The 72089-nt window shown below is 36.9% G+C and overlaps 3 protein-coding genes across 3 annotated transcripts; 2 read left to right on the forward strand and 1 right to left on the reverse strand.

The window, feature by feature from the left end:
• Nucleotides 1–30665: 30665 nt before the first annotated feature.
• LOC145157920 (uncharacterized) lies at nt 30666–36045 on the reverse strand. The gene is made up of 13 exons (XM_079076893.1): nt 36030–36045; nt 35872–35957; nt 35635–35711; nt 35200–35209; nt 35035–35105; nt 33961–34068; nt 33412–33809; nt 33178–33240; nt 32899–33004; nt 31631–32791; nt 31295–31540; nt 31149–31209; nt 30666–31064 (listed from the first exon to the last, which is right to left on the reverse strand). Exons 1-10 carry the CDS (start codon nt 36043–36045, stop codon nt 32734–32736), a joined length of 993 nt encoding a protein of 330 aa, XP_078933019.1. The 3' UTR covers nt 30666–31064; nt 31149–31209; nt 31295–31540; nt 31631–32733.
• Nucleotides 36046–46500: 10455 nt separating this feature from the next.
• Nucleotides 46501–49730, forward strand: LOC145157921 (uncharacterized). The gene is made up of 4 exons (XM_079076894.1): nt 46501–47118; nt 47227–47772; nt 47878–48172; nt 49258–49730. The coding sequence occupies exons 1-4, from the start codon at nt 46501–46503 to the stop codon at nt 49728–49730; spliced, it is 1932 nt and encodes a 643-aa protein (XP_078933020.1).
• A 1757-nt stretch (nt 49731–51487) lies between these two features.
• Nucleotides 51488–53339, forward strand: LOC145156581 (beta-amyrin 28-monooxygenase-like). The gene is made up of 4 exons (XM_079075883.1): nt 51488–52003; nt 52089–52544; nt 52625–52812; nt 52910–53339. Exons 1-4 carry the CDS (start codon nt 51505–51507, stop codon nt 53207–53209), a joined length of 1443 nt encoding a protein of 480 aa, XP_078932009.1. The 5' UTR covers nt 51488–51504; the 3' UTR covers nt 53210–53339.
• Nucleotides 53340–72089: the final 18750 nt, after the last annotated feature.

Here is a 72089-nt window from a genome sequence, read left to right on the forward strand (position 1 = left end):
TCGATGATTTGATGTTGACATCTAAAGCGCTTGGCCAATCCTAGACTGAATTGATGCGTTCAATTGGTAGTCTAATTTCAGTCGTCATAAATCAGAAATCAGGAAACAAAACTTGGAATATGAGATTGATTATAATCCATGTCTCATGTCCATACGATATCTTGTAGAACGGAGGAGTATTTGATCACTTATCTAAGGACACGTAACTGATTGGGTCAAATTTCAACAACAGTTTTGAGAGCTATAATTTGCTGATCAGTTTTGGAAGTTATACTGAAAACTATAGTTATTAGACTTATCCAAGTGGGAGACTGTTGGATTAGGTGTCTAAGATCATAACTATAATTGGTATATACTTGAATTGATAGTAGCACAATCGTTTTGGGTTGCCCTCAAAACTAGCAAACTGGATAGTTGATTTTTGGAGAGAGAGGTTGAATTTATTATTTGATTAATAAATTGAAATAAATTATTTGTTAATATATTATGAGAATAATATATTAATTAGAAATGCTAATATTTAATTAATATTTAATCAGAAATTAATTGGAATTAATTTTGGGATTAAATGAATTAATTAAAAGTGTAGGGACTAAATTTTAATTGTTTAATAGTTGACCAAGAGGCAATCTAGAACCATCCATAAGGTGGGGACGGTTTCTTGGAGCCTAAGGGTTCTAGAATAATCCCTAAATGGATAATCAGGAAAGTGGATAATTACCCGATTTAAGATAATCTTGGATTTGGGCTTATCTAGAGTTTCCTGACTACACTATAAATAGGGCATAACCCTATGATTTTCAGCCAACTGATTCCCTAGAGGGTTAGGCCGAAAATTGCATACTCTCTCCACCTTCTTCATCAACTTCCTTTGCTAGTGTTAGGTGCGAACCATTAGAGGCGTGACATTTGTGACGTTTTCTCTCAAGGCTTCAACCACACAAGGTTTTCATTGTTATTACTACATAACAATTGAGGTATGATTTTCTTAACCCTTATAGTGTATTTTGATTATATACTAGTGTTCAAGGGTTTCTGCTTTGTTGTTCAATTTGTATGTTCAATTAGAGAAAACATAGATCAGATTATTTAGGATTGCATGCACACATATGATTGTTTGTTATGCTCATAAGGCATCAGATATCACATACAACACAACATATAAAAAAGTTATGGGTTACCAACAACCCTAGAGACTACTTGAAGTCTCAATGGGCAAACAACATGCCCTGTGGGTTATCAGCAACCCTGGAGACTATCCAAAGTCTCAATACATATAAACAACACATACACAGTAAAAACACTTAGACCCAGTTGGTCATCGCATGTATATATAACATCTATTCTACCACACATGTAAGAATAAGTGAGGAGACTCACCTCGCACATATGACTGATAAATCTCACACCTGAACCGCCGGAACCAAACTCTGCCTATTAATTACAAAAATTAACCCTGATTAATAATTAGGATCATCAACTCGAATACCAAGTCCAAAATCATCAACTAAGTCTGTAAGAGGCGATAAGACCATTTCGCCCCTCCATGGCCTAAAACTCACAAAGTTTGACCAAAAGTCAAAAGTTAGGAAAAATCAATAGTCTCAGTCCGTACGCGGGGTGTACTACGCTTGCGCGGTGCGTACTGCTCGAACCGGCATGATCGAGGTCATTCCTGGCTACGCGGGGCGAAGCCAGGAGTACGCCCAACGTACATGGCCTGACCCTAAACTCTTAAATAAAATGTCTTATTCCATTAAGAGACTTATTCCAACCCTAGACCTGACCTCTAAAGAATGTCATAATCGATGAAGTCTTTGACTTTAAGCCTTTTCATGGCTAAAGGGGGCTCAATCCTCAAAAACCTAACTTTCATGACACTCAAGGTCACTTAAATCAGGCATAGGCCAAAGGAAACGATCAAGCAGCCATTTTTATGAACCAATGCATCCTAAAACACCTAAAAGGATCCAAACTTTAGGACAAAGAACTCATAAATGACCATCAAATGAGATCTAGAAAGAATATCAGCATTCCATGGACATTATACCTTCAAAAGATGCACAAAGTGAAGGAGTTTCTGGATCCACAACCTTGCATGCAACACCACCTTATTTAATGATGTTCTTCCTCAACAAGAATGCACAAATTTACCAAAAAGGCTCCAATTGATGGGTTTTGATACGTAATAAAGTTTGTTTTTCAAAAACACCGGCAACGGAAGACTTTAAAAATAAAAAGTTTAATTTTTGTTCGTAACAAAACAAAACCATCATGGATCCATTTTTAGAGGCTAGAATAAAATAAAAACAACAATAGGAAGTTTTAGAAATAACCTTCGAAGCCTTTGAACCCACTTGGTTTTGGTGTTTTGATGAAGATAGTAAAAATCAAAATGTATGATTTCTCTACAAGTAACCACCATCAAGAGTAAGACACTTAGAATGCTAGTTCCTTCTTTTATTCTTGAGTTTCTTAAGACTTTAAGTGCATAACTCAAATAAGCACTAAAGAGAAAAACTCAAGAGGTCTTCTAAACCACCAAACTAACTTCAAAAGAGAAAGAGGAGGAAGAGAAGAGAGAGTTTCGGCCATGTGCTTCAAGAGAAAAAAATGAGACCCAAAAACTTCCACATTTCTCATACATAAGACACTGTTATATAGTCCATGAAAGGTAAGGCCTAACCGTTAAAATAATCTAAAGTAATGGTAGCCTTTAGAAGCATGGGAGACAAAAGGTGGAAGGTTGACAAGCAACCTCCCATACCTTTACCAACTTTGGCCATGTCATCTTTTTTAAGAAAGATTCTTTATTTTTTATAAACTCCAAGTTTATAAAATATAAACTTTGTCTTTAGGTAAAAGAAAAAAGAATCCAACTAGTCTAAAATGTTGTGCATGACTTATTATTTCATACCATATGAAATAATAGCCAATAATACTCTCTTATAATTATTATTTTCACAAAACAGTAATTATTCCCTAATTAAAATACAAGAATTGATATTATTTATTAATAATCATATTAATAATAAATATACAAAATGTGCTAACTTGATAAAGGTGTGACCCTATAGGATCATACATTATTAGCAATATCACTCCATAATGATTCTTGGGCATATAGATCCAACAACCTCCCACTTGCATAAGATTCATTATAGACTGACATAGACACTAGCTGACGTCTAGCAACGGCCGACTGCCCCTAACAACATATGAAGGGTGCCATCTCATCAACAACCAATTTTAGGAGCTCTAAGCTACATATTTTACTAAAGGTGTGGTATCAATTATTCATTTGTCTCAGTCGAACATGAGATATGGATCGCGATCAATCTTATTTACTGTTCAACTTTAACTAAGGCCTTAGATGTCATGCTATCAACGAATAAGAGGGGAAAATCCAATCTTGACTACATACGCCCATCAATGCAGTTCATGTCATACCCAACGATGGTCGTTATGACTGCCTTTTACGAAACAATGTTAAACCATGTCAAAGCACAATAATTCCGATACTTCAAGTTCCAAATATGTATCTCGAGTCTAAATATACAAAGATCATCTCGACTACATACGCCTATCAATGTAGTTCATGTCATACCCAACGATGGCCGTTATGGCTGCCTTTTACGAAAAAACGTTAAACCATGTCAAAGCACACCAATCCCTACACTTTAAGTCCAAAATATGTATCTTAGGTCTAAGATTAAAAAGATACAACCTTGATCAAAACATCACTCTTGACTATAATCCATAAAGTGGTTTTGATGTGGGCCAATTCCAATACTTATTCTCCTCATCAAGTACCTATGAAGTTGCTAGCAGCTCTTTACCATTCCCATCTCCATGAGACTCCACCAATCCGCTTATATTAGTCTTACCTCATAGATGCTCCCAGAACTATGAACGACTATCGACATTTAGAATAACCTAGTTATTCAAGGATTCAAACATGCTAATATAGAACACAAAAATTATTTAATGAAAGACTCATATCCAATATATCATTCATTACAATATATGTTGCTTGTACTGTTCCAATATCTAAATACTAAATTTCAATCAAATACATCTACTTGTATCAACAATACCCTATAGCACCAACTTGACTTTCATGCTTTAGCTAATGAAGTAGCTTTGTTAAGTAGATTTGACAAACTTTATTTGCATAAACTTTACGAATACAATCAGTTTCAGTTTTATATATATAAAAAAACTATTGAGAATATATTAGATGCTTAAATATGACTTAGATACAATACTTGTGTAATGGGATTACTCATAGTCATAATGACCTATACATTAAGCATCTTTGTACGTGGTTCTCAAAACCACGATGTACTCTAACTCTGATGTGCAACAGTAATTAGAATCTACATGGAACCACTATCCATGTAACTATCTCCTCATTCATAATGAGGACATGCGTGATTGTGACTGAGACTCATCCCAATCTATTTGAAAAATTAGCACATGTGTAATAACTTTAAACATAGCTTTCCTTCAAATACTCCATATATTTGGAATATTTATCTAGTTCTCGCAAGTACTTTAGAATGTTCCTATAAGTCACACCATGAATTATACTCGTATTATACTGGTATCATTCGACATGCTCTAAGCATACGACTCATTTGGCCTTTATGCATAATCATGACATATATGATTTCTCCAATTTGCGGCAGCATATGGAATATAATAATGTTATCTAGTTCAAAAACATTTGCACAAGGATTTGCTCAAAATTATGTCATGTGGTTTTTGACAAGATGACTCTCTTAGAGTCCTTTATCTTAAGCTCTTTAAGATCCTTGACAATTAATGCAATTTTACTTAATCTTGTAAGTTGCCATGATATATTTATATAGATATTTATTCCATGAATTAATATGTCGACTATATACAACATTAGGAATGTTACTGCTCCCACTAGCTTTGTAAACAACACAAGAGTCATCAAATCACACTATGTATAACGACCCAAAAATCAAGACTAAAAATTCTTTTTTAAAAACATTACTTAAACCACAATATTAAATCATTTCAAACAAACTAAAAGAGTTATATAACAAATCAGAGTATCTTTTCAAAACACTTATTCATTTCATCAGAGTAAACATCCCAGGCTGACTAGTTATGGTGTGTGTCATGCGATCATCCCGAGCTCTACTCTCCGCTACCGGAAATACCTGAAACCAAAACTGAAAACTGTAAGCACGAAGCTTAGTGAGCTCCCGCAAACTACCACATACCATACAATAACATATAAAGCACATGTTGGGCCTTACCCACTGCATCGGACCGAAGTCCGGACTAACTGGGGCCTTGCCCCCTGCATCGGACCGAAATCCGGACTAATTGGGGTCTTGCCCCCTGCATCGGACCGAAATCCGGACTAACTGGGGCCTTGCCCCCTGCATCGGACCGAAGTCCGGACTAACTGGGGCCTTGCCCCCTACATCGCACCGAAGTCCGGACTAACTGAACATAGCATAAAATAATAATAGCTACTAGCATAAACACATATACTACATACTACATCGGACCGAGCTCCGGACTAACTAACACATAAACATGCTTGAGTCACAAAGACATCAAGCACACTGAACCACTGCATCGGACCGAAGTCCGGAACTACGGCCAACTAAACGGGCCGGCATTGTGGCCGTAGACCCGTTCCTACTGGAAGGAAACTCACCTGTACTGCTGAACTCTGCTGATAATCATCTGGCTGCTAAACTCAACTAAAGTACTTTAGAATGTTCCTCAAATATCAAAAGATAGATTCAAGTGACCAGGTGATCCTGTGCCACAAGAAACATACTAATGACAAGTGAGTGTTTTTGTGTGAATGAGTTGTGAATCAATTCCACAACTCCTAAGATGTTCCAAGAAGACTTGGTTTTACAAATCTCATTTTCTTTATCACAACGAAAGGTTAATGATGGTCTCATTAAGTCATATTTCAATCTTCACTATGAAACAATTTAAGAAAATCAAAGGTTTTAACAATAACGAATAAAAGTCATCAGTGAAATTGATTAAGTATCTATCACCAAATCTATTCGTGGATTGAAAAGATTACATACATCACTTATGTATAACTCTTTGTCAAGCCTGTTGTTCCTTAACTACTAATAGATAAAGACACTTGTGAATAATCTTCCTATATAAATATGATTCACATATATCAAATGAATCAAGCTCATTTTCCATCAAAAATTCCATCCTTTTGAAGTTGGACCATGTATTTCTTATTTTTATTATCATGATGATTATGACATAGATAAGTTCCAATCAAATATCATTTGGTTATATAGGGGTTATGATTAGAACTATTAATTTAATGAAAGATTATAGATTTACTTCATAAATAACATTATGAGAAAATATTCTTTAACATATAATACATCATTTTAGATCATGAATGTGAACATCCATTAAACGATAAGTAAATCTAGATTTATTCATAAATTACAATTGCTACATGTCCCTATAAGGATAGGTACAACACATCTATTGTTTAAATAAAATACTGTAACAACACTTGTTATATCTTCAATACGAAATATCATTCGTTTGTAATCAGTTGATTATTTCTTCCAATCATCAGCACGTAATATCAATTTTTAGTGTCACATGAAGTATTACATACTTAAGTGAATGATGGAAAAATAAATAGTTCTATCATATAGATATCTGAAGCCTTGTCCAAGTCAGATTTCTTCAGCTTGATGAGATGAGAGGAGCAATTCCTCCTTTAGTGTCTAGTTTCTTCCACAATAGAAACAACACTAATCATTTGGTCCTTTCTTGATTTCTAGGTTTATGTTGCATTTCCCTTAACTGAACTATAAGTCTATATGAGTGCACAATCCCTTAGACTTCCTTTTATTCAATGCTTGAACAGACTTGAAGCTATTTCTGGTGTCCTGATTGAATATCTCCTTTACTTGATGAGACATATGATATGTTTCATAATTATCCAAGACTTTCTGCAAGTCGAGGTTAATTTTTCAGTATGATGTGAGACACATCATCATCATCATCATCATCACAATAATACTTCCATCAAAGTATCATGATCAGACCAACTGGTTGCAGAGGTTATTCAGGTATGAGATCTTTCAGTATATATAATTTCTATTTATCTTAAAGGTAGAACCTCAAGATATTATACCAGTTATAGAAATTATAACCATCAAATGCTACTGTCTCTTGAAACTCAACAAGAGAGAGGTTTTATAGAGCGTAAAATTATTAACAATTATCAACAGAATTTAACAAAGTTTCATTTAGTATTTTCAATATTTAGTCTTTAAAAATTAATACCTTACCTTTTATTGTTTCTTAAAACATTAATTTATTAAAGTCTAGGATCCAAGTAACGAAACAAGTAAATGGTTAGGTGACATTTATCCCATAAACTTAATCAAACTCGGTAGGTAGCGATTACATATTGCATATGATATGTAACTCGTAGATTATGGGATCCTAAACAACTATTGTTTAGCTTGGCATGTTTATCCCATCTATGCCTCAAAACTCTTATGCTTAGGTGACCTTTATCACATAATAAATTGATCAAATCATCCATTTAAAAACCATGCGAGTTCTATTTCACAAATGGTTAGGTGACCTTTATCCCATAAGCAAATACAAAAACACCTTGACTATTTTTGACAACTCAAATGAATAAGGTGACCCTAAAATCCATATGATCTGCACAAAAATCTCAAGTGAATTTTAAATGGATTGCATAGATTTGAAGTTTTGTAAATAACGGTTTATATATTTTTTACAATTATAGTTTATAAATACATGGTCTCATAAATATTGCATGCATCCAAAAACTAATGTACCCTTATGTAAAATTCATATTACTTGTTATGAGGTTCTTTTAGTGCCAAATAAATTTTCATTTTATTTTCCATTAACCGCGATCAATTATAAACTAAAATCTGATAATTTAAAGTTTAGTCGTAGATCGGTTTTAAGAACCGGTAACAGTCTTAATAAAACTTTATTTTATACTTAAGACTTGAAGTTTTGGATGAGTTATAAAATCATTATTTTAAATCTCCTTTTAACAATCAAAAACTTATGACCTCATGAATTTATAGAATAAACTCATTTTATTTTATAAACTCAATTTTATATATCTTATGATAAAAGTCATATTTTGATAAACTAAAACTTGGGTGATGATACTTATGTTTTAAATCTCATTTAGCATGCATAAAACATAATATCAACATGTCGCGTTATGTTTAAAAAACCAATATCATATATTAAGTTTCGACGCAAAAAAAAAATCACTAGTTTTATTTTTTTCGTTATATGGCTATAAACCGATTTTAGTATTTTAATAAAAACTCCTTATTTATTATAAAGACATGGAGTTTATACAAAGTTTAAACATCTTTTAAACCATTTTAAATATTTAAAGTTGTGTATTTATTAGTTTTACAATAAAACTATTTTTCAACAAAAAATTGAGTTTTAACCGGTAACCGGTAAAACGTTTTTATAAATATCCATTTATAAACATCTTATGTTATCTTTTAAATATTTTTTTTTTACTTAAACTCCAAGTGATATTATCTTATGAAAAATGTTATTTGACATGTAAAAAACATTTTCATACATAAAATATAACATGCATTTAACATAAAATAAACATCACAAACATGCATTATAATGTGTATAAACCAAGCCATGTCTAGTAATAATTTTTGTGAGTCATCACAAGAATGATTAAGTCTTTCCTAAATGACTTACGGGACACTTCAAAAAGTCTTCAAGCTCCCACTTGCCAAGTCAACTCTTGTTTGCAAGAGGATTTCAAATCTTCTTGTTGTGAAAGTTGCAACACTTAAACCATTAAGACTATAATTAAGCCCAAAACCAAAAATAGAAGCTTATCGTTTGGATTATGGTCTTAAATGGTTAAGTCATCTTCAAGGAGGTCATTTCTTCATCGTATTACATTTAAAAATAAATACAACTAGTCTAACTAATTTCACTACTACAAAAAGGCGCATATGAAAGACCTTATAAGACCCGTTTATTGAAAAAACCGGTTTCTAATATTCAAAAACCGGTCTTAATGAATTGAAAACTTATAAGATCTGGTTCACATTAAGGAACCAACTCCAATGTGTAACTAAACAACCCAGTTTTTGTTAATACAACCGGGGCTTTTAGCAAAAACCAATACAACTCATTTTTTATAACATAACCGGGTCTTATAACGGTGACACACATAATACAGGAGCGTCATAGAACTCGTTTTCCAGCAACCGGGGTTTTTTTTGTAGCTTGTGTCTTGAATCTATTCCCCATCTACAACACCAAAAAAAGTTATCTAGGGATTTAAATATGAAAGCTTATCAGATATGCAAAAACCAAATACAAATGTCGATCATATATTAATTTAAAGCTAAATTTTAAGATTATCACTAAAAAGCAAATAAGATTATCATATAAAACAAACAAACAAATGATAAACAATATTATCACTTTAACAAATCACAAACCAAGAGTGCTCATCAGAATATCAGATAATGATAAAATCATTTGGAGGATAATTTCCATTGCTTCCAGGGATTATTTAGTTTATTTCTATATATTGTAGTATGTCACCATTAACCCAGACAAAAAGAATTCCACTACATACGAGAAGATCAAAGGAATAAGGCAATTATTACTCCATCAACATACGAGAAGAAAATTTGGTATGTATCTAATACATTTAATTTTTTAGTTTTATTAGCTTTACACTTCATGTGCAATTCCACCACTTTAAAGAAGACACATGTTGACACCAATTTTATTGTATCAAGTAGAAACTCAGAAACTCATACACATCATAGAAACAGGAAGGACATTGTAAGCTCCAACACAAGTATTCTTATTTCTTAGTTCTTGGTATGTACCTCTAATCATATTGTAGTGTTTATCAATAGCTTTACCTTCGTTGTAAATCGACTCAATTAAATGATATTGATACCATATGTTGACGCATATTTTTTTTGTTTATGTATGCAGAAAATTAAGAGACCTCACATGAATGGTCTAGGAATGCGTTGAGCTTTTGCACTGGATATTCTTCCTTAAGTCTTGGTATGTATGTGTAATCCTACTGTTTTCTTTTATTAGTTTTACCAATTTCTATTATTCCATTATATAATGATAACATACATTCACACAACTAGGAATACTTTGAACTTTTGCGTTGGATAATCATACATAGATTTTGTTTGTTGATGCTGCTACAGTGCTACCAAAGATTAGAACCTTTAGATGTGTATGATTTCATGGTAGAACAGCAAATGCATGCATAATTAATTCTATAAGCATTATAGCGCTATAAACATGACTAAGAAAGAATATAAGAAACAAATGTGAACATTTTCACATTTGTTGTTATTGCTAGGAGTCATAACATAAGAGTCTATAGCTCTTGGGTATTAACCATAAACACTTTGAGTAGTTTTTATATTACATCATAAATATTGGAACTCAATTTTGTAACTTCTTTACTAAGTAGATGCTTAGTACTGTATATAAATGATCCTATAATTTTAGTATAATTGTGAATATGGAAGCATTTGAACTGTATAAGAATTCAAATCCTTATTGAAAAAAAATTATATGAAACAAAAATTTGTAACTCCATCTTTGCTCTTTCATAATCAACGACTCATAAACTTGCAGGCCACATGCGTTTAAAAACATTAGAAAAAATGACTGCGCACATATGGAAATGGAAAATAAACAGTAAACCATATTACTACATATGTTTATTCATATATACAACCAACACAATTTATATAAACTAGCAAAATTTTGCTGAGTAGTTTTTTAGCACATCTAGTAAGATATAGCCATAATTATTTGCATGGTTATAGTTAATGTGTTTGAAAATGCAATCTTTTGAATCAGGTATAAAATCAATCCTAGAAGTATTCATCTAAGACATTAAATTATAGATATAAGACCTCCAATCAATAATACATATTCATAATCACAATACAAAGGTGTTCTACTTTTAGTTCAAAAATGATCATTAAGGGGTTTCAATTTCAATGCCCTGAACAAAACAAAACCTGATAAGAGCATGTTTCAGTTTGTGCTATTTGTATGTTTATCACATCCTAATGATGTACCACCATGAGAACACATCCTCTACAAATTATAAAATCCTCTTACATATATAAATGACAAACAATCAATAACTAAAGGAACAAAAGCCCCCAAAACAAGAATTTTATGATATCTGGGGCTAATAAAGAACTATAGCAAGTGATTAATGATTACCTAAGTGAGAGATTTTCCATGGGATATGAACACATTCGAATGGACAAGATTTTTGGTATGTCTGGACATGAGGTACTTGTTGTCCACCACCTACTGTAGATGACTTGAAAAACATCCAACTTACAAAAATAATCCCTAAAATTCTTCTCTACTTTACTAAATAAGCTCATATCAAAATACCCCACACTTGACTTTTGCTTGCCCCCAAGGAAAACTGAATTTTATCACACCAATATCATATAAGACAATCCAAATCGAACCCAACCATTATGCCAAGACCGCAACGCATGCATTTGTGTCTAAATTTTTTCCTAAGGACCCACCTTAATTCTAAATACTTACAATCCTCATAAACACTCACCCACTTCTTTTGAACATTGCTCATTTTATGCATCCCTCCGAATCCATCCCCAGAAAACTTTCTTAACCTCAAGTCATTTTTGGTTAAATCCCCAAGCATACATATGATAAAATAACCTAGAAAAGAAAATTACAATAAAAATAAATACTACTTTTGATTGAATCGTTTATACTTTGTAGCTTTTCTTCATGATATTCTTCTTTGTCTTCATAGCTTTGTAGATTCTTTATTCAAACATTTCATCACCCTTTTTTTTTCAACTTTTTTTTTCAACTTTTTTTTTCTCTTTTTTTTTTCTTTTTTCAACGCACTTTTTCCACTCAAAACTAAAAACCTAGAAAAACATATGCTTAAGCAAGGGAATTTAACTTCATCCTTTATTGGTTAAAGCCATTAGTCTAGTGTGCAATGACTACTTGAGCTTTCCTGGATACATTACAAGTACACGATGCTAAACATGTTACGATCCTCAAACTAAGCGAGGTTGTGTTTTTGTCCCATGATTTCACTAGAATAAAGGAGGGCACAAATGCACTATAACGTATATTGGCTCAACTAAACATTTGGGTCTTCATAGAATCATCAAACACAATAATAGCATGGAACCCTAATTGCTCTACCAAATTTTTCGGAATTAACCCTAGCAAAATATTTATGCAAATTTTTTTTTTCAAACCAAGGATTCAAAAGATTCTAATCTTTTCACTAAATGTAATCAACTCCCTACCCTACACTTAAATTATGCAATGTCCCCATTGCATGTTATGCATGAAAAAGAACATAAAAGTAAAGAAAGAATTAGAACAAACTCCCCTGGGATAGTAGTTGCGAGGTTGATATTCTTCTTGTTAAGTTCCATCTTCAGCTGACTTTAGACATGGGAACAGCTCATCCACGCCTTGGGTGTCAAATCTCGTGTGGTTAGGCTCCAAAATATAGAGGAAAAAGGTCTTGGAAATTCTCGGAAATTGATCTTTAATAGTATAGCCAATTGCCCTTGTCAAATGTAATCCAATCACCAACTTGAAGGTAAGAGAAAGAGTAACTCGTCGAGTCCAGAGTGAACTCGCCGAGTTAAGTCGATAACAGTCGGGTTTTTCCAAATGGACTCGTCGAGTATTTGAATGGAAATCGACGAGTTTTCTTCACTAAGTGAAAAAAATTAGCTCCTGCTTTAGGTTCGTGTCTGGGGTTTGAGGAGATTATTATAGCAATATTCCCCCTAATTTTTCTTCAGTAAAAGCACATCCCTTCAGCTGTTTAATTATCGGACTCGTAATTAGACTCAATTCTCCCATTGTTCTCGTTTTAGACTCGATCTCACGTTTTATTCCTCACGCTTTATTCGTTCATTCTATCCCTCACCCTATATTCTTAAAAGATCAAAAACAAACACCAAGTAATAAAAAACATCAAAATAAAAATCCTAAATTATCCCTAAATACTAGAAGTTTAGAAAGAAAAAGAAAAGCAAACTCTAATGACGGGTTGCCTCCCGCAAGCGCTTCTTTTTGTGCGAGTCTTTAGCTGGACTCTCAACTTAATAAACTTCCAATAAACTCAATGCCAATCCATCCGTTGCATTGAATATCTTCTTTGGTGGACCAATTTGTAAAATTTGGCTCTTTGCTTCTAAAATTGACCAAACGAGCTTGAATATATAAAACCCAAGAATCTTCATAAGGGTTGGGACGGGTTGGATACTAATCAGAAATGGATCGCGCTTCAGAACTTTCTCCAAAGTTGGAGTCGTCACCCCATGCTTAGAAACACAATCTGGGAAAGTAGGGGGCCACGTCGTGGTAATGGTCAAACCACAGCTTGGTTCCTGCAACTCAGCTTGTTCTTGTTCTTCATCTGACCCTTCTGCTAGCAATCTTTCCAGCTCCTCCAAATCTCTTTCTGGATTAAATTCTTCATCTTTTAACTCTAGCTCTTGTAACTCAAATTGCTCTTGTTTATTAGGCAAGATGTTATCTAACCATCTTCCAAATTCCTTCAAATCATTATCTGAGTCATATTCCTCATCTTCTTGCTCAATTTCCTGTACTACTTCCTCAAGAAAAGCATCAAAAGCATCGAGATTTGGAAAATACATAATAAATATTAAAACAAAAAAAAACTCGTAACTTTATATGAGATAAATCTCACACAAAGGATCGATAATACTAGCAATTAAAATAAATTTTAGAACCGTTCCCCGGCAACGGCGCCAAAAACTTGATGTGTGTGAAACGTACTAGTTTTAATCCAACTAACTTAAACACAAAGACAAACACACAAAAGGCAGTGTACCTATCGATTAGTAGTTTAGTTCAGGTAAGTAGGGTATCGAACACAGAGAACGGTAAAAAATTAAAATAAATGCTAATATTATCTAAATAAAACAATATAAAAGGGGGTTTCTCTAGTTTGCAAGACTAGAAACTTAAACAATCAATTAACACTCAAACAAAATACAGTTAACAATTAAGAAGAACAAGAAAGGACAACTAGATTCAATGATAAAAGAGACTTCTGTTCAGATTTGATTCACTTATTCCTATGGTTGATTTCGTGGCAAGTGCAATGGATCAATATGTCAATGGTTACCGATTCCTAATATGATTGGGTTCATGTTCACTATTACCAATCCTTTAGTAGACAAGTTAATTCAAACAGTGGCCAGTTGATTAAACTAACAAGTTTCCTAGTGTTCAGTTCGTATCAAGTAAGACTTGTAATAATAGCTAATCAAATTTGTTCAATTCAATCAACTCATATGTGGTTGTTCATCACACATGCTCACACATTGATTTACATATTTTCTAGTTAACCCTAGTTTCATGTTCACTATTCCTAGGCATACAATCTTGTATTCTCAAAATTATATGAATCAAGTAATCAAGAAGATGTTCATACAACTTAATAACTCACTTATTAACAGAAAATATTTATCATCAATACATGAGGATCTTTAACAAGCTTAACAAGATAAATAACCAAATTAATATTAATCCAACCACTCAATCAAACCATGTTCATAAGATTATCTCATCCAAACAGAAATAAAAAGCTTTTAGCTCATATCTACAGCAAGTAATAACCTAAAATCAAAATCTAATGATTCAAACATGGTTCAAAACAAATATTAAGAAAAGAAGAATGATTATTTGCCTTTGATTCTCTTCTAAATTGTCTCTTATGTTGCAATCTCGAAAACTGAAGCTTCAAGAACCCTTCTGGTCTTCAATAATCGCAGCTACCCTCCAGAAAGTGTTAGGGTTCGAATGAGAAGTGTTTCTATATATAAATTCTGAAAACAGGGCCAACTCGACGAGTTTTCACCACAAAGTCGTCGAGTTTTTTCGATAATCCGCGTATACAGCGTGTACGGCAAGGCATCTTCGAATCGGGAACATTCTGACCAACTCGTCGAGTTTTGGGTCAACTCGTCGAGTTCTCTTGGAGTCAACATTTTCTCAAAACACGAAAGTCGTCCGAAATTGTGTCTAGTTTTCAGAACATTTTGAATATCGTCAATCGGTGTTACGGTTCATAAGATATGAACAAAACACTGACGAGGGGTCAAGCTGTCCAACAACATCCTTCTTTCTTCAGTCTTCAATCTCCAAGCTTCCAATCACTCAATCATCTTCCTTTTTCACCCGAACATGTCTTTTATTGCTGAAATTGAAATATTAAGCTAATTAAGTACCTTTTGTCCATAAAATGATATAAAATCAACAATAATTAATAAGATAATGAATGATTTCTATGACTAAATAAGCTCATATCAGTGATGATACTTATGTTTTAAATCTCATTTAGCATGCATAAAACATAATATCAACATGTCGCGTTATGTTTAAAAAACCAATATCATATATTAAGTTTCGACGCAAAAAAAAAATCACTAGTTTTATTTTTTTCGTTATAACGCTATAAACCGATTTTAGCATTTTAATAAAAACTCCTTATTTATTATAAAGACATGGAGTTTATACAAAGTTTAAACATCTTTTAAACCATTTTAAATATTTAAAGTTGTGTATTTATCAGTTTTACAATAAAACTATTTTTCAACAAAAAATTGAGTTTTAACCGGTAACCGGTAAAACGTTTTTATAAATATCCATTTATAAACATCTTATGTTATCTTTTAAATATTTTTTTTACTTAAACTCCAAGTGATATTATCTTATGAAAAATGTTATTTGACATGTAAAAAACATTTTCATACATAAAATATAACATGCATTTAACATAAAATAAGCATCACAAACATGCATTATAATGTGTATAAACCAATCCATGTCTAGTAATAATTTTTGTGAGTCATCAGAAGAATGATTAAGTCTTTCCTAAATGACTTACGGGACACATCAAAAAGTCTTCAAGCTCCCACTTGCCAAGTCAACTCTTGTTTGCAAGAGGATTTCAAATCTTCTTGTTGTGAAAGTTGCAACACTTAAACCGTTAAGACTATAATTAAGCCCAAAACCAAAAGTAGAAGCTTATCGTTTGGATTATGGTCTTAAATGGTTAAGTCATCTTCAAGGAGGTCATTTCTTCATCGTGTTACATTTAAAAATAAATACAACTAGTCTAACTAATTTCACTACTACAAAAAGGCGCATATGAAAGACCTTATAAGACCCGTTTATTGAAAAAACCGGTTTCTAATATTCAAAAACCGGGCTTAATGAATTGAAAACTTATAAGACCTGGTTCACATTAAGGAACCAGCTCCAATGTGTAACTAAACAACTCGGTTTTTGTTAATACAACCGGGGCTTTTAGCAAAAACCAATACAACTCATTTTTTATAACATAACCGCGTCTTATAACGGTGACACACATAATACAGGAGCGTCATAGAACTCGTTTTCCAGCAACCGGGGGTTTTTTTTTTGTAGCTTGTGTCTTGAATCTATTCCCCATCTACAACACCAAAAAAAGTTATCTAGGGATTTAAATATGAAAGCTTATCAGATATGCAAAAACCAAATACAAATGTCGATCATATATTAATTTAAAGCTAAATTTTAAGATTATCACTAAAAAGCAAATAAGATTATCATATAAAACAAACAAACAAATGATAAACAATATTATCACTTTAACAAATCACAAACCAAGAGTGCTCATCAGAATATCAGATAATGATAAAATCATTTGGAGGATAATTTCCATTGCTTCCAGGGATTGTTTAGTTTATTTCTATATATTGTAGTATGTCACCATTAACCCAGACAAAAGGAATTCCACAACATACGAGAAGATTAAAGGAATAGGCAATTATTACTCCATCAACATACGAGAAGAAAATTTGGTATGTATCTAATACATTTAATTTTTTGGTTTTATTAGCTTTACACTTCATGTGCAATTCCACCACTTTAAAGAAGACACATGTTGACACCAATTTTATTGTATCAGGTAGAAACTCAGAAACTCATACACATCATAGAAACAGGAAGGACATTGTAAGCTCCAACACAAGTATTCTTATTTCTTAGTTCTTGGTATGTACCTCTAATCATATTGTAGTGTTTATCAATAGCTTTACCTTCGTTGTAAATCGACTCAATTAAATGATAATGATACCATATGTTGACACATATTTTTTTTGTTTATGTATGCAGAAAATTAAGAGACCTCACATGAATGGTCTAGGAATGCGTTGAGCTTTTGCACTGGATATTCTTCCTTAAGTCTTGGTATGTATGTGTAATCCTACTGTTTTCTTTTATTAGTTTTACCAATTTCTATTATTCCACTATATAATGATAACATACATTCACACAACTAGGAATACTTTGAACTTTTGCGTTGGATAATCATATATAGATTTTGTTTGTTGATGCTGCTACAGTGCTACCAAAGATTAGAACCTTTAGATGTGTATGATTTCATGGTAGAACAACAAATGCATGCATAATTAATTCTATAAGCATTATAGCGCTATAAACATGACTAAGAAAGAATATAAGAAACAAATGTGAACATTTTCACATTTGTTGTTATTGCTAGGAGTCATAACATAAGAGTCTATAGCTCTTGGGTATTAACCCTAAACACTTTGAGTAGTTTTTATATTACATCATAAATATTGGAACTCAATTTTGTAACTTCTTTACTTAGTAGATGCTTAGTACTGTATATAAATGATCCTATAATTTTAGTACAATTGTGAATATGGAAGCATTTGAACTGTATAAGAATTCAAATCCTTATTGAAAAACAATGTATGAAACAAAATTTTGTAACTCCATCTTTGCTCTTTCATAATCAACGACTCATAAACTTGAGGCCACATGCGTTTAAAAACATTAGAAAAAATGACTGCGCACATATGGAAATGGAAAATAAACAGTAAACCATATTACTACATATGTTTATTCATATATACAACCAACACAATTTATATAAACTAGCAAAATTTTGCTGAGTAGTTTTTTAGCACATCAGTAAGATATAACCATAATTATTTGCATGGTTAGAGTTAATGCGTTTGAAAATGCAATCTTTTGAATCAGGTATAAAATATATCCTAGAAGTATTCATCTAAGACATTAAATTATAGATATAAGACATCCAATCAGTAATACATATTCATAATCACAATACAAAGGTGTTCTAATTTTAATTCAAAAATGATCATTAAGGGGTCTCAATTTCAATGCCCTGAACAAAACAAAACCTGATAAGAGCATGTTTCAGTTTGTGTTATTTGTATGTTTATCGCATCCTAATGATGTACCACCATGAGAACACATCCTCTACAAATTATAAAATCCTCTTACATATATAAATGACAAACAATCAATAACTAAAGGAACAAAAGCCCCCAAAACACAATTTTTTGATATCTGGGGCTAATAAAGAACTATAGCAAGTGATTAATGATTACCTAAGTGAGAGATTTTCCATGGGATATGAACACATTCGAATGGACAACATTTTTGGTATGTCTGGACATGAGGTACTTGTTGTCCACCACCTACTGTAGATGACTTGAAAAACATCCAACTTACAAAAATAATCCCTAAAATTCTTCTCAACTTTACTTATATTGGGCATTGTACTATTATCTATTAAAAGTTACATTTTTATTGATTATTTAAAAACCATCCAACTTAAAAAAATAGTCTCTTAACTCTTCTCAACTTTTTAGAATTCACTCAATGCTTATTTCTTTTAAAATTTCTAGTGTTTTTTAAGCTATGATATTCGTATGAAAAACACACGTAGTAACCAGCGGCAAAGCGCAGGCTCAAATACTAGTTTTATTACAATATTTGTGTTAGAAAATGAAAAAATTGTAAGAATTGTGTTTGAGTTTACCTTAATATCATCATTTTGGTTGCATAATTGAGACAAAAGACTCTAGTTTTTTAATTAAAATGTTTTCTTAGAAGGGTTTGAACTATAATAGATATACTTAGAATGGTGAAAAATTCAAATATACTTATTACATTATTATGCATTTTTTTGTTTATTATCCTTCAAAGATCTTTTATTTTTATTTTTGTTTTACTATATGTGTACAGATGCCTACCCCTTGTGAATTGGTGTTAACTTATGGGGAGTTGGACCAAAAATGTGCCAAGGGATTGGTCTTTCCATATGGGAATGGGTTATTACACACATTGCCTTTACGAGAAAATCACCTGAAGGTTATGATAGACGACATCGATAGTAGATATGAAAATTTTCCTCTTCCTGTGATGACGAAAGAAGTTGCTAACCTACAAGGGGCGGTTGGCACTGTAATTCAATGGCCCCGTATTGCAATTATTCTTGCAAAGGTACATATGCATTATCCTTTACTTTTTAAGCTACTATATAAACAACAAATTATAATTGTATGTGATATTCAAATGAAATAAAATGTAGGAACAAAGAGCGAAGAAACAAATTCCAACCACAATTTTGGTGCCAACAATTCCAGCAAGGCGAGGCCGATTGAATATCTTCGTGATTGCTTGAAGACCAACCAAGTCGTTAACATTGTAGCCGATTCTGGGATTTTGGAAGTCGGGACATATGATTTTTCGGTTACATGTGAAGAATATTTTTGACTGCTGAGAAAACAAACAACTGATGCTTCCATCATAACTGCTTGGCAACTGTAAGTCCATAAAAATTACTATTATTAGTTGACCATAACATTTTTTGTTTTCTTGTTTGTAGGATTCTTAATTCAATGGTTCGGACACGTATGAACAAATGTGCTTTCTTGAACCCTTATAATATTCTAGGGGAGGCATGCCAGAAAAACCCAGAGGGTGTCGTTAGTTATCTTGTTGATTCCATTCGGCTGTACCACGGAAAATTGTTTCTCATTGCACCATATTTGCAAAAGTACAATAATTTCTTATCTTTATTATTATTATTTTGTTTGTTTTCTTATTATTTATACTAAATGTTTAAACATTTCTAGTAAGCATTGGGTGCTCTTGGTGATTTCCCTTCGCAATCGCATTGTCTATATTTTGGATTCTCTTAAGGATCGTATAGAAAAGTCTGCCGACTACCATTACCTGCTCAAAAAACATGTGGACATGTAAGAAATTACTTACAAACATCATTGCAAGATATAAATCTTTTTATTATTTTGAACACAACACTTGTTTATTTCTTTTAAGGGCTTTCATGAGGTATGAAAAAGAGACTTCAACTCCAATTGGATGGATTTTTGTTGAGGTAATTCATCTTGTTAAATACCAAAACAAATAATTGTTGTAGTTTCATTTGTTTGATTAATGTTTAATTTTTGCTACAATTTTTAGTGCAACCAACAACTTGGTGGTTTAGAGAGCGGGCATTATGTAATGCGATGGATGTTTGATTTCTTGACGACAAGACAACATGGATTTCCTAGTAAAGGAAGTACCTTTTTAATATTTGTTCATTTTGTTTATTGCAAAAAAATATTTGGTTTGTTAATGAATATGTTTAATTTTACATTTAATATAGTCCGGTAGCATTTGGGATGACAAAAGTTCCTTTGAGAAAAAGGTGTTGCTACCTGGTCTACAGAGTTTTTGAATAACTATATGAATGATGTGCTCTTCTAAAAAGAGCATATATGGTTAGTTATTGAATTCTAAAACTTCCTAACTTTGGTTTACTTATCTTTTGTTGGAGTTCTTACCTTTTTACTTTCATTTGTTTGTTTTTCAGGGAGGTTAGAAGAAAGAGCCATTACAATTGATTTTTTGGACAATCCCTATGCCAAGTCAAGACAAATGTTTTTTTTTGTAAGTTTTCATGCAAGTCGTATGATGTATGAAATTACCAAATCCATGATTTCTTTTGCTACTTAGACAATTGTCTTTGTTTGATTATATTTTTATCAATGACTATTATGGTTTATTTAACATTTCCACATAAAAACCATTGTTTATCTGTATAATCTGTGTTATAAATTCATAGTCTATAACTATTGTACTGTTATTTTTATAAAATGATATTAAAAAAAATATAAGAGTGTTAAAAGGAACCGGTTGCTTATCTAGAAACGAGGTTCTAAGCCTATTGTGGAAAAATGGGTAAAAGTCTATTACGGCCCAGTTGTTTGTATGAACCGGTATATATTTTGTTTTCATATGCCCCGGTTATATTGAAGGGAACCGGTTCTAATATTCATAGTCAGTTGGGACGGAAAGTGTTATATGACCCGGTTATATAAATGCAAACCGAACTCTATTTGTAATAAAAAAAAAACCCGGTTTAGAATCGGGTTCTATTATGGATTCCACATAGGACTCGCCAGCATCAAACCCGATTACAAAACCGGCTTCTTTAAGCTATTTAACCGGGTCTTTTAACGCTTTTTGTAGTGGTGTTTATTACAATAAGTCAACAAATAAAAAAAATACTTATTTATCTATTACAACTTATGAATAAATAAATATCAACCAAACACAACACAAAAGTCCAAATGGCTTGTTTATACACAACAACATATCAAATATTACAACAAACAACTCTTTGTTTTTTTTCTAAGGCAATTTTTATATAACCAAAATGCATGAAAAAATGGTTATATAAAAAATAAACACTTTTAACAAGAAGTTGCCAAAGAAAACAAATATGGACATTTCTTTAGCCAAAAAGAAATTCATGCTTGTTTTCCAAAAACCAAAGATTATCATAACATGAAAATCGTTCTAACATTTAAAAGATGGCTCTAATACCACTGATGGGTGTTGATACGAAATAATGTTTGTTTTTCAAAAAAACCGGCAACGGAAGACTTTAAAAATAACAAGTTTATTTTTCAGTTCATAACAAAACCAAACAATCATGGATCCTTTTATAGAGGTTAGAATGGAATAAAAACTACCATGCGAAGTTTTAGAGATAACATTTGAAGCCTTTGAACCCACTTTGTTTTGGGGTGTTGATGAAGATTGCAAAAATCAAAGTGTATGATTTCTCTACAAGTATCCACCATCAAGAGTAAGACGCTTGGAATGCTAGTTCCTTCTTGTATTCTTGAGTGTCTTAAGCCTTTAAGTGCTTAACTCAAATAAGTACTAAAGGAAACAACTCAAGAGGTCTTCTAAACCACCAAACTAACTTCAAAAGAGAGAGAGAGAGAGAGAGAGAGAGAGAGAGAGACAGAGAGAGAGAGAGAGAGAGAGAGAGGAAGAGAAGAGAGAGTTTTGGCCATGTGCTTCAAGAGAAGAAATGAGACCTAAAAACTTGTACATTTCTCATACATAAGACACTCTTATATAGTCGATGAAAGGTAACGCCTAACCATTAAAATAATCTAAAGTAATGGTAGCCTTTAGAAGCATGAGAGAGAAAAGGTGGAAGATTGACAAGCAACCTACCACACCTTTACCAACTTTCGGCCTTGCCATCTTTTGTAAGAAAGATTCTTTATTTTTTATAAACTCCAAGTTTATTAAATATAAACTTTGTTTTTAGGTAAAAGACAAAAGAATCCACCTAGTCCAAAATGTTGTGCATGACTTATTAATTCATACCATATGAAATAATAGCTAGTAATACTCTCTTATAATTATTATTTTCACAAAATAATAGTTATTCCCTAATTAAAATACAAGAATTTATATTATTTATTAATAATCATATTAATAATATATATACAAAATGTGCCAACTTGATAAATGTGTGACCCTATAGTATCATATATTATTAGCAATATGACTCCATAATGATTCTTGGGCATAAAGATCCAACACCAATATTTTCCCTCTCAAGGCTAGCGTTCGATATTAGGGCTTAAAAGGAGTAGAGGATGATTATGGGAGGCATAAAGATCCAACACCAATACAAGAATTGATATTATTTATTAATAATCATATTAGATCTATGTTGATCTGGAACATCGCCACCACCATCCATCTTCTCCGGTAGCGTCATCGTCACCTTGCATCGTCGGCATCACCGTCCCACAATGGTAGCTTGATTTTCATGACGGAGCACCATCGTTGTTGCCCAGATCTATTCGTCTGACAAATCATTGACATCGACGGAGTTTAGATGGTGTTTTGATGTTGGGTCCGGTGGCTATTCCGGATGAAGATAGAGAGGCTAAGAAAATCCTAAGCCATATGAGAAGGACAATGGAGAAGGAGAGAGACTGAGAAAAATCCTAGCTTTGTATTTTACAAATTAAAAAAAATACTAGCGTCCTTTTTCCAGATCTAAAGATGGAGGTAGCTCCGATGAAGGGGTTTCAACACCGTCGAACAAATCATGCCATATATTCGATGCCAAATTTCTTTCTTACTCTTTCGGGATCCATATCAGTGTCATCTTCGTCTTTCTAGATCCATATCCTTGTCGATTTTTTTTGAATTTTTTTAATAATAAGCTTTTATAAATCTGTAAATATTTCTTGTGCTCTTATAAATTTAGTTGATCTTGTGGTTTAGAAATCTAGTAATGTATTTTTTTTAAATGGAATGTTTTGTTCTTCTGATCTGGAAAAATGAAATGCTTCGTTCTTTAGATTTAGAAAAAAAAATATGTTTGAATTCATCAAATGGTGGTGGTAGTTCATGAGGTTTTCGGAGAAGAAGGGAAATAACAGAGAAACAGAGAGATGAAGTGCAGATAGAATGGAGGTTTTTGAGGTGTTTTACGGTAAGAATGGTGGTTATGGCGACGGTTTCCCAGAGATCATGGTGGTTTCCGGTAAGTGACAGTGGCTTCCAGCAGATAACAGTGATTTTCGGCTGGCGGCGGTGGTTTCTGACGACACAATGTCAATGTAGAGAGAGAGAGAGACTCTGAGAGAGAGAGAGAGAGAGAGAGAGAGAGAGAGAGAGACACTGGTAGTATGTATGTTAAATAGATAGTAGGTGGGTGTGGTAGCAGGGGTGAGTTTTTTATTATTATTATTTTCTTGTTTTTTTTTAATCTAAAATTAGAAAAATAAGTAAGAAAAAAGAGAAAATCATATTAATAGGGACAAATCTGTCATTATAAAAAATTTTGGACCAAACTTACAACAAATTCAAATTTTAGACTGATGGTGCTAGTCCAAGTCTTTTTGGACCAAATTGAAATTTTTTGACAAACTACAAAGACCTGCTTTATGAGGGAAATCGAGTAAACTAACCATTTTTATATGTATTTTTTAAAAATATAACCCATTTTTTTCAAAATAACCTCATTCGTCGAAATGGGTTGTTCCGGAATGTATTTCAGACTCGTTTTCGGGTGAGCCGACACATTTCGATGCTTCCAGAATGACTATTTCATAACTCTCGTACGTGTTCCAGGTCAGGAATTTGAATTTCAAAATCCGGAATATATTTTGAAAACGTCCGGACCCTCGACTTCATTCCAGATCATGCTTAGACTTTTCGACGCGATTCCGACATGTGATTCCGATTCTATCTCTAACTTGCAACTCTGACATGGAAGACGGCCACTACGACCCGGTTATTTTACGGAACAATGTTTCGGAGACCTCTCTGGAATGTTATATTTCGGAGAAAATGGTTAGTTAAAAAAATGATAATTTTTTGCAAATAATTTATTTATTAGGGTTAAATTATTCAATTTCCCTTTTTATAATTTTGTCGATATTTAATTAAAACGAAATTCATAAAGATAATATTTTTTTTGAACAGAAAAACATAAATATATAATCTACACTTAAACTAACACCTAATTCCACCTATGTCCACAACGGAACATGAACCCTCGACCTCAAAGAGGGAGGCACCACCTGATACCGCTGAGCTAAAAGCTCTTTGGTTCATAAAGATAAATAATCCGGTAAAATGTGCAACAAAAATATATAATCCAAATCGACTAAATATGAAAAAACATTAGGACTACACATACGGACTGTCCCAATGACTGGTCATTCGCGCATAATTTATTTTACAAAAAAAAAATTGTTGGTCTTTAATAGTATCCAATTAAATAACATACAACCAGTTTGGCAAAGAAGAATGTGTATTTTAGATGGGGACCTGATCATCGGTTGGCTTTTGAGACTCTGAGGCAGAGATTGTGTGAGGCCCCTATTCTCGCGCTTCCTGAGGATTTGGATGATTTTGTGGTTTATTGTGATGCCTCTATTTCGGGTTTGGGAGCCGTTCTTATGCAGAGGCGTCACGTGATTGCTTACGCTTTGAAGCAGCTGAAGCCTCATGAGGCGAACTACCCTACGCACGATTTGGAGTTGGGGGCTGTGATGTTTGCCCTCAATATTTTGAGATAATATTTGTATGGGGTTCGGTGTACTATCTACACTGAACACAAGAGTTTGAGGCATTTGATGGATCAGCCGAATCTGAATATGCGGCATTGGAGATGGTTGGATGTAGTAAAGGATTATGATTGCAAGATCCTATACCACCTTGGGAAGGCCAATGTAGTGGCCAATGATTTGAGCCACAATGCGATGAGTTCTTCTATCAAAGATTTTTCTTGAGAATTGTTGTCACATCGCCTTTGTTGGATTTAATCAAGAAGGCTCAGGTGGAGGGTTTGAGAAAGGAGAATTGGAAGGCCGAGCGGATCAGGGGACATATTCCCCTATTTTTCAGGCACAGTCAAGGGTTATTGACTCAATATGGACGAGTTTGGGTTCCGGCATCAGGTGGGGTGAGACAGACAGTTCTGGAGGAGGCTCATAACTCAAAGTTTTCTGTCCATCCGGGGAGCCACGAAGATGTATAGGGATCTGAGGTTGAGTTATTGGTGGCCATGCATGAATAGGGAGATAGATTGGTTTGTTGGGCGGTGCTTGACTTACAGGAAAGTCAAGGCCGAGCACCAGAGACCTCACGACAAGAAGCAGCCCTTACCCATTTCCATGTGGAAGTGGGAAGAGATTACCATGTACTTCATCACAAAATTGCCAAGGACGGCACGTGGTTTTGATTCTATCTAGGACATTGTTGATAGATTGATCAAGAGTATGCATTTCATGCCGATTGTCGAGAGTATATCCGCTGAGAAGTTAGCTAACATCTATGTTCGGGAGGTGGTAGTTCAACACGGGGTTCCAGTTTCGGGACAGGATATTCGTTTCACCTCCAGGTTTTGGAGGAAGTTTCAGGAGGAATTGGGTACTTAGCTGCACTTTAGTACAACATACCATCCCCAGACTGACGGCCAAAGCGAGCGAAAGATTCAAATGCTCGAAGATATGCTCCGGGATTGTGTGTTAGATTTTGGAGGGAGTTGGGATACTTACCTTCCACTAGCCGAGTTCTCCTACAACAACAGTTATCATGCTAGTATCGACCGACCGTCATTGGGGATGTTTTATAGAAGAAGGTGCAGGACCCTGGTTTGTTGGGGGAGGTTGGGCATCGAGTCATGGGGGCACAGAGGTTGTACTTAAAACCTCTGAGCTGATTTTGCAGCTGCACGATAGATTGCGAGTCGCACAAAGCCGGCAGAAGAGTTATGTAGATCGGTGAGGTTCGGACCTTGAGTTCCAGGTAGGAGACTTGGTGCTTCTGAATGTGTCACCTTGGAAAGGTGTCATCCGATTTCAGAAGCGGGGAAAGCTGGGCCCCAGATTCATTGGACCTTTCAGGATTTCGGCCCGTATAGGCAAGGTTGCTTACCAACTGGATTTACCTGATGAGCTCAGCCAGATCTATAACACCTTCCATGTATCTCAGCTTTGGAAGTGTATGGCCCATGAGTCCGCAGTTGTTCCTCTGGATGATATTCAGGTTGATGATCGCCTAAATTATATGGAAAGATAGGTGGCGATCTTAGATCGGAAGATGAAGGCTCTGTGTAACAAGGAAGTGTCACCGGTCAAGTTCCAGTGGCAGCATCGGAAGGGTTCCGAATGGACATAGGCGCCTAAGGCGGAGATGCGAGAGAACTACCCATATCTATTCACATAAGACTTCGAGGACGAAGTCTAGTTCAAGTAGGGGAGAGTTGTAACATATATAATTTTTAGGTATTCGCTTTTAACCCTTGGGTTGTGTTTTGTTTGCAAGAATGGTCCCCAATGGAATTTTTGTTATTTTCGGATGCAGCTTAGCACGCTGGGCGTACACCTTGATATGTTGGGCATACTCGGTTCTGTGCTAGTACGCTAAGCGTACGCTGGTACGCAGGGAGTACACAACCAAGTTACAAACCCTAATTTTTAGGTTTTTGACCCTATTTAAGCACATTTATATCCTCATGCACCCTCTTATCTTCAACCCCCTTCCTCATTTTGAAACCCTAAGAGTGTGAGTGCTTTGTGAAGCTTGAATAGCCCTTTTTTGGTGTCATTTTGGAGCCTTGGTGTAGAAGGAAGAACCTTGAGGTGGTGGTGTTTCACTCAAGACTTTGGATCCATCATTTCCTCTTCATTGTGCATCTTATGGAGGTAAAAAGCTTCAATCTTGGTGCATGTTTCTTATGGATCTAGTTGTAGCTCAAATTTGTCACCTTTTTGTCCTAAGTTTTTCTTTGTATGGGTGATACTCCAAGACGTTTTGATTTGTCCTTTTAGAGGTTTTAGGGTGTGTTAAGTCATAAAATGGGTTCTTGGTGATTAATTTATTCCTATGAATAGCTAGTGTGTCTTAATGGGTAAAGAAGTTAGGGTTTTTGGAGCTAGTGTCTTAATATCCATGATAGACAATAAAGTTGGAAACTTAATGTTTAAGCACATCTTTTTGAGTCTAGATCTAGATTTTGGATGTATGTGCTTAAGGATTAAGTACTTAATGGCTTAAGAGGATAGCAGCCGCGTATGCTGGGCGTACCACGGGGTATGCTACACGTACATGGTTAGCTCCTCGATTCTGGTCAACCATGCAGTATGTTAGGGGCACGCCCCGCGTACTCACTGAGTCAGCTTAGTTGACTCAGTTGACTTTGACATGGATTTTTGCTAGGATTTGACCTATGTTTATTTTAGGTATTTTGACCAATATGATGAGGTTGTGTCCTTGAATTTATTAAGGTGATTGGTAGAGTTCATCTCAGAGCGGCGTGCCATTCAGTTTGCTTATCTATTTGTAAGGTGAGTTTTCTCACTATATCCATGGGTCGAAGGTACCAATGCCGGCCCGTTACATGTTATGTAGAATGCTAGTTGTCTATATGATGGTTGCATGAAAGACCATGATCTGGCCCATGGCAATTGTATGAAAGACCAAGATTTGGCCCATGACACTTGTATGTAAGACCGAGATATGTCCCTCGACATTGCAAGGAAAGACCATGGGGGTAGCCCATGACACTTGTATGTAAGACCGGGATTTGGCCCTGGGCATTGCAAGGAAAGACCATGGGGTGGCCCATGGAACTTGTGTGTTTTTTTATGTGGTATTTTGGTGAATTCACTAAGCTTTGTGCTTACAGTTTATGTTTATGGTTTCAGGTACTTCCGGTTCAAAAGGAAAGGGCCCGACGTGAAGGCACAACATCCTCCCCTCATGATTTCCGTATTTGAAATAATTGTACTCTAATGTTTTGAATATTATGAATTGATGTTGGTTCTCAACAATTAATGAATGATTTGATAGACCATTAAATGGAAAATTTTCACCTCTATTTTGGGTTGTTACAGTGTCATAGTGAAATCTAGGGAGAAACGCAAGTTGGAGGTTTAGTATGGGTCCTCAAAGAAGTAGTTGTTCAATTAAATGAAGAAAGACCTACATGAAAAGCTGTAATACTATAAGAAATGTCATTTCTCACACAGACATCAATGTAACATTAGTACCGCGAGATGCAGACTGTATGGTAAAATGGGAAAACATCTTGAGGATTGCAAGAGAACTTAGTTGATGTGTTACAACTGCAGATAGATGGGTCATGTCTGTACTCAGTACACCAATCCCAAGGTCCAGATGGGTGCTGGTGAGAAGAAAGACCATATTCCTAAGGCAAAAGTATGTGCATTCACCATGACAACCGATGAGGCTCGATGCAACGATGAGTTTATTTTCGAAACCTTCTTAATTAATTTTGTTCATGTAATGTTATATTTGATGCGAGTGCCAGTAGATTTTTTATGCAATTTTCTTTATGTGATCAATTCAATTTACCTCAGAGTCCGTTGATGCCAACATTAGATATCTAAGTGGTCGTACAGGGATCCTATTGCTGTTTGGGAAAAGTATGATGATTGTATTGTTGATATCGCTGAAAATACTATTTTATGGACACTGGTTCCTTTTGGAGTCGGGTGTTTTGATGTGCTTATCATTATGGTATGGATTTAGCCAATCGAGATCAAAAACTTTATATAGAGAAACTTATGTGTATACCTCTATGGTGGGTGGTTATGTCATTCCATATTGAGAGAAACGTCCAATGTCTATGTCTTGAATTTGGTTACGAAAGCACACAAGTGCATAGAGAAGGGTTTTCAATATTCTTAATGATCATTGTCGATGCTTCCAACAAGAAATCGAGTTTGTCTGATGTAGAGGTGGTCAGTGAATATGTTGATGCTTTCCCCAACAATCTATGGTGAATGACAAGACTTCACATCCACATCTCGTATTGTTATACTCTTTTAGACTAGTTTCTTCTCTAGAGACTGTATAGGCGGTGATCTGGTAGAACTCTAGGTTGTAGCACGTAGAGTCCATATTGGCTACTCCGTAACCCACAAATTAAAACCTTTAATTTTTTTTTCTTGGATCTGAGATATTGTTCTAAAGTGACTTCTGAGTTGTGGTAATAAGGCTAAGATAGATCCAACTTAGATCTGAGCTCAATTCGATTGGTATGCCTCTTAGATCCGAGTTGAATTCATCTTGCCAGAACTCATAGTAGAACTCATAGTGGTGACATTGTGTTCTTATATATATATATATATATATATATATATATATATATATATATAGAGAGAGAGAGAGAGAGAGAGAGAGAAAGAGAGTGAGAGTGTGTGTGTGTGAAGGAGAGAGAGGGAGAGAAAGAGAGAGAGTATGTGTGGGTGTGTATGCGCATTTGTGAGAGTGTGAAAGGGTGGGACTTGTTATTTTTCAATAATTTCAATAATTATTTAATTAAAACGAAATTAGTAAAGATAATATAGTCCATTTTATATATGGAATCGACTAAATTTGCTACAAAAATGCATGCTACTTTTTAGTCACATATTTTAAGATTTTAGTGGCACTTTTTTATGTGCAAAAATACAAAAAATGTTTTGTGGCACATTTATGCCGGTAAATACTAATGAAATACTATAATTTAGACTATTATATTTACATAATTTTTATCTATAATATAACATAAAATAAATAATTAAATATCAGCATATATAAAATCATAAAAATTCTATTTTATCAAATGAAAAAACAACATTTTCTTTTCCATTCCAATGGAATAAACCATTCTATTCCTTCCATGATTCCATCGTAACAAATAAACGCTACCTAAAAGAAAAAATAAATGTATTTCCAACATTGCAAACAAATAGATATTCAATAAACCTTTGTGTGGCTTTCTAACCCATAATGATCAATATCAAGCCTATGTTTTTTCAGCTTTTAATTCCAACTAGAGGGGAATTAGCTGCGCCTTTGGCGCTGTGTTTGTTTTTTTTCCTTATTTCAAACTGTACTGTACCAAATGGTAGAACAGAGTATAATATTAATCAAAACATATTACATTAATTTGACCTGAAATGTTATATAGCTCATAAAAGTAAAAATTTCAAACATATTTTTGTTTAAAAAAAATGAAAAAATTCACCTTTAATCCATCAATGAGGCGACCTGGCATGCTTCCAATGTATGTCCTTCTATGGCCTCTAATGTCAGCATCATCTTTTACACCAACAAGAGATAATTCTTATGAACTTCCTCCCAAGAGCAGCAGCAATTGATGATGCCAATGATGTTTTCCCGACACCAGGCGGGCCCACAAACCTTGTTGATTCTATCATCTAAATAAGCCCCTATATTCAACAGGGTCAATGTTACTTTCTATATACGGGATACGTTTTTGCCGATGGTTTTGATAATTTTGGAACATTGCACACCTTGAAACAGAGATTTGCTTCCTCTGTTGAAAAATTCTTCAAATTCAAATCTTTGATACACCTAAAAACGCAAATACAACAAAAAATTTAGGGATGAAGTAGAGTAAGTAAGAAAGAAATTGACTGTTGGTGTAAAGGAAGATCACCTCGAGTAGGTGTAAAGGAAAAGGGAGGACAGTGAAAAGGAAGATCAGCTTTGAGAGTCTTCACACATCTGTCCTCGATAATATAATTTTCTGACACTTTTGCCCCTGTTATAGTCATGTTATCCTACAAGAACCAAAAAATTCAATTTTTAAAGGATTAAAATTGAGTTACCCCTTCTTTCAAAAGTGCTGCAAAGTTGATTGTACTTTGGTTGTGAAGAATTGATATGCAATCTTCTCTATTCACTGTGTATCAATAGATGGAAATTTAAATATCACATAACTAATTCAGAAAGATTATAACAATATGTATAGTAACAATGCATGAAAGTTTACCTCTTATTCTACAATAATAGGAAAGATCAACAATCTGTAAACAATTAAAAAAGTAAAATTATTAAAAATAAATGTGTACAACATCATAACGGGAATGATAAAAAAAGATTAGAGTAAATCATTAAATAGAATAGTTAATGTGACTCACGACCACAATTCACGAGTGAATGTTTAAGTTTGAAATATATATGTTCTATTCAATTTCGGGAGCATATTTGCATCTCGCTTTCTCTCATACACATACATGATTCTGCTTTTACTACTGTTTCTGCCTTTACTTAGTTTTGAGATTTAGCCACTAATATTTTATTTTTTCTAATTATACCGTAAAAATCTCCATGGCTAAACAACAAAAATGCTTCATTTGACAATTTTTTTGTACCTCTTGCTTGGCATTCAAGAATATGAATAGTAAACAACAAAAATGCTTCATTTGACAATCGTTTGCGATTCTGAGAACATATCATCCTGCTACCATGCCATCATAAATTACTATGTTTACAAACTATAAATATAATTTACTAAAGAAAAGGGTTGCAAATTGAAAATACCTTATTTTGTGAAAGAAAAAAAGAAAAATAATTTTAGACGAGTGTATGTGCTATAGTTGAGATTAAAAGATGAAGAAGCAAGTCCAATACGTGGACAATCCCAAAATTAAGTGTAAGAAGTTTGGCATTAAAAATAAAGTACTTACCAAATTAAATAACTAATAATTTGGCAACATATGTTTTTCATGTTTACCTTCTTCACCCAAAAATTAGATTGTTGCTTTTTTGGTCATGGCCTCTGCAAACATACATAAGTCAATTGTCTTTTAAGTATAAGTGTTTATTATTAACCATTATACTTTACAAAATGTAATCATACTTAAAAGACAATAAGGTTATACATGAAATAAAGAGATACCAGCAACCAATGAGATTATTATGCAGGAGGAACAGGAAGGCGTGGAATATAGATTAAAACGGCCAGTTTTGTAAAAAAATATAGTTGTACATAAAAATGCAAAACAAATCAAAACAAAAAGTCCTTAAGGTTAGAAGTTCAGATGGAAACGTATGTCTTGATACAACAACCTGATAGAAAGATACCTTCCGGCCTCACCAGCTCATATGTCTGTAATCTACCCAATTCCAACTCTGAAGAAGATTTAGAAACCTGTTCATATGAAAAAAATAACATGACTGATGATTGATGACAGATAATAGAAACATGTACAAACCTGCAACATATTTGATCTATAACAGATAATAGAAACATGTTACCTTCTCTTGGGCATTTCCACAAACACTGCATGTGCACTTCCCTTTAGCATATTAACAACCTCTATACACCTATCTTTTTCAACCGACATGTAGAATATATACCCTCCTGGGAGAAGTAAAGCATAAAAAGATGTAACAATCGATAAAAGAAAGCTCATAAAAACCTAAGAATTGACTAAACAAAAGAAAAAAATTGATAATTAATCAAACAAAGGCCATAAAAACTTAAAAATCAACTAAACGAAATAAAAACTAAAGCATTAAATCATAAAATCGAACCTGAGACAAAGCTCATAAAGGGGAAGTGGTGATGGCGGTGTAGAATATATACCCTCGGCCCTCCTGAAAGAAGTGAAGCATAGAAAATGTGACAATCGATCAAAGAAAGGTCATAAAAACATAAGAATTGGCTAAACAAAAGAAAAACTTGACAATTAATCAAACAAAGGCCATAAAAACTTAAGAATCGACTAAACGAAATAAAAAGTAAAGGATTAAATCATAAAATTGAACCTGAGACAAAGCTCATAAAGGGGAAGTGGTGATGGCGGTGTGTGTAGAGATAAGGGTGGAGACAGGAGCGACTTGATGATGGCCGGTCGAACGGCGGCTCTCGATGTTCCTGTCGACAAAGGTTGTCAAAGACGGAGGTGATGAAAAGGTGGCATGTAGGGTGGTGGTGGTGGTGGTGGTTATGAGATGATCGGAGAAGAAATTTTGAGGCTTTGAGGATGGCGGTGCTAACTTCTGAATGGAAGAGAAACACACAGAGAGAGAAGTGGTCAAGGGAAAAGGTTCTTGCATCTGGTGAGGGAAGAAAAATATAAACAAAACACAAACGAACCTTATTGGAGGAAAAGGGCGGCAACCGACGCTGACGAGAAGAAGATAAGCACGAAACAAAGTAGAAGCTACGGCAAGGTTGACGATAAGAACAGAAGAGAAGAATGGGAAGACGGAATTGTTATTGTGTCTTTAGAATGAGAATAAAAACTTCTGTGGCAAGACAGGAAAGAGAAAAAATTACACTGTAGCTAAGGTTTTAGGAATTATAGTATATACTAATTCATGTTCTTCACTAGTTTTCTAACATGGCAAATCAGCAAGAAGCTCAACGTAATCACATGAGCTATTATAACATGGTTGTTGCGCTTGCATTTTTTCAATCTCCTGATAAACATTTTACATAAATGTTAAAAACATTCTCATGAAAAACCAAGATACACTTATTTGTCAAAAGTTAAAAAAATGACAATAACCAAAATCCTATAATGAATGAGGTAAGACACACTAATAATATGAATAGTAAATTACATTTTTGGTCCCTGCAATTTGTTTTTAAAATTTTGGTACTTACCTAAGGCTTTTGTAACATTTTTTTGTCCATATTCCATGTAAAATGACTATTTTTGGAACCAAAATTGCAATAAGCTTTTATCTTGGAAGAATAGAGACCAAAAACTTTACAAGAACCACAATTAAGTAACAGATGTGAATTTATAATTTGTAAAAAAGTACAAACCTCTGCTTCAATCTGATGTAAAATAATAGGTACTCTCTTATGATATGTTCTTTCTTCTACCACCTTCAAATGCATCAAACTTGTCTTAATGAGTTAAGGACTGAATCTGGACAAATAAGAAACAGGCATACAAACTATATGTATACATCACTTTATCCAGACAGACGGACATGATGACAAACTAGCTAGTCTCTGAAGATCTATTAGAGATTACAAATACAACCGAAATGAACACATTGTGGTGTAATCGTAAGAAGCATAAACAAGTTGCATGAATATGATACTAAATTCAACTTAATTTGTAAATTTTGGACAATAATAAATTTTATATAGTAGCGATTTTGGCGAACCTACATATCATATTGATAAATAATGCCCTTAAATTTTATATATCAAGAAAAGATCTCGTCTATTTCAGGAAGGTGAGATTACGACTACGGTTTTGGAGCCATAAATTCCAAATCAGAAGCATAAATTCAAATTTTAGGCTGATTTTCACAACAAAAAATCTATATCTGATTAATTAAACTCGATGTAATCACAAAACAAATATCAATTGAAGCAACAATACAACAATATCAAGTGAATATAAGTACTTATAAGAAGAAACATACTTAATTAACAGATTGGCATTGAGGTGAGAATAGAAAGGAATTGTTGTATATATGCTTATTGTAACTACATCCTGTAATAAGAACCACAAATAACATAAGCTTAAACCATATATGAAAAGTTTTTTGATTCAAATATATTGGTTTTTGATCTTTGCTAACATAAACTTGATACAACCTGTAAATATCATATAAAACATAAATAAACAATAAAAATAGATTTATGAAAGTGGATTTACCTTAGATTTTCATAGACGCGAAGAACAATAAAATCTTGAGCCTTTGCACAAAAATCATAAAACCTCACCTATCCAATAGTTGTTCCAGCTGCTAAAGTGTGTCCATCATCATGTATGGCCAATGAAGAAAATGGTGCTTCACAATGTATGCAAAAAGAAGGTATTTGTATAACGTTTTTTATCTATTCTCACTGTAGCAATCATTTGTCATAAGTCAAACTTATAAAAGAAAGAACAAAATAATTGTACAAAAATGACGATTAAACAAAAGTTAAAAGTTAAAAGTTAAAAGAGAGACTTTGTCATTGGAGGGTGAAAAACTAACACCAACAGTTGGTGCAGAATGCTACTTTAACCAAGAAACCTTTGGGTTCCAATAGTTGTGTCCCACAAATGAACAGATTCATCATTGTCAGCTGTCACTGAAAGGTGGTTGTTAATCTATTGATAATCAAGTACCCCTTAAGACCTGAGAGCTCGAACCAACAAACAAACATCTAGAACAATCAGAAATACGAAGGTGCATGAATTATAAAGACCAATAAGAACTAAGATTCTTAATGGTTTTCTGATAGCCATAAAGTTGGAGAAGAAGACACACCTGCCTATTAGGATCCTTCAGTTTAGTAGCCCTAGCGCCTGATGCAAGGTTGTGAACTATAAGATCACCACTAAGACTAATGGAAGCTAAATGTTCATATTTGAAATTGTATCACATATGTTATTGTGTCTGTATGACCTTGTAAGTACTTTATACACCTTCTGTAAATTCCATATTCTTACAATTTGGCCACTTCCATGAGAACAAATGTAACGAGACGCTTTGGAATTGAAGTTGATTGGAAAATAGACTCTTGCAACATGGTATTTGGCCTAACTAATACAAAGAAGATTACATACAAACAAGATTAGAGCTTAAAATCCTCCATAATTGTAAATAACATGTTGATTGTCTTATGAAATTTGAGAGGTAACTTAAAACATATAAAAGAAGTTAAAACCTTCACTTAGACATTATATCCAACAATTGGGATTTGTAATCGAAAAGTAGAAAAACACCAAATTACCCTTCTTCCATAATTTATCCAGTTTTTCTTGAACCTTCAGCTTCAATCAACCGCTATGTAAAGGAATTAAAGATCTGAAGTAAAAATCAAAGATGGAAATTAGGGAAAATATTAGTACCTTTTGTCTGATCAAATAGAAAAACGGATTACAAAACGTGATGTTCTCCCTTCAAAAAAACATTCAGAGTTGCATGATCAAACTTATTGATTTAAGGTATCTTTCAAATATGCAAGTCAATATATACATAACCATTGATGAGAAAAATGTTAATTAAGCGAATGATCGTGAGAGAGTTGAGCATAATTAAGCTAGCATATAAGTTTAACAACAAACTTTAATATCAAAGAGAAAATTCTCAGTACAAAAGTGATAAAGTTAAATCAATGGATTATGTTACCAACAGGGGAGAAAAACTCACCAGAACAGTAGAACCATGCCGATATTTGTTAAAAACTCTCAAAATCAACAATATTAGAATGAATTGCAAAAGAAACTAATGTAACATCCATAAAATTTGAGAAAATTTAAAAATTTTCAACCATTTAAAACCATTAATTATTACAAAGTGTTTTCAAAATATTTTCATGTCAGAGTATCCCAGAAATCAAAATCATAAAATGTGAGGAGTTGTACGATCATGCCTTCGCCTTCCCGTGATCATCTGATGTACCTGAGACCAAAACTGAAACTGTAAGCCCGAAGCTTAGTGAGTTCCCCCAAAATACCCATACACACAACAATATACATATAATCACAAACAGCATACTATGGGTCCAATCAACCATCAGTTTGGAATACCGCAGGCCCTCAACCATTTGGTTGGAATGCCAACATACTATGGGTCTACTTATCCCTGGGATGGAATACCCCAGGCCCACAACCTATCGGGTTCGAATGCCCACATACTACGAGTCCAATCATCCTCCGGATGGAATCCTCATGGCCCACAACCATCGGGTTGGAATGCCTAGGTATGTTGGCTCTCACACAAAGCAGATAAGTCTCAACCACCAAACAAACATGTGCACATATATCAGATAATCACATAACAGTCTATAGACAAGAAAACCGATCTAACATATCATAATAGCATAATAACATCCTATCTACCAGGATACTGATCTAACAGATCATAACAACATAATACCATCCTATAAACCAGTATACTGATCTACAGATCATACTAGCATAACATATCAAGATAACCATCCAAGAAGGGTCGGCCTTGGTGCCTTAGACCCTTGAGTATAGTGAGGAAAACTCATCTCACAAGTAGTTCGAAGTGATAAAGTCAAACTCCACCAAATTCAGCTCCAAGTCCAACACCTATATCCACCAATGATTCCACTCCATAAATTCCCAATTTACCAAAATACCCTCAAAAGTCCAATTGGTCAACCCTTAGTCAAAGTCAAAGTCAAATGTAACGGTCCATGTTGACCCGACTCGTCGAGTGCAGCTAGCAACTCGTCGAGTTCCTCAAGAACACAGGGAGTCATAAAACCCTAACTGACTCGCCGAGTTCATGCAGGTCCAGATGTCGGGAAAAACCCTAATTGACTCATCGATTCCTCTTTCTAGATCGCCGAATTCATGCAGAATCAGACATGGGAAACCTTCATCCGATTCGCCGATTTCATGCAGAATCAGACACATGCAACCTTCATCCAACTCGCCGAGTCGGCCAAGCGACTCGTCGAGTTCATGCAGTCCATTTCTTATACAAATATTTTTAAGCCACCTCAAAGCTCCATATTGCCGATCCAACCTCCTAGGACATGGTTTCCACGTAAAGTTGCAAACTTTACGTACATGCATGGTCCTAAATGCCAAAACTAGACTAAGGGAAAGGTTAACTTAAAAGGAAAGGCCCAATCTTGCCAAATCTCATAACTTTATAGCTATAGGGACCAAGGGGAATCCATATCTGAAGTTACAACTTCAGATCTTGCCCTAACACTTGAAATGACTCCCAAATGTGCTAAAGATGGCTCTAAACCCAAACATGAAGAGATCTAGCTAAAGATAAGCCAAGGTAATGACTTGTTACCTTCAAAATGATGCCAAGATGAAGTAGAGTTAGATCCACCAGCTCCTCTTTGCTCCAAGCTTCTTATACTTCACACCTTCTTCACAAAATGCACCAAAATCACTCTTTAGGCCTCACAATCACTCAAGAAAAAGGTTAATGGTGATTAGGGTTTCTCTCAGCCGTCAAAGGGGTGGTAAAGGGCTGGAGGAAGGGACTTAAGGTCATTTAAATAGGGTGCAAACCCTAAAATTTAGGGTTTCATCTCCCAGCTCCTACTCGTCGAGTCCGGGTTCTCCGAATCGTCGAGTAGATCTAATAATCCACATGGGCAAACTCATTCCTACTAGACGAGTCATGGCATCCAACTCGTTGAGTAGACCTTCCAAAATGAAAATAAAATTGTAAAGCTAATAACTGGGAGTCGGGGTGTTACAATTCTCCCCCAATTGAACTAGACTTCGTCCTTGAAGTCTGCTACGGTAAATAACTCAGGGTAATGCTCCAGCATCTCTGCCTCTGGCTCCCAAGTCCACTCAGATCCCCTCCGATGCTACCACTGTACCTTTACCAAAGGTACTTCCTTTCTCCGTTCAACTTTTACCTTCCTCTCAATAACTGTCACTGGTCTCTCCACGTAATTCAGGCGCTCATCGACCTGAATATCATCTAATGACACTACTGCCTCCTTATCCTAAATGCACTTCTGCAACTGTGAAACATGGAAAGTGTTGTGGATCTGACTAAGCTCCTCTGGGAGATCTAGTCTATACACCATCTTGCCAAACCTGGCAGTAATCCTGAATGGCCCGATATATTGGGGACCCAATTTCCCCCTCTTCCGGAATCGAATCACACCCTTTGAGGGTGAGACCTTTAGGAGTACCATGTCACCGACCTGAAACTCCAACTCAGATCGACGCCGGTCGGTGTAACTCTTCTGCCGACTCTGTACGATCTGCAACCTCTGTCTGATCTGCTGAATCATCTCGGTAGTCTGCAAAACTACCTCAGTCCGACCCATCACCCTGTGATCAGCCTCGCCCCAACAGACTGGGGTGCGACATCTCCGTTCATACAACAACTCATAAGGCGGATCACCAATACTAGAGTGAAAGCTGTTGTTATAGGAGAACTTTGCAAGGGGTAGTTAGGAGTCCCAACTCCCTCCGAAATCAATAACGCAGGCCCTCAGCATATCCTCGAGAGTCTGTATGGTCCGCTCACTCTGACCGTCCGTCTGCGGATGATAGGTTGTGCTGAAGTGCAGCCGCGTGCCATTTCCTCGTGGAACTTCTGCCGGAATCGGGAAGTGAACCGCACATCACGATCTGAAAAAATAGAGACCGGAACCCCATGGCGAGCGACAATCTCGCGTATATACACATCGGCCAGTTTCTTGGCCAATGAACTCTCCCGTATCGCTAAAAAGTGGGCGCTCTTGGTCAATCGGCCCATGATGACCCAAATAGCATCGAAGCCCTTCTCCGTCCTCGGCAGCTTGGTGATAAAATCCATTGTGATCTGTTCCCACTTCCACATGGGAACCTCTAGAGGCCGCAGCTTTCCATACGGCCTCTGGTGCTTGGCCTTGACCATCCTGCAGGTCAGGCATCTCACCACGTACCAAGCGATTTCTCGCTTCATGCACGGCCACCAGTAACTCAATCGCAAATCCCGGTACAACTTGGTGGCCCCCGGGTGAATAGAGAAGCAAGACTTATGAGCCTCCTCCATAATAGTTTGTCTGAACCCACCACACATCAGAAACCAGACCCGACCGCAACGGGTCAATAATCCCTGGTTGTCCTGCACAAACTGGGTGTTCTCACCCCTAATCCTCTCAAGCTTCTAGTTCTCCTGACGCATACCCTCAGCCTGGGCTTCCCTGATCAAACCAACAAGTGGAGAATCCACTGAAATCCTGATGCACGTCACTGGAGTAGAAGATCCAGCTGACTTGCGGCTCAGAGCATCCGCAACCACGTTCACTTTACCTGGGTGGTAAACGATCTCACGGTCGTAGTCCTTGACTACATCCAGCCATCTGTGCTGCCTCATATTCAGGTTCGGCTAATCCATGATGTGTCTCAGGCTCTTGTGGTCCGTGTATATGGTACAACGGACCCCATAGAGGTAATGTCTCCAAATCTTGAGAGCGAATACCACCGCTCCCAACTCCAAATCATGAGTAGGGTATCTCGTCTCATGCGGCTTCAATTGCCGCGATGCATAGGCTATCACCCGTCCTCTCTTCATGAAGACCGCTCCTAGTCCCGTGATGGATGCATCACAGAACACCACAAAATCCTCAACTCCCTACGGAAGAGTCAAGACTGGAGCCTTGCATAATCGCTGTATGAGGGTCTCAAACACCCTCTACTGCTCGGGGCCCCACCAGAAATCCACCTTCTTTCTCGTTAGACGAGTGAAGGGTACTGCAATCTTGGAGAAATCCTATATGAATCTCCGATAGTACCCTGCCAATCCCAACAAGCTCCTGATGTCTGAGGGAGATTTCGGAACCTCCCACTGCATAACCGCCTCAACTTTGGTCGGGTCGACCAAAATCCCCTCCTGGTTAACGAGATGTCCAAGGAACTGAACCTCTCGTAACCAAAACTCGCACTTCGAGAACTTGGCATAAAACCGTTCTCGCCTCAGAACTCCCAATAGCTCCCGAAGATGCTCCTGATGCTGCTCTCGGGTCTTGGAGTACCCCAAGATATCATCTATGAACACGATGACTGGGCGATCGATCATCGGTCTGCAGACCCGATTCATCACATCCATAAATACTGCTAGCGCGTTGGTGAGCCGAAACAGCATCACCACAAACTCGTAATGCCCGTAACGAGTCCGGAACGCGGTCTTCTCCACATCCTCTTCTCTAACCCTGACCTAATGGTACCCGGACCTCAGGTCTATATTGGAGAACCAAGATGCTCCCTACAACTGATCGAAAAGATCATCTATCCTCGGGAGTGGATAACAGGACCTGCATCTCTGGTGGTGCCAACCGGTATGGTGCCTTGGCGATAGGGGCCGCACTTGGCACTAGGTCGATCCTAAACTCGACCTAACTCTTCGGGTAACTCCTCCGGGAACACGTCAGCAAACTCCCTGACCACTGGAACCTCTGACATTGAAACCTGATCCCTGACTCGCGTATCCACCATATACGCTAGATAACCCGCACACCCGTGCTGAATGTACTGTCGAGCCCTAGCAGCTGAACAAAACCCTGATCCCAATCTGGTGCCCTCGCCATAGACAATCAGTTGTCCCCCACTTGGGGTTCGAACTACCACTCGCTGACCCTCGCAGTCGATCATGACACCGAAATGACTAAGCCAGTCCATACCCATGATCACAAAAACTTCCCCTATCGGAATCGGAATCAAGTCTATCGGAAAAGATAACCAGAAGATTTCCAACACGCAACCCCGATAAACTGAAGAAGCAGAAACCCCGTGTTCGTTGGTGATAGAGATTCGCAACAGACACTCTAGCTCTCCTATTGGCAACCCGAACTCCCTACTGAATGATTGGGAGACAAATGACCGACTCGCCCCCGAGTCAAATAATACCAAAGCTGGTAAGGATTTCACTAAAAACGTACATAATCACAAGTACAAACATATAAGCATAAAACATATATGAGCAGTAAGATAAGGGATAGAACATACCAGCAACCACATCTGGTGCTGCCCTGGCCTCCTCTACCGTAAGCTGGAAGGCGCATCCTTGAGCCCTCGGGGGCGCTGCTCTACCCTGACTCCCGTCAGTAATCCTCAGTGACACGGGTACCTACGCCGACTTGGCGGCTAGTAGCGGACATTGGGCCTTCAGATGGCCCACCTAGCACATAATGGTAACAAAGTCTGACTCCAGGAGTTGGAGTCTGTTGCTTGCAATCCCTGGTAAGATGGACCGGCTTTCCACGTTTGTGGCACCCGCTCCCCGATCGGCAAACCCCCGAATGAGCCTTCCTGCACTTCCCACAAGTGTGGCCCTTCTAACCTCCAAACCTAGTATCAGCAGTCTTGGACCGCTTCGGCGTCGGCTGTGCCTGTGCTGGGGCCTGCCTCTGCTCCCGTAGTTATAACTCAATCTCCAGCTCATGCCGCCTAGCGGCCTCGTGTAACTCCAAAAGTGTATCACATCGTTGGGTAGCAACGAACTGTCGGATATCAGTCTTGAGCATGCTCAGATAACGTGTCATCTGAGCCTGCTCAAAAGCAAACTCCAAGCAAAACATCGCCCTCTCAGTGAACATGCGGGTGATCTCCGTCACCGACTCTGTACCCTGTCTCAGATCCAAGAACTCCTATGACAGCCGCTCACGCTCGACCCGAGGAATGTAGCGAGTGCGGAACATATCTCTGACCTCAGCAAGTTCAGGGCACATCTGACCTTCTGGTCAGCAGGACATGAGCACGTGAAGAAAAATACCTCCATGTCACACAGCCACCTCATGGCTATGATCGGATCCTAAGTCCCATCGAAAGTTGGGGGCTTCGTGTTATCGAACTCCCGGTACTGAAAACCCCTACTGGCTCCTCCCATTCCGCGGTTACAGCTGTTGTAGTTGTTGCGGCAACCGTCTCAGCTAGGGATGCATATTTGTCATCGAAATACTCCATCATGGCGGTCTTAATAGACCCAAACATCTCCAGAATATGGCCCCGGACAATCTCGACCACCTCCTCGCGGATAATCTCCCTGACACGATCCTCTGTCAACACTGGCCCACCCTGGCTGATAGTCTCGGGCGCTGTCGGGCCGTGTTGTCTGCCCTGCTCTGATCCCGATCCGGATCTAGTCACGAAACGCCTCGTAACCACCATACTAAAAATACACCAGGAAGATATCAGATAATCCGCACAAATAATAGGGAACCAACTCCCAACTAAACCCTAGGGGTTGTGACTTCCTTGCTTTCAGAAGTACGGGACCATACTACCTTCCACACCTACCAATATTTGTCTCAAATATCATCACAACACCCTAACAATATACATATTCATGGTGATCGCTCAATCCTCACTCCTAGAGGAAGGTTAACTATCTCATAACTGGCCTACTGACCCCGCATAACTCACTCATCCATGAAACTTCCACCAACCCTACAGCACTCGTGTATGCTAGCCATACATAACGTTGGACCCTATAGACTTTCGAATACATGATCCTACCCTAAGCCCTTCATCAGACAAGAACAGGAAATAAGGCCAAACCAAACATTCTCAGGCTATAAGATCTTAATTATGTACAGTCGTGACGCATACACTAAGCAACTACAGTAATGATGTCAATTTCATATAAGGAAAACCCTAGGTTATCATGCATCATATAACCATGTAATTCTATCATGCAATTCCTAAAGATCCCTAGCCTAGTACTAGCATGTTGTTCTAACATATCACAAAATCAAATAACTGCATGGTATTTTAGGGTCTACTTACTGGCTCCGGCTGATCGTACACTCTGCATCCTCTTTAAATTATTTTGAAAACCATTTGAAAATCATTTTGAAAATATTTTCCTTGATTTGAGACTGGATTCACACGAGTGTTCCTCCAATTCACTCAAACCAAGCCTCTGATACCAACTTGTAACATCCATAAAATTTTAGCCAATTTAAAACTTTTTCAACCAATTAAAACAATTGATTATTACAAAGTGTTTTCAAAATATTTTCATGTCAGAGTATCCCAGAAATCAAAATCATAAAATGTGAGGAGATGTACGATCACGCCTTCACCTTCCCGTGATCATCTGATCTACCTGAAATCAAAACTGAAACTGTAAGCCCGAAGCTTAGTGAGTTCCCCCAAAATACCCATACACACCACAATATACATATAATCACAAACAACATACTATGGGTCCAATGAACCATCGGGTTGGAATACCCCAAGCCCTCAACCATCAGGTTGGAATGCCAACATACTATGGGTCCAGTCATCCTCGGGATGGAATACCCCAGGCTCACAACCTACTGGGTTGGAATGCCCACATACTACGAGTCCAATCATCCTCTGGATGGAATACTCACGGCCAACAACCACCGGGTTGGAATGCCCATGTCTTTTGGCTCTTGCACAAAGCAGATAAGCCTTAAACACCAAACAAGCATGTGCACATATATCAGATAATCACATAACAGTCTATAGACAAGAAAAACGATCTAACAGATCATAATAGCATAATAACATCCTATCTACCAGGATACTGATCTAACAGATCATAACAACATAACACAATCCTATCTACTAGGACACTGATCTACAGATCATACTAGCATAACATATACAGATAACCATCCAAGAAGGGTCGACATTGGTGCCTTAGACCCTTGAGTATAGTGAGGAAAACTCACCTTACAAGTAGTTCGAAGTGATAAAGTCAAACTCCACCAAATGCAGCTCCAAGTCCAACACCTATATCCACCAATGATTCCACTCCATAAATTCCCAATTTACCAAAATACCCTCAAAAGTCCAATTGGTCAACCCTTGGTTAAATTCAAAGTCAAATTCAACGGTCTATGTTGACCCAACTCGTCGAGTGCAGCTAGCAACTCGTCAAGTTCCTCAAGAACTGAGGGAGTCATAAAACCCTAACTCACTCGCCGAGTTTCCAACCAACTCATCGAGTTCATGCTGGTCCAGATGTCGGGGAAAACCCTAATTGACTCGTCGAGTCCTCTTACTAAATCGCCGAGTTCATGCTGAATCAGACACGGGCAACCTTTATCTGAATCGCCGAGTTCATGCAGAATCAGACACAGACAACCATCATCCGACTCGCCGAGTTCATGCTGTCCATTTCTTATACATATATTTTTAAGCCATCCCAAAGCTCCATATTGCAGATCCAACCTCCTAGGACATGGTTTCCACGTAAAGTTGCAAACTTTACGTACATGCATGGTCCTAAATGCCAAAAATAGACTAAGGGAAAGGCCCAATCTTGCCAAATCTCATAACTTTATAGCTATAGGGACCAAGGGGAATCCAGATCTGAAGTTACAACTTCAGATCTTGCCCCAACACTCGAAATGACTCCTAAATGTGCTAAAGATGGCTCTAAACCCAAACATGAAGAGATCTAGCTAAATATAAGCCAAGGTAATGACTTGTTACCTTCAAAATGATTCCAAGATGAAGTAGAGTCAGATCCACAAGCTCCTCTTTGCTCCAAGCTTATTATACTTCACACATTCTTCACAAAATGCACCAAAATCACTCTTTAGGCCTCACAATCACTCAAGAACAAGGTTAATGGCGATTAGGGTTTCTCTCAGCCGTCAAGGGGGTGGTAAAGAGCTGGAGGAAGGGACTTAAGGTCCTTTAAATAGGGTGCAAACCCTAAAATTTATGGTTTTATCTCCCAGCTCCTACTCGTCGAGTCCGGGTTCTCCGACTCGTCGAGTAGATCTAATAACCAACGGATAAGGTGAGGAATGTGAGTTGAAAATTGGAATCATACCTTATGTCGTGATGCAATGAGATAGCATGCGACTTCTGTTTCGATGGTCTGATGATAGTATAAAGAAGTTGTGAAGTGCGATACGGGAATTCAATTTTTTTTTCAGTGGAACAAAAATAAATTGGTAAAACATATCATAAAACTTTAGTGGAATATAAAAAATATATGACACAAAATAAAGAGTTTTTAATGGCATTTTAAATTTATATACTGATAATAATAATCCTAATATTAGTGACATAAATTATTAAATGTCATTAAATGTATTAATTTTATAGTGACATATAAAATGTGCCACTAAAAACATAATATAATGGCATAAAAAAATGTACCATTAAAAATATGTGCCATTAAATGTCATTTTATTTGTAGTGTGGTTCTTTTTGTTGAATATTGGGGTTGTATTGGATGGTATTTATCTAAGTGTTTATCTAGTTAGATTTTATATTGTTTGTGTTTATCCTCGTGTTTAGCTTATCAGTTATAACAGATTCTTGTAACACCTATTCATAGCTTTTGGCTTTTCAGTGAAAGATAAGATTTTTCCTCTGATTTTCAATACTATTGATTTTAAGATGGTATCAGAGCATGTCTCATAACCCTAATCAAACTTTGCCAACGAAAAAAGCTTAAAGAATGATAGGTGCCAACCCAAAGGATAAAACGAACGTTGGAGAAGGATCCAACGAAATCAATCATGACTCGCCGTATTACATGCATTCATCTGATGTTCCTAAGCAGCTTCATGTGAATGAAGTTCTCACTGATGTCAACTATGCTGACTGGTCTCAAGAGATGGAAAACTTCCTCTTTGCTAAAAACAAATTTGAGTTCGTAGATGTATCGATCGAGAAACCAGAAAAAGGGTACTCAGAATATATGCCATGGATGAGGTGTGATGCGATGGTGACGGGGTGGCTTACCACAGCCCTTGAAAAAACGATCTGGGACAACGTAATATACGCAAACACGGCTGCACAGATATGGTCCGATTTTCCTGAAAGGTTTGGCAAGGAGAGCTCCCCAAGAGCTTACGAGTTAAAGCAGAAGATAGCTGACACTCAACAGGATGGCAACTCAGTTTCCATATACTACACCAACCTCCGGACACTGTGGGACAGAATCTTGTCGATCTTGCCCCTTCCCAAGTGCCCGTGCAACAGTTGCACATGCGATATTGGAAAGAGAATAAGTGAATATCAAGAAAAGGAACGTTTACATCATTTTCTCATGGGATTGGATCCAGACTTCACAGTGATCAAGACATAGATACTAGCGACGAAACCAACCCCTTCTCTAGGTACTGCGTACCATTTAGTCGCTGAAGACGAGAGACAAAGATCAATTTCCAATGAAAAGAAGGTACCTGCTGAACCTGCTGCTTTCAAGACCTTTCAAGGAAGGACTGGACATCCCAACAATTCCAAGGAACGGAATTACCAAAGACCAATCAAAGAAAGTAAGGAAAAGAAAGAAAGTGAACAGTGCACCTTTTGTGGGAAGAACAGACACAAAAGAGAAGGATGTTTTAAGCTCGTTCGATACCCGTATTGGTGGCCTGGAAAGAAAAGAGAGAAAGCTAAGACCACAGCAGCTTGTACTGATTCTGAAGTCAGTCCCATATCGGAACTCACTCAAGAACAATTCCAGATGTTCGTGAAACACTTCACTTCAGTCAATAACAATGAAGGAATGGCTCGCAACGCCAACATGGCGGGTAAAGGGAACAGTGAAAACGATTGGGTCATTGATTCAAGTTGTACTGAACACATAACCTTCATTCCTCATTTACTTAAAAACAAGAAAGCTACTCCTTTTGAACCACATGTGGTTATACCTAATGGCGACTCCATTAACGTGGAGGGAAAGGGAGAGTGTACACTTCCAGGGGGAGTAAAACTTACTGGAGTATTATGTGTTCTCGATTTTAAATGCAATCTTCTTTCAGTCAGTCGCATGAGTCACGACTTATAATGTGTCATAACCTTTTTTCCTGACTTTTGTGTCATGCAGGGGCTTCGTACGGGGAACTTGATTGGAGCGGGTAGGCGCCGAGGGGGACTTTACCGAATGAGGATGATTGAAGAAAGGAAGGCAATGTATGTCATGATAGACACTTGGCACAGAAGGTTAGGTCATGCCTCGAAGGAAAAGCTCTCCAAAATAGATTTCCTTCGGAATAATCTTGTTAATTTTAGTAATGAAACTTGTGACTCTTGTGCTAAAGCAAAACTTGTTAGAACACCTTTCCCTGTTAGTAGTAATAAATCCAAGGCTATTTTTGAGTTAATACATTGTGACATATGGGGTGGGTATCGAGTACCATCCTATACAAATGCAAATTATTTTCTCACTATAGTAGATGATTATAGTAGAGCGGTTTGGATCTTTCTCATCAAACACAAAAATTATGCCAGTCAATGTCTTATTGATTTCCATAAAATGGTTAAGGTTCAGTTTGAGAAAAATATTAAGAGGATTAGGTGTGATAATGGTGGAGAGTTTACATCTAATCACATGCATGATTTTTATTGTAGAGAAGGAATTTTATTAGAAACTACTTGACCGCATACACCACAACAAAATGGTGTAGCGGAAAGAAAACATCGTCACTTACTCGAAACTGCACGAGCTATCCGTTTTCAGGCTAACGTCCCGAAGAAATTTTGGGTGAGTGCATACTTACAGCAGCTTACATAATCAACCGACTTCCTTCTAAAGTCATTCAGAACAAGACTCCCTATGAGCTCATTTGGAATACCAAGCCTCGGTATGATCACATGAGAATTTCCGGTTGTCTTGCTTAGTTTAAAAATACAAACACGAAGGGAGACAAGTTTGAACAAAAAGGAAAACCAGGTGTGTTTTTGGATTATCCACAAGGTACTAAAGGATATAAAGTTTATGACATTGAAACAAGAAAATTAGTAGTGAGCAGAGATATTTTATTTTGTGAAGGTGTTTTTCCTTTCAAAGGAATCAAGACCGAGGGGCTTGATAAAACTGGCGAACCTTTCAAACTCCAAAATAGTGCATTGGAAGAAAGTCCATCATATATTCATACCAAGCAAGTCCAGCCCAACCATGAGCATATTGATGAGACTGTGATCCAAGATGATGAACATAATAGTCCATCGACAGAAAATAACCCAAACAGCGAAACTGGGCCAGAATTCGATATTGACCAAGGTAGCGACAACAATAATCTTGGTCACTTACACGTTGAAACGGAGAATAGAACCAGGAGCACTCAAACCAAAACGCAACCTCAAAAATTTAAAGACTATCTTGTGAAGCGTCCCCCGTCGGTTAGTCATGAGCAACCCGTATCCGATCAAGAGACCTCTACGGTACATTCTATTTCTAATTTTGTTGCTTATAAATTTTTTTCAGCAAATCATAAAGCTTACCTTGTGTCCATTTCCTCAAACAATGAGCCGACCACTTTTGTTCAAGCTTCTCAGGATGAACGATGGCGTGAAGCCATGAAAAAGGAAGTTAAAGCACTAGAAGGAAATGGAATTTGGAGACTAACAACTTTGCCTGAAGGGAAACGAGCCATTGATTCGAAATGGGTTTATAAAATTAAATATAAACCAAATGGAGAAGTGGAACGATACAAAGCACGGTTGGTTGCAAAGGGATTTACCCAAATGGAAGGAGTGGACTATCATGATACGTTTTACCCGGTTGCAAAACTTGTTACTATGCAAACTCTTCTGGCAGTTGCAGCAAAAAGGGATTGGTTCGTTCGCCAACTTGATGTAAATAATGTGTTCCTGCATGGAGACTTAGAAGAAGAAGTCTACATGAAGATACCACAAGGCTTTGCTAAGGAAAATGAAACTCGAGTTTGTCGTCTATAAAAGTCACTTTATGGGCTCAAACAAGCTTCCCGGAATTGTTATAAAAAATTTACAACGTTCCTTTTGGATATTGGTTTCCAGCATCCAAAGCTGACCATACTTTATTTTTATGGGACAAAGAAGGTGTTTATATTGCTATACTCATTTATGTGGATGATGTTTTAGTGGTTGGGAACAATTTGGAACGAATTCAACAAACCAAGAGGTGGCTTGATGAGGCATTCAACATAAAGGACTTAGGACAATTAAAATACTTCCTTGGAATAGAAGTCGCTAAAATACAACAAGGATTAGTCCTGAGTCAAAGAAAATATGTTCTCGACATACTCAAGGATACTGGAATGCTTTGGTGCAACCTAGTTCATTTCCTTTTGAATAGAATCTGAAGTTAGATAGAGGAGAGAAAGAAAAACAAGTTGATGCTGGTCAATATCGTAGACTGATTGGGAGACTGTTATATCTCCAAGCAACTCGACCTGATGTGACTTATGCAGTTAATGCATTAAGCCAATTTGTTAGTGACCCACGACAAAACCATATGGATGCGTTGAATCGAGTATTACAGTATTTAAAGGGACATCAGGACAAGGAATAATCCTACCGAAGGCGGGAGAATTAGTTTTGACAGCCTTCTATGATTCCGATTAGCTAGGATGCCCGTTTACTAGGCGATCAAGAACAGGATATTTGCAGATGCTTGGTTGTGCTCCGATTTCGTGGAAGACAAAAAAACAATCGATGGTTTCACGTTCTTCTGATGAGGCTAAATATTGTGCCATGTCGTCTACAGTCAGTGAGATTTTGTGGGTTCGATGGCTTCTCAACGACCTACAAGTACACGTTAATGGTCCTACTGTCTTATACTGTGACAATCAAGCAACTCGTCACATTGCAAATAATCTCGTCTTTAATGAGCGGACGAAACATGTTGAGATGGATTTTTTTTTGTTCGTGAAAGAGTTGTTTCTAAGGAAATTTTACCAATGCATATCGATAGCAAGATGCAGGTTGCGGATTTGTTAACCAAAGGTCTTGGAGCGAATCAATTTCAGTTCTTACTTGGCAAGATATGCATTATCAATTTACATGCTCCATCTTGAGGGGGAGTATTGGATAGTATTTATCTAAGTGTTTATCTAGTTAGCTTTTATATTGTTTGTGTTTATCCTCGTGTTTAGCTTATCAGTTATAACAGATTCTTGTAACACCTATTTATAGCTTTTCGCTTTTCAATGAAAGATAAGATTTTACCTCTGATATTCAATACCATCGATTTTAAGAGGTTGATGCCCAAAAAAACTAAAGATTATCATTGCAATCATCTATGATTTCTTATGGAGTGGTTGGAAAGCTAGGAATAACACTTCTACAAAGTTCGGATCTCCTCCTTGGCTTAGGCGGATAACACTCTCAAGGAGGTTTTTAGGTGGATCAAATATAAGGGTACTTTTGAAATTTGTAATTAGGGTTTGGTGTTGTAACCTGTTTCACATTTTGTAATTTCTTCCTTATACTCTTTTTTGCCTTGTCTTTTCATGTGAAGGTTATGACTTTTTAATAATATCGGCCGGTTCAAAAATAATACTAACCAATTAAATAACATACGGTCAGTTGAGTTGAATATATGATTATTTATTTTTTATATAAAGCTACTTTATTTAATTGGTAACCGAGAACATTATTGTAGAATTTATTTTTTATAGCAATTATATATAAACATGTTAGCTTGTCAACGTTCACTTGGCGTTTTTCGAATTCGGTGCACAAAGGAATTATGATTCTAGCTCTAGCACTGACTCTCCTCCTTCTCATTGTTTCATACGTTTTGTCGATTGTTTACTGGAACCGGAAATCTGGAAGCAGCAAAATCAATCTTCCACCAGGAAGTTTCGGATGGCCGTTTATCGGAGAAACTCTATCACTTCTCCGTGCAGCTTTGAACGGAACTCCGGAGAAATTCGTTCGTGAGCGGATCCAAAAACACGGCAGTCCTTTAGTATTCAAGACGTCGTTGCTTGGTGACAGTATCGCGGTGTTGTGTGGTCCTGCCGGCAACAAATTCCTGTTTGGAAACGAGAACAAGCTGGTGGCGTTGTGGTGGCCGTCGCCGGTGACGAAGCTTTTCGGTAGATGCTTGATTACGATTCGTGGCGATGAAGCAAAGTGGATGAGAAAGATTATGTTATCGTATCTAGGTCCTGTTGCTTTCGCTAGTCACTATGCTTCCACCATGGACATCGTCACCCGTCGCCATATCCAAGTTCACTGGCGAGGTAATAAAATGACTTTTACTCGTTGAATAGCACTTCGCACAAGTATTGTTAATGGGTTGTTGTTTTTCATTTTTTTCCGATGAAGGTAAGGAGGAGGTGAACGTATACAAAACTGTTAAGTTATTCGCTTTTGAGCTCGCATGCCGTTTATTTCTGAGCCTTGAAGAGCCAAACCATATTGCAAAACTCGGTTCCCTGTTCTACGTCTTCTTGAAAGGCGTCGGAGCGTTACCATTGAACTTCCCAGGCACACGATTTTATAGGTCGAAGAAGTTAGCAGAAGCTATTAGGACAGAACTTATGGTGATCATCAAAGAGAGAAGGGTGGCACTTGAAGAAGGAAAGGCGTCGTCTTCACAAGATCTCCTGTCACATTTTCTTACATCTTGTGATGAAAATGGCAGGTTTTTAACTGAGATGGAGATTGTAAACAATATCTTGTTATTACTATTTGCTGGTCATGACACCTCCGCTATATCTATCACGTTGATCATGAAGAGTCTTGGTGAATACCCTGATGTTTATGACAAGGTGTTGAAAGGTCAGTTGTCTTCTCTTATCGCTTTTTGCTTCCATTATGATTATGTGTATAACTACATACGAAAATGGCATTGTTTGCAGAGCAATTGGAGATTCTAAAGGGAAAAGAAGCGGGTGAAATGCTGAGGTGGGAAGACATACAGAAGATGAGATACTCTTGGAATGTTGCTTCTGAAGTCATGAGAATAACTCCTCCCGCTGGTGGATCCTTTAGAGAGGCCCTGGTGGATTTAGAGTACGCAGGTTATACCATTCCTAAAGGATGGAAGGTAATAGACTTTTAAGTACAACCTTAATTAACTCATTTTATTTGCAAAGGATGGAAGGTAATAAACTGATATATGTATTAATATGTTGCATATTCAGCTATATTGGAGTGCTGTAACGACCCAAAGAGACGAGGCAAACTTTCAAGACGTGACACAGTTTGATCCATCGAGGTTTGAAGGTGTAGGACCCACCCCATTCACATATGTTCCGTTTGGAGGGGGTCCTAGGATGTGTGTAGGGAAAGAATTTGCACGAGTGGAAATACTTGTGTTCCTTCACAACATCGTCACCAATTTCAAATGGGACTTGTTAATGCCCAATGAGAAAATCGAATATGATCCCATGGCTACACCAATAAAGGGGCTTCCTATTCGTCTCCATCCTCATCAACCATGAATGTATGTTGTAAACTTAAAATTTTAAGTGTTACAAATTGTAAAGTTATAAGCAATGGTTACAACTGTTTTATTTTTTACCGCTATATGGAAGTCCGTCAAATGTATCATTAAACCTCTTCCTAAATCAATAATTAATCGAAGTTATAACGTAAAATGTAACTATCTAGTATATGATTGAGATTTGTAGGTGTTCTTTTTTAAAATGTAACTATCTAGTATATGATTGAGATTCGTGGTTGTTCTTTTTAAATATCTTCAACTCTTTTCGAGAGGATTTAAATATTCAAGTTCATATTAGTAGTGTTGGGAGTGGCCAGAGGATTTAAATATTCAAGTTCCAATTAATGGTGTTGGGAGTGGAGAATCCAAGATTGAAAATCAACTTTGTCCCATTAAATAAAAGATCAAAAAATTTAGTGTGTCCAACAATATAAAAGATAAAAAAATTTGATCATTATTAATTTAAAAAAACTTATTTCACCTTTTTTTTTAACTTTAACATTATATTTAAAATAGAAAAATACTTATATACTAACCTAACTAAAAAAAAAAAAAAAAAACTAAATATATCTAATACTATAACTATATAACTATATAAATTGTTTATCAGTTAAAAGTGAAAACAATCTCAATGCCAAACATGCATATCACAAAGTAACTGTTCGTATAGACATTGCACATTTAATCGTTTCTATTCCATCACAACAAAATTTAAACTACATTAAGGAAAAAAAACTTTTACCCAAACGAAATACAAAAGTAGCAGCCTGCAGCACCACCTGCAACCGATGGTCTTCAGTCCGGTAGGATGAAGGCGGAGATTAGGGACATCCGTAGAGATCCCCAAGAACTGTTGAAGACAAATTGAGATCGTCGGAGACCAGAGACATCCGTAGAGACATCTGTAACCGTGCTTGTCTGCAACAACAAAGGATCAGATGCGACCAGCGAAACTTCGAAGTCGAGAAGACGAACCCAGTCAGAGTTCGGTCCACAAAAATCGTAATTTCTTTTAGATTTTCTATTTTTCCACTCATTAGTTTTCTACCTTTACGTATTCATAGTTTGAAATATTCATTGTTATTATATTATTGAAAAAATATTTTGTTTAATTAGCCTTCTTCTAAATTTCTGTTTTTAAATTGTGTATATGTTTTAAAGATTAAGAATATGTTATGATTGACAAATATAAAAGATCAAAATATTGTTTTGTTTTTCTGTTGTCTTATTATATCCAAAAGGTGTCCTTTTTATTTTGCCAACAGGTGTCATAAATTTTATATCATATCCGGTAAATAAAATTTGAATTTAAGGGTGTCCATGGACAGCCTGTAGGTAAAGGTAGACTCGCCTCTCGGTGTTGGGTGTTTGCTTGTTATCCATCTCAGCTAGTGTTATACCCGTCCGTTGACCGAGTATATATTGACATAAAAACAATAGATTAATTTTACCTTCTTGTATAACATCATCTTTTTCATTTGTTCCAATTATAGCATTGTACTATGAAATTCATTATTTTTTGTGTTTATATCCTTCACTTGTTCCAATTATACAAACACATACAAACTTATTTTTTTGTTCGTTATAGCAGCCTACATTCATTGACGTTATTTTTGGCAGTAAACCTAACTGTAAATTCAAGTATAATCGCATTATAGGGTTAACTCTAACAAATAACCATGCACTTCCATTGTCACTTCATTCCTGGTTCAACATGATTGCATACTCCATACCCAAGCATCATCCTTTTCAAATTTTTAGTATCAATATTACTTGATTCTTGGTCCAACATGATCCCATACTCGATACTGGTCCCTTGGTCAGCTCAACAAATGTAAACACCACAGACCAATTATACTTTATTTTATAGCATCCAACATGATCCCTTACATCTTAAGCACGAATTTACTTATACAAAGATACATTTCGGTTTTCAAGGATTCATTGCAAACATAGTTTTAAGTATGGATTTACTTATACCAAGATACATTTTGGCTTTCAAAGCCTCGTTACAAATACAATTTTTTGTATTATTATACTGATAAAGAAAATACTTTTTAGACTTTTTAAAAGTATTACTGCTGTTAGCAAAAAACCTGTAACTCTCATCAACCTTGTGTTGACCCTCAAAATTACATGTATTCTCAGGAAATCACTAAACAAACATTCATGATGTATTGGATTATAGGAGACATAGTTACTAGCTGTTGTATTATCTGCCTATCTGTTAAGGCAACTCAAATACTATTATTATTTGTAAAAACCTTCTATTCAAAGATCAAGGTGGAACACGAATACTATTTTGTTTATTGTTGTACTTGTGCTACATATTCAGTGTACCTATGATCCATGAACTTAGTCGCACAACCTGACGTGTTCCGCTGCCTCGGCTGGGGGTGTGACAACTTTTACCATAGCAGTATCTTCTTGTAGCAATGGAAACATATCAGTTGGATGGTGTGTCTTCAAGCAGATACCACATTGTTTCTTTGTAGTAAATTTTTCCTTTGTTAATAGGACAACAACCTTCGTCAACTCAGAAATTTGGGACTGCAGATGAACATTGCTGACTTCTTTGACATCTCATGGTTGATCCAGATACCACTCGTCTTTGTTTCCGGAATGCTTTGACTCTATCACTGGCTTCTTGATCAGTTCTCAGATTTTTGTTGGTGTCATATCACCTAGAGATCCGCCACTTGAAGCATTTACCAACCTTCTCTCCATGGGTGTTAGACCTTCACAAAAGCAGTTTCACAACTAATAGTCATTGATCCCATGTTGTGGGCACCGAACAAACTGCTTTTTGAATCTCTCCTAGTAACTATGTAATGCTTCTCTTTTTCCATGTTTGATACCAATGATTTCTCTTCTAAGACTCGAAACTCTCCTTTTAGGAAAATACTTCCCTAAAAATAACTTTGCGAGTTCCATCCAAGTGGTGATGGAACCGGATGGGAGCTCGTACAACCATTTTCTCGTTGAGTCTTGAACTGAAAATGGGAATGCCCTTAACTTTATCTAGTCTTTTGTTACAGCATTCGACTTCATTCCTAAGCAAACCACATGAAATTCCTTAAGGAATTTATGTGGGTCTTTGTTTCTAGACCTCGGAATGTGGGAAGATGATGTATTAGCCCATATTTGATTTCGAAGTTATGGGCTTTTGGAAATGTGATGCAGAGAGGCTGTTTATTAACCTCTTGGGTGGTCCACTGTCTAAGAGTCTTTTTTGCTTCATCTCTTGCGTCACTCATGGCTGGTTTTTCAGATTCTGAAGGTTCTGGTGTTTCAGATTTTCCATAGGATGGTGGCGAGTATGTTTTATAGGGGTTGTTTGAAGGTGAAGATGGGGGTACTTTCGGAAAAAATGGAATGGTCGGATCTAGTTCATTCCATAAGGGAGTGCCTCGTGGTGTGGTGAGTTATGATGGTACTAAAGATGATGAACCAAAGAAACCAGCTGATTGCTTCTGTTTTGCTACTTCTTTCTTCAGTTTTGTTGCAGTTCTTTCAATTTCTGGATCAAAACCTAGAGGTGTACTTGTATAAAAATTTCTAGGAATAAAACTATTAGAAGCATCGTGTCCCTGTCAACGACGTCAATTTGTTAAACAGTTGTCGCACACTATTTAAGAAAATAATATTTTCACTACTGGTTGCACTAATGGATAGCAAATGGAAGCAAGGTCGAATCCTTAGGGACACAACCTAACAGCCAATGTCTTTTTGCATAAGGCACATTCTAGTCAAAATAGAAAATATAAAAATGGGGACTTGATTATTAACTAAAACTAAAATTACAATGGAAATAAACTAAATTAAACTCAATAATAAAAACGAAGTAGGCTCTGTTGCGATTTTGAAAATCATGTAATCAACCCAGATCTGGTTATTCAGAATGTGTTTTATCTAAGCTGGTATTGAGAAAAACTAACAAGCTCTAGTATAATATCTTTTACCTAGTTAAATTAACCAAAACAAGCTCTTCAGTTAAACCTAACTCTTTACTGTCTAATTAAATAAGCTCTTACTTAAGATCAGAAAAGTCGCATTAAGTTATGTGTAAAATTCCCAGCAATACCCAATACTTCTCACAAGCTCGAAAGCGTAAAGATATTAAATTTCAGTTTATATTAGAGTTAAATCTCAAACACGGAACCAATCTGATACTTGTTACTAGTTACCATTTGACAATAACAATTACAGATTCGATTAAATAATTAACTGGAATGATAAAATCCTAGCTAGGTGATCAGACTAACACGAATTAAAATCAAACGCTCATTAATTTCAAAACTGAAACAACTAGATAGAACACACAATGAAAACCATATCTGATAACTAATCACATGAAAAGTACTAGTCTATACAGAACCTAAAACTAGGGTTTTAGCCGGACAAGGCTAAAAATGAATCTAAACTAATAAAAAGAAAAACAAACTAAGTAATATTCTAAACTAAGTGTCGGAGATGATTCACATACTTCAGATCTTCACAAGTTGTTGAAAGGTATCAAAAATCGCCTTCAGAAAGGTATTTCGTTGTCTGGAACCGTCTCTCATCGAATCTGATCAGGAGGGTCATATTTATATGCAAGACAGAAGCTTCCGGAGCAAGTTAGCAGGATCCACGATCGTATAAATAGTATATGTGATCACAAATATGGCAATTTTTTCCATATTTGCAATTAAATGAAGTACGATGCTATTTCTGAAGTTTCGGGAGCTGCGTCACAAAAATGGGATCGCATATATGTATATATGATCGTACATTTTGTTTTTTTCTTACAGATGACTTTTTCCGACCCTGGAAAACTTCGACAAACAAATGCGATTGCAGAAGTAAAAAATGCAATCGCATTTTTGGCTTTTTGGCACGTTTCGGTAGGTATTCTTCAGTTTAAGTAAACACGAAAGTCGTCCAAACTTTTATTTAGTTTTTAGAACATTTTGAATCTCATCAATTAGGGTTACGAGTCATGAGATATGGTCAAAATACTGACCGGGGGTCAAAGTTGCCAAAAACATCCTTTAGGCTTTAGAATGTAGCAATCTATATTCGTAAAATCAATTCGATCAAATGTTTCTAGAAGAAAATAGCTTCTAATCATTCCTCAGAATCCTTCATAATTTCCAAGATCCATTTAACTCCAAATGCTTCATCAAACGCATCTAAAGCTGCTCCCAAAATACTTCTTCACTCGAATTATCTGAAAATGACATAAAAATGCTAGCAGTATGGGAATTCTGATATAAAACATGAGCTGAACATTATTTAAACTAATGGCATGAAAATGTACAAATTATGATGCCAAATACTAATAAAAGCTACCCTAAAATATACATAAAATGGAATCTATCAAGTATAGGTAAATATATATTGCTAAAACTAACTAAATGTATGTTGAGTTGTGTTAAGATTGAGTGAAAATGCTACTATAGCACAACGAAGTTTGCTGATTTTACCCATTTAGTCGCTCAAGTATTTTTTTTTGCGTAATTAGTCCTTAAAGTAAGCAATTACCGTCTAATTAAACCATTATGGATCGGGTAAACAGAACAACCAGTTGTATTCCTGATGTGGCATTAGAATAAATTAGATATAAACCTTATTAAATACACATAACTAAATGAAGTCAAACACATCACATCAAATCATACAAAACTACACTCGTCTTCGTTCTTTCTCAGCTCATTTACCAAGAACGAAAAAACAAACTCGTTTTCACTGATCGAAGTCAGGGAGAAGCCAATCATTAGACAATGTCAACCTCAATGCCAAACCTCGATGGAATGTATCCTCTAGTGGAGCTCAACCTCAAAGGTGTTTTTCTTTGAAATCATTTCTTTTATAATCATGGTATTAAATTCACATTAATTAATGATTATTTTTTTCTGGAATGACATAATATGTGATGGGTTTTATACAATCAATCCTATGTGTGCATGCAACCCTAATTGGATCTATGTTTTCACTATTAGACATACAACTTTATGAACACAAAAAGAAACCTAGCATGCATCTATTATTTCTGAAATTCACAAACAAGAATTGAATACATACCTTTTGTTGCAATATAGTAATAACAACTAGTTCCTTGAATTTCCTTAGCTCTTGAGAACAAGTACCACAAGTGTAGTACCTCTAATGGCTCACAAACACACTTGAGTGAGAGGATGAATATGAGAGATAGGAGGGAAGGTAACAAGCTCCAAAATTCGGCTCTACTAGGGTTTCTCCAAGGTTGGACGAATTCTAGTGCCTAAGGGGGTCTATTTATACTTGAGGCCAACTAGGGTTTCAGGGTGGAAACCCTAATCCCTTAGCTTAGGGCCAAAGCAAGTCCATGAACCTCCTATCCTTTAGCCTTGGACGAAAACTCCTAGAGTCTTCTAGGATTTTCGTCCCTTGCCTAATAAGGTGATCCATTGGCCTAAAGCCTCAACTGTCAAATAGTTACAAAACAGCCCCTGCACTTTTAATCTGTTCCTTTAATCCCAAAATTAATTCCAAATTAATTTATGATTAAATACGAATTAATAATATGATTCTAAATTAATATATTATTCATATAATATATTAATAAATCATATTTATACCCCAATTTATTATTCTTAGCAATAAATCAACCTCTCTCCTCATTAGTCATCCTGTCTAGTCACCAGTGTGAAGGCAACCCAAAAGGACCATGCTACAACCGGGTCAAGTACATACCAAATATAGTTATGGAATTAGACACTAATCCAACAGTCTCCCACTTGGATAAGTCTAATAACTATAGATGCAAGTATGACTTCAAAATCCGATTAGCAATCGCAGCTCTCAATAGCCCCTATCGAACTCCGACTCGTCCTTTAGATAAGGGATCGTATAGTCCTCCATTCTCAAGATATCGTGCGGACAATTACATGGAACATAGTCATACTTATTGTCCAGCAGTTTGTTTCTCGATCTCTGATCTGTCTGACATATAACTTAATTGAACACATCAACTTAGTCCTGACCGGGCCCGACATAAAAGTCAAACCAAATCATCGAGGGGCCTAATATATCACTTTTAGCCTCGTAGGATAAAAGGAGTAGAGAAACTTTGACTTATATGCATTTACTAATCACTCATCAAATCATACACAACAATGTGTTTTATAACATCAAGTTACTGATGCGTTTACGCATTATCAATGCACAACCAACTTGCAAACAATAAACTATATATTTAGGTTTAAAGACTATATGATATTATCGTCTCACAATCACACGTGATTAATTCCATGAAGTGATTCAAGTGCGCGGGTCTATTCCAATACTCAAGTCTTATTTCATAAGTACTGATGAACGTTGCATCAAACTTTTGCTATGTCTAATACACTTTAGACAATCTACAAGCCAATTCATGACAATCTTCTTTCATACCTACTTCCAAAGTATGAGCGACCGTGGACAGTTTAAATAATCTTATTATTTGGGAAGTCAAAACATGCAAAATGAAACAATAGTAAATAATTGACATAAGACAATAACATTACTCATAAATAATACTCCTTTATTTAATCATCAAAATGTCAATTACAATTTATCTATTACAAGTTTGTATGGCTATCTAATCACTAAAACTAATATCGTCCTTCAGCCTAATGCTCCTAGCGTGCTGCAATTGCTTAACCCTACTCAGTCCCTTTGTCAGGGGATATGTTGGGTTATCTTCTGACGACACCCTCTTTACTACGAGGAGTCCCTCTTCTACCCGATGTCTAATAAAGTGATATTTCCTGTCGATATGTCTGGATCTTCCATGAGCCCTCAGTTCTGTGGTCAAGGCAACCGCACATTCATTACCGCAGAAAATCTCCATAGGCTCCTTTACGTCTGGCATAACTCCAAGGTCTCCGATGAAGTTCTTCAACCATATCGCCTCATTTGACGCTTCGCTCGCTGCTATGTACTCTGATTCGCACGTTGAATCAGCTACGGTCTCCTGCTTGGAACTTTTCCAAGTTACTGCTCCTCCATTAAGGGTAAAGACCCAACCTGACTGAGAGCGGAAGTTTTCTCGGTTGGTCTGAAAACTTGTGTCACTATACCCTCGCACCCTTAAGTCATCACTCCCACCGAGGATAAGAAACCATTCCTTGGTCCTCCGAAGGTACTTAAGAACATTCTTGACTGCGGTCTAATGTGCTCTACAAGGGTTCTCTTGATATCTGCTGCTCATGCTCAAAGCGAAGACCACATCAGGGGAGTGTGCCACCAATTAAAATTGGTGTTTTCGGCCTATCCTAACCGAAATGACAAGCTTTCGGTCTAATACTTCGAACTGAGAAGTGTAGTATTTGGTGTAAGGGTTTTCGGCCAAGAGGTTTACGGTCCGAAGGGTTCTCAGTCACAATGGGAGGTTCTCAGTCTAGCATATTGATCTCGGCCGAGAAGAGATTTCGGAATACACATGGGACTTGATTCCCAAAAACCGAAAACACTTAAAGTGGGTCAAATATTCATTATTAAATCAAATAATTTTAATTATTTAACTTTTGTTTGACATAGTTGACTTGCTTTGACTTTGGTTTGATTTGTTTGACTTTTATTGACCCGAAATAACCGGTTGTTATATTATCCCCCCGTTAGAGGGAATTTTGTCCCGAAATTATTTCTAAACTGGCACTCATGAACTAGGTAAAATATGTGGATATTTTTCTTTCATCTGGTCTTCCTGTTCCCAAGTGAATTCAGGTCCTCGCTTGGCACTCCATCAGACTTTCACTATTGGTATACGACTTTGTTTCGTTCACTTGATTTCCCTGTCCATGATTTCCATAGGTTCTTCTACAAAGTGCAGGCTCTCGTCTATCTCAATTTCATTAAGTGGGATAACAAGTGTCTCGTCGGATAGACACTTTTTTAGATTAGATACGTGAAAAGTGGGATGTATGTTACTGAGTTCTTGCGGTAGTTTGAGTTTCTAAGCCACCGGGCCGATTCTAGCAAGAATCTCGAATGGACCGATATACCTTGGATTTAGTTTTCAATGTTTTCCAAAGCGTATAATTCCTTTATAGGTTGAGACGTTTAACAGAACGTGGTCACCAACCTGGAACTCCAAAGGGTTTCTTCATTTGTCCGTATAAGTCTTTTGTCGGTCCCTAGATGCTTTTAGTCGTTCTCGAATTTGTATGATTTTCTCTGTTTTTTCCCTTATGATGTCAGGACCGGTGAGAGTGCTGTTAGGAACTTGTTCCTTTGCTAGTTATGTGTCACCCACTTCAGCCCAGCACAGATGGGATCTGCACTTACGGCCGTAGAGGGCTTCAAATGGAGCAACTTTGATGCTAGTGTGATAGCTGTTATTGTACGAGAATTCGATGAGTGGTAAATAGGTACCCAAGCTTTACCAAAGTCTATCACACAAGCTCTCAACATGTCTTCTAGTGTCTAAATGGTTCTCTCGCTTTGCACATCTGTCTGAGGATGGTACGTTGTACTCATGTCGAGTTTGGTTCCCAAGGATATTTGCAATGATTGCCAAAACCGTGAGGTAAATCTACTATCTCTATCGAAAATAATGGATATTGGAACACCATGCAATCGTACTATCTCTTTAATGTACGTCCTGGTTAACTTCTCCATTTTGTCTGTTTCTTTTATTGGCAGGAAGTAGGAGGATTTGGTTACTCTGTCGACGATTACCCAAATAGTGTCAAGACCAGTCGTGGTCTTGGGCAACTTGGTTATGAAATTCATGGTTATCCGCTCCCACTTTCATTCGGGTATGTATGGCTGTTGCAGTAAACCTGAAGGCTTATGGTATTCTACCTTGACCTTGGCGCAAGTACGACACTTGCCCATATAGGTAGCAATTTCTACTTTCATGTTTGGCCACCAATAAAGTTTCTTGAGGTCCAGGTACATCTTGTCTGAACCGGGATGAAAGAAGTATCTGGTCTTGTGAGCTGCGTTCATGACTACCTCTCTGTACCCACTGAACTTCGGTGTCCAGATCCGACTCATGAGGTAACGAACTCCGTCATCCTTAACTTCCAGGTTTTTATCCATTCCTCTTAAGGCTCCACCTACCACATTCTTGGGTTTCAAGGCTTCCAGCTGAGCCTCTTTGATCTGAGCGGACAGGTGTGAATGGATGGTCATGGTTAATGAATTTTCCTGGATGATAGCGAATTTCGCATTCGTAATCATTTAGTACTTCTACCCATCGTCGTTGCCTGATGTTGAGTTCTTTTTAATCGAAGATGTGCTAGAGACTTTTATGATCCGTGAAGACTGTGCAATTCGTACCATAAAGTTAGTGCCTCCAGATCTTCAGAGCAAATACTACTGCTCCCAGTTCGAGGTCCTGCATGGTATAGTTGACCTCGTGATGCTTAAGTTGTCTCGAGGAATAGGATATGACCTTTCCTCATTGCATAAAAGCGCAGCCTAGCCCTTGCTTGGACGGATCGTAGTAAACTACAAAATCTTCCGTCCCTTCTGGGAGGGACAAGATCGGGGCGCTACATAGGGCGCGCTTAAGTGTTTGGAAAGCCGTTTCTTCCTTCTCCTCCCAATTGAAGGTTACACCCTTCTAAGTCAAGGTGGTCAGTGGCTTTGCGATCTTGGAAAAGTTTTGAATGAACCTCCTGTAATAACTAGTAAGGCCTAGATATTGCCGAACTTCTGTTAGCGTTCTTGGGGTCGCCCAGTTTTCGATTGCCTTGATTTTGGAGGGATCCACATGTATCCCTTCCTCACTAACCACGTGACCTAGGAAATCCACCCTTCGAATCTAGAATTCGCATTTCGAGAACTTCAGTTCTCCGCCCTTAATGTTTCTAAGACTTGTCTCAGGTGTTGACTGTATTTTTCCTTACTTCGGGAGTAGACTAGTATGTTGTCGATGAAAACTATTAGGAATTTGTCTAAGTAAGGTCAACACACACGCTTCATCAGGTCCATGAACATTGCGGGTGCATTTGTTAATCTAAAGGGTATTACTACGAATTCATAGTGACCGTAGCGAATTCTGAATGCGGTCTTAGGAATATCTTCCTCCTGGACTTGTAGCTGATGGTATCCTGATCTTAGGTCGATCTTTGAGAAAAAACTTGCTCCTTGTAATTGGTCGAAGAGGTCGTTGATTCGAGGTAAAGGATATTGGTTTTTGATGGTGAGTTTATTTAGTTCCCGATAGTCTATGCACATGCGGAACGATTGATCTTTCTTCTTCACGAACAAGATCGGTGCTCCCCAAGGCGAGAAGATCGGTCTAATGAATCCTTTGCTTAGCAGTTCGTTCAGTTGACTGGATTGTTCCTGTGTTTCTGTCGGTGCTAAACGGTATGGGGATTTGGCTACGGGGGTAGCTCCGGGAATCAAGTCGATTCTGAACTCAACTTGGCATTCAGGAGGTACTCCTGGAAGATCTTCGGGAAATACGTCGGGGAAGTTACAGACTTCGGGAATATCCTTGATGTCTTTTACCTCTTGTTTCTTATCCACCACGTGAGCTAAGAAGGTGTAGTATTCTTTGCGAAAATACTTTTGAGCCTTGACGCAAGAAATGATTTGAAGGTTCGTGTCGGGTTTGTCGCCATAAATGACGAGGGTTTCGCTACTTGGAAGATTAAGGCGAATGGCTTTATCGTAACACAGGATATCGGCATGGTGAGGACTTAACCAATCCATGCCAATGATGACGTCGAAACTTTTTATTGTGACTGGCATCAGGTCAATTTGGAAAGAATAGTTATTTAGAGTGAGGGTACATCCTATGTATACATCATTAGTGTTCTCTGCCTTTCTGTTTGCCATTTATACGGTGAATGTGTCTTTTAGTGATTGGGGATTTTTTTTAAGTAAGTGTTTAAATTTATGGCTCACGAAACTTTTCTCCGCACCACTATCGAAAAGTATGCATGCATATGAATGATCGAGGAGGAACGTACCGGTAACCACGGTAGGATCATTCACAACCTCCTCTTGACCCATTGTTAACACCCTTCCCACTCCTCCGACATTCCTCGCTTTCAGACAATTCCTCTTGAAATGTTCTGTTTCATGTGACATCCCCATTTTCTCGGCCAGAAAAGACCGATTTCGTTTATGCTTTTTAACATAAAATTAAAGTAATCTTTCAAAAGGTATTGCGGAATTTGTCCCCAAAACAAAATATGATAAAAATTTATCAAAGCATTTCTTAAAGAAATGTATTTGCATTATATTACAAAACCTCAGGATGTCATGTTCCGATACAGACCAAAAGCATAAACAGTACGATATAGGCCTTACAACAATTATTTACATCTACTAGCCTATAATCCAAAGTCCCTCGTCATCATCCAACTATGCTCTTGTTCCACTACCTGTAATATAAAAAGCTGAGTGGAGCCTAGTGGGCACATAGGGTTTTCAACCCATAATAAATAAATTTATTAATTTTCATCAATCTACAATAAATTTATTAATTTCATTCACCAACAATAACCCTGATTACCCGTTCTTGTTATCCTCACTTTATGTCCCTAAACACCTATCATAAGGGACCTAGCCTGAGGATCATCATCGGGGTAACAACACTTCTTAAGGGATACTTTTGCAGTTTCTTAAGGTTCCACCCTAAGAATCCTCACAACGACACGATCTATACTCTCAGATATAAAATCAACCTCTTTACCTAATCCATACTCCCAGATCTAAAATTAACCTTTGTACCTAATCCATACTCCCGGATCTAAAATTTACCTCTTTACCTAATCCATACTCCCGGATCGGGTATGGCTGATCCATACTCCCGAATCAATAACTGTGCCCATTCCATACTCTCGGACTAGGGACAATTAACTATGTCTTAATCCATACTCCCGGATTAATAATAAATAACTATTGTCTTAATCCATACTCCCGGATTAATAACAAAGAACTATATCTTAATCTATACTCCCAGATTAATAACAAATAACTATGCCTTAATCCATACTCCCGGATTAATAACAATTGACTAAGTCTAATTCATACTCTCAAAAAACATCTACAATTTACAAGCCTATTAATATTCCACTGGACTGTCTAGAAAAGTTTGTGGTCGTCATCTATATTCTGCTAGATGACTGGAACATCGTCAACATCGAGATCTCTCATGATTTTATTTCATCATACATCAACTATTTCATCTACCTTTGTTATACCCATCATATTTGTAGATAAAAATACATATACAGTTTAAAACTTGTATAAAACATCTATTCAACACCCATCTCAAATAAACAAACAATATAATTACACATAACACGTATTTTATAAGAAAATACTTCATATATATGTGTAAGATGAAAGTGACTATACACTCACATGATAAGACGGTGATTGGACAGCACTTCGTCCCTTTAAACAATCTTTTTTGATGAAACCGGTATGTTTTCTCCAAAACCGGGCTTCACGCGCGCATAGTTTCGTCTCGAAAAACTCTTTTCCCGGGATCTTCGGGCTCTCCGGGACTTGCTTACGATGCTAGGATGATATAATAGGCTTGGGGGTATTTAGTGTAGCATACACGAATGTATAAGGTGGGAGGAGTGAAAGTTTGTAACATAAATACGGTTGGCTTCGATCACTATTTATAGTGGCTGAACACTCGAGTTACTCTGGGCGTAACTTTAGGGTAGGTGGGGCGTACTGCTTCTTCAACCAGTATACTGGGCGTACATTGAGTACGCTGGGCGTACAAAGAGATTAGCTTGGACGCATCAAGGCTACGACATGTGTCTCTCATGCGAAGGAGTAGGGGGTGGCGGACTCCGGAACACTTACACGAGTATGTTGGGTGTTCTCCTTCGGACCCGCCTCGAAGTTTGTGCCCAAAACTTCCAAAATTTGTAACTTTTGCATACGAACTCCATATTTGATGTTCTTTACATCCACGCGTAGGTGAAATTATGATCTACAACTTTCCTTTAGACTCCGTCGGCTTGTTTTGACTTTATTTTTAAAGTTATATTTTTAACAGGACGGGATAGGAAAAGTCCGTTAAAAATTCATAACTTCTTCATCCGAAATCCGTTTTTGTCTGTATTTTTACTGTTGAACTACTATCAACAAGATCTTCTATTCTCGTTTAGGTTGTTTTGGCTAAAAATCACTCGATCTAAAATTCGAGTTTCGGGCTGCATACTACTAAGCTGAAACTTAGAAAAATTATAACTTCCTCATACGAAGTCAGATTTGGGCGCTCTTTTTATGCACTCTCTCGGTTTAATGTATACTACCACTTTCATTTGGATCGCTAAGGCTAAAAAGCACTTTATTGTAAATTTACTTTTTACGTCACACAACGTCGTGTCGGTTCTGTCGTGAAACTTCGACAGGTCTTAACTTCTTTGTTATAACTCGGATTTCGGAATTATTTATATCTCCGGAATCCTTGTTTCAACCACTACAACTTTCTTCATTGATATCGGGTTCATCTAATATTTATTTTCGACGCTTATTTTTATCTTTAATTTATTATATCATCATAATTAAATATAAGACACATAAATTCACATAATTTATTCTTATTACTTCAAAACACGTTACAATAGTTGACCTAGACTATTACATTGTCTTTAATGCTTAGCCCAGAAACACGGGCGTTACAATTTCCCCCCCCCCCCCTTAGAATGATTCCGTCCCCGGAATCATACATCAACAAACAACTGCGGATAGCGACTCATCATGTCACTCTCCATTTCCGAGGTGAGATTTGGACCATTCGTATCTTTCCATCGCACAAGTATTAAATCGACCATCTTGCGTCGCAACTTCTTATTCTTACGGTCAACAATTGCCTCATGTTCTTCAATTAATCTGTTGCTTTCATCCAACCTTAATTCAGAAATTGGAATTATGTCGGGAACTTCTCCCGTGAACTTCCTCAAATAACAGACGCTGAAGGTGTTATGATTACCATCTAGTTCTTCTGGTAGTTCTATCTTGTAAGCTTGGTTCCTAATCCTCTAAAGAACTTTAAACAGTCCAATAAACCTTGGACTTCGCTTTCCCCGAACCACGTAACATACTCATCTTAGTCGGACTCAATTCGATATGACCTCTAGGTTCAGAATATCAATCATCTTCTTAGTCATTGCCGAAACGATGGTGATGACACACTTTAATAAAAACGAAATCAATTACTAGCTTCTTGGTAACCTTGTGACTTTCCCTAATCTAAGTGTGAGTCATGTGCTTCCAGTAGTATAGGCCTCTATTACTATTCACACCTACTCATATTCGTCCCAAGTATTGCCTCGCAGTCTTTCCAAGTCACCACTCAAAAATTTTACATAATCATTTGACACATCAGGTAACAAAACGAAGGTTTATATTATTTCTTGAAATGATTACAAAGATGTTCTAGTTTAACCTATACTATGCCTCTTATAGGCTACACTACCAGATTCTATCTACATGGCTGCGTTATATCTTGATTTTGGAACATATAGTCCTTACTCCTGATCCCTTGCATCCTCGACTGCTTCATTAAGGATCATCGGGAACGCTTTTACCTTTGGCTTTAGCGGTTCATTTGGCTTCATTGCCCTTTCCCTATTCGGGTAGTGTTGCTTGAAGTGTCCTTCTCCACCACACTTAAAGCAGATTTCTCTCTGGGTTGTGCATTAATGGGCATAGTGACCAGTCCTCCCATATTTGAAGCATGTCACCTCTTTAGGACATCTCCCAGCGTGTTTCCTTCTGCATTTGTCACACCACCTTTCTTCATTACTATCCCCATACTTCTTGTTGTTGGGGTCAGACTTCAGGAACCTATTTTTATTTTTGGATCATAAGGATCCCTTAAACTTCCTCTTCTCGCCTACCTCAACTCTTTCCAAACCCTTTTCCCTAAGTTGGATCTCCACATTCTTGGCTGCTCTAACGGTTGCCTTCAAGGTAGTTGCCATTTTCACTGTTGCACTAAAGTCCGCTGGCAATCCGTTAGCAAACCTATCTATCTTGGAGAGTTCCGTCGGCACCAAGTAGGGAAAATAGCTTCATCTGCACAGTGAATGTTGTGGCATACTCATCTACACTCATCTTCCCTCTCCTCAGGTTCTGAAACTCATTGTTTAGGCCTATCAGATCTATTTCGGAGCAGTATTGCATTTTCAACTGCTCCATGAATGCTTCCCAAGACATCCTCAGGGCTTCTCCCCATGGCATTGTATCTTCCAACAACTTCCACCAACTTAAAACTCCAGTCTTTAGCTGTCTGACTGCAAAGACGGTTTTCTATTTGTTGTTGCAATTGCAACTTTCAAACAACATCTCCATCTCGGAGATCCAGTCCATAATCTCTACAGGCTTTGGGCTTCCTGAAAGACTTGGTGGTTTTGCGCCCAAGAAATTCTTATACATATGTCCATCTCTGTTGATTCTCCCCTCCGGGTCATTCCTTTCTGCCACTGGGGGTTCCGATTGACTGACAGTCCTACTATTGTCCCCTTCTTCTAACTGTTCGTCATTCAGTTCAGTTTGTTCGACAGGCATTGAGGGTTCATCCCTATTATTTAGTAATAATTGTCTCATCTCTTCCCTTTGTTCGGCCATCATAGCCCGAATCATGACTTGTACTCTAGCCATTGTGATTGGTTCTGGTGCAGCTTATGCTATAGGCACTTGTTCCATTACATGGGGTTGAGGTTGCTGATTTCTAATTGCATTTCCATCTCCACTTCGGGTTCTTGCCATTATGATCTATACACCAAATTAGGCGAATTTAGATCTCTATTCACGATAGATATTTAAAGTCTCCTTATTACTCCGAAACGTTTACATCCTAGTTCTAATATCGTAGTCATACGCTTAGAATCCTGAACACATAAGGTTTCCAGATCCGGTCGGCAACAGACCATAGATCCGAACAAATAATATCATTTATGGCAAACATATAGCATTTAGCACATAAAAGCATTTTAGGCATCTTTCCTAAAATATACTAGTGCTCGTGTCTAAAATATGGTAGACACTCATCTCACAATCATCACTTAGCATTTTGAGTTTAAGTCTAGAAATCCTACAAATTCCTAGAACACCTAAACTAATGCTCTGATACCAACTGTGACATCCCCATTTTCTCGGCCAGAAAAGACCGATTTCGTTTATGTTTTTTAAAATAAAATCAGAGTAATCGGCCTTTTCTGGCCGAGAAAATGGGGATGTCACATTTCACCACATCCGTAGCAAGCCTGGCTCATTTCGACATTAGTGGTTTGAGTGATTTGTTGTGCCGGTGCCTTACAGAAGCGGGTAGTGTGCCCCTTCTGGTTTCAATTGATGCAGTGCATCTCTCGATAGGATCCATAATGGAAAGTTGCACTTATCGCATTTTGGGAGAGTATCGACATATGGCTTGGTCGTTGCTGGAGTGGTAAGAACAGTATCAGCATGAATTGCCACAATTTGTTGCTTCTTTGTGGGCCCTTGAGACGACTGGCCCTTCCTTTTGTTCCAAAATTTCTTTTTGTTGACACTTTTTTTGGGTTGTTCGGGAATGGTTGTTATAAAGCCCTGGCGAACTCCATGATCCACAAGTGTTTGTGCCAGATGGTTGGCACCGTCAAAGGTAGATGGGTTTGCAATTATCACGTTTCCTTGAATCTAGGGGGATAGTCCCCAGATGTATCGTTCCACTTTCTTACTTTCCGGGTTGACCATACCGGGACATAGTACTTCTAGATCACTAAATCTGGCAATGTAAGCTGTGATATCAGAGTCCTTCATTATCAAGTTCCAGAGCACTTGCCCTAGCTTTTGCACCTCGCCCCTCGGGTAGTATTCTGCTAGCATCAGAATCTATCGGTCTTCCCAACTCATGGCGTTGGCTAGTGGGAGAGTCAGCGATTTGACATAGCTGTTCCACCATGAGAGGGCTCTATCCATGAATATGCATGCTGCAAATTTAACCATACTGGCTTCAGGGCATGCACAGATTTCGAACACTGATTCTGTCTTTTCGAACCAGCATGTTAGAGCAATGACACCTCCGGTGCCATCGAAAGACTTTGGTTTGCAATTCTTGAAGTCCTTGTAGGAACATTACCTCGGGTGTCCCTGACTATTTCACTGGCTAGCGTTATCGGTACCGCTTCCTGACCACTAGCGCCATTCGTGTTGATTTGCACCATGGCAGCTGCCACAACGGCTGTTACAACAGCTTGGAAAATAGCAGTGTCCAACTGCTAAGGTGGTAGCGGTGGTAGATTTGGTGGTGTGTTGTTGACACGCCTGATAGATTTGCGTGGTGGCATCTTTTTGCCATTAGGTTTAAGAGTGGAATATTGATAAATCTTTGATAATGGCTATGAATTGAGCATTATCAAAACAGAGTGTCTTAACTATTTAGTGATATCGAATGCACAAGAATAGCAGTAAAAAGACACATGAAGCGTCTAGTTGCATAGTTCTATAGTGTCATAAAATTCTCCTATAGTATTTTAATTTTATGTTCTGTTCTAGAGTTTTTGGTATATAGTGTTGGTAAGTTTTAGACTTGTTGTTCACCACGACCACTCCCAAACACATGTTGGTTTTATCTCAAATAAATATAGTTGATTAGGCTATATTTACCATGTGACATCCCCATTTTCACGGCCAGAAAAGACCGATTTTGTTTATGCTTTATAAAAATCAGAGTACCTCTTTTTAATAAAAATGTTGCGGAATTTGTTCCCAGAAAAACATGATAAATACGTTATCAAAGCATTTCCGAAGAAATGTATTTTTATTCATTTTAAAACATTGGGATGTCATCGTCAATACAGAAACATAAGCATAAACAGAACTTACATTCATTATCACTAGTGATTTATATCTCTTTAATCTCTCAGTGTAATGTAGCTTCATATCGACACCTG

This window comes from Lactuca virosa, chromosome 2 (genome assembly GCF_052849685.1).
Source record: "Lactuca virosa cultivar CGN04683 chromosome 2, Lactuca_virosa_CGN04683_v6, whole genome shotgun sequence".
NCBI classification, from domain to species: domain Eukaryota; kingdom Viridiplantae; phylum Streptophyta; class Magnoliopsida; order Asterales; family Asteraceae; genus Lactuca; species Lactuca virosa.

What these genes read in the sequence shown, in the direction of transcription:
- LOC145157920 (XM_079076893.1), bottom strand. An exon ending in CTTTATGAGCTTTGTCTCAG is followed by an intron (nt 33,241 to 33,411) that starts GTTCAATTTTAT and finishes CACTTCTTTCAG; the next exon opens with GAGGGCCGAGGGTATATATT. An exon ending in CTTTATGAGCTTTGTCTCAG is followed by an intron (nt 33,005 to 33,177) that starts GTTCGATTTTAT and finishes TACTTCTCCCAG; the next exon opens with GAGGGTATATATTCTACATG.
- LOC145157921 (XM_079076894.1), top strand. Translation starts at nt 46,501, where the DNA reads ATGATAGGTGCCAACCCAAAGGATAAAACGAACGTTGGAGAAGGATCC. An exon ending in GATTGGATCCAGACTTCACA is followed by an intron (nt 47,119 to 47,226) that starts GTGATCAAGACA and finishes AATGAAAAGAAG; the next exon opens with GTACCTGCTGAACCTGCTGC. An exon ending in AATACATTGTGACATATGGG is followed by an intron (nt 48,173 to 49,257) that starts GTGGGTATCGAG and finishes AATTTTTTTCAG; the next exon opens with CAAATCATAAAGCTTACCTT.
- LOC145156581 (XM_079075883.1), top strand. Translation starts at nt 51,505, where the DNA reads ATGATTCTAGCTCTAGCACTGACTCTCCTCCTTCTCATTGTTTCATAC. An exon ending in TATCCAAGTTCACTGGCGAG is followed by an intron (nt 52,004 to 52,088) that starts GTAATAAAATGA and finishes TTTCCGATGAAG; the next exon opens with GTAAGGAGGAGGTGAACGTA. An exon ending in CCATTCCTAAAGGATGGAAG is followed by an intron (nt 52,813 to 52,909) that starts GTAATAGACTTT and finishes TTGCATATTCAG; the next exon opens with CTATATTGGAGTGCTGTAAC.